Source organism: Arachis ipaensis, chromosome B2 (assembly GCF_059453495.1).
Source record: "Arachis ipaensis isolate K30076 ecotype BB chromosome B2, ASM5945349v1, whole genome shotgun sequence".
NCBI classification, from domain to species: Eukaryota; Viridiplantae; Streptophyta; class Magnoliopsida; order Fabales; family Fabaceae; genus Arachis; species Arachis ipaensis.
In genome coordinates, this window is record NC_142437.1 from 35,143,949 (window position 1) to 35,216,037 (window position 72,089).

Here is a 72,089-nt window from a genome sequence, read left to right on the forward strand (position 1 = left end):
TGAGAATTGCGGAATGTAAAATTGGCGGGAAACGTAAATGACAAGAAATTGAAATGGCGGAATCTTAAATTGCATGAATTAAAGAGCAGAAGCTAAATTGCTGAAATTAAAAGGGAATGGGGGTGATTGCATGAATTGAGTTGCAGAATGTAAAGAGAAAGTGGAAATCAGAAATGGGGAATTCATTGGGTTATAGGAGATATTGAGATCTCCGAATCAAAACATGTTTATCTCTTCCTCAACCAATGCGTTCATTAAATTTTGCTTGGCAATCTTATATGATTGGATCCCAATCCCTTGGCTCACCAATTCTCTCTAAAAACAAACAAATTCCCAATCCCTTGGTTTAAATGTTCATAAGAAGAGATGATGCTCGATCACTGATTATACCACACAGTTTCATGAACCACAATTTGGTAGGATTACATGTCACAATATCCATCCAAACCCCAATCCAATTCACTGTGAGAAAGCTTCTCTAGCATGAATCCTCCATTCCTTTCCCAAGGTTCCGAAGGATTCCAATTATGGGTAGTTTCTTTCCCAAGACAACTACCCAATGGAATTAGATCGAGAAGCTTTCTAACAAAATTCAAGAGAAAAGATTGAAGAAGAAGATAAAACTATTATTGATTCATTGAATTACAATAGAGCTCCCTAACCCAATGAAAGGGGTTTAGTGAGTCATAGCTCTGAATTCAATTACAAAGGTATGAAAACTAGCAAAATGAAAAGGTAAAAGTCCTTCCTAACTTAAATTCTATCCTATTTATACACTTTCTATATTGAGCTTCTGTTGTGTTTCTTGGGCTTTGAGGCCTCTCCCTGCTTTCCTTTTGCTTTGGGTTTATGATCCATAATCTTGATGAGGCTGCTGATCCAAATTCTGTAACATTCATTGAGCCAACTTAGTGATAATCAAGTAATGACACATGACTCAACAAATTGAAATTCCAGACTCATCAATCCTTCAGGCCCAATCCCATAAACCATGATATTCAATTGGGTTTCATACCAGAGTAAGTTTAAGTTAATGTTTGTGCTCAAATGCTAACTTAAACTGCAATATTTTTGGCCCAGAAACCTTTTCCAAGAGTGGCGTTTAAGTTGCAGTTTAAGCTTAAACTGCAGCTTAAACGCCAGACACTTCCAGTGATGCCTTTTGTGGAAGCACGTTTAAGCTTCAGTTTAAGGTTAAACTGAAGCTTAAACGTGGAAATGGAAGAAGGCAGCCCTGGAGGGTAACGTAGTCGAACACGTTTAAGCTTCAGTTTAAGGTTAAACTGAAGCTTAAACGTGGAGATAGGAAAGGCAGCCCTGGAGGTCGAACACGTTTAAGCTCCAGTTTAAGGTTAAACTGGAGCTTAAACGTGGGAATAGAGAACGGCAGCCCTGGAGGTCGAACACGTTTAAGCTCCAGTTTAAGGTTAAACTGGAGCTTAAACGTGGAAGCGGAGAAAGGTAGCCCTGGAGGTCGAACACGTTTAAGCTCCAGTTTAAGGTTAAACTGGAGCTTAAACGTGGAAGCGGAGAAAGGTAGCCCTGGAGGTGTCGAACACGTTTAAGCTCCAGTTTAAGGTTAAACTGGAGCTTAAACGTGGAAATGGAGAGAGCAACCCTGGAGGAGAAAACTTGGTCGAACACGTTTAAGCTCCAGTTTAAGGTTAAACTGGAGCTTAAACGTGGAAATGGCTCCCTGGTGCATTTCCCATTTCTGGCGTTTAACTTCCAGTTTAAGGTTAAACTGGAGGTTAAACGCCACTTTCACCCTTTCCTCAGCTTTCATGATTTTGGCCGTTTAAGTTCCAGTTTAAGCTTAAACTGGAACTTAAACTCCACATGTGATATTCAAGCTTCCTTTATTGATTTTTGTTGCTTCCTTGCCTAGCCTCTTCTTTCCTGAAATCATCCAAACAACTGCATCAAAGTCTTGCAAATTTTCATGAGAATCTTCCATTCATAGCTTTCAAGAAATATAACTAAAAACTCATGAAATTTGCATCAAAATCATACTGTTTGGATGGTTCATTGCTTTGTTATTCATTTAACCATTCTTGGTTACTTTAAGCTCAAGAAAATGCATAAAACAACTAAAACTAACAGAAAAATGCTAGTGAAACTAGCCTAAGATGCCTTGGCATCACAACACCAAACTTAATACTTGCTTGTCCCTAAGCAAGTCCTGAGTTATTTGAGAAGAAAGTATGAAACAGAAAGCAATTACATTGGCTATATTAGCAAGCATTTGAAGTTCATCAGAAGGGTTTTATGCAGAAAGTTGCAGCATCACTTTTTCATTGCATTCATCAAACACTGCTATGGCCTCTTGTTATTCTTATGTCCTTGGCACTTTTCTCTTCTTTGTTTTTCTTTTCTTTTTCTTTGAGCTCCTTTGCTCCTTGTTTGCTTAGTGTCATGTGTTGCACACGCCTTTGGCATTTTCTTTTTCTTATCAGTGCACTACACATATCCACTGCAGGCATTTTAGTTCACATTTCTTCTTGAGACATTGGTGCCCAGCACCTCTTTGTGTGACTAAATGTTTTGTATTTAGGTTGCTCTTGATAATGGACTTTTGGTTGATAATCCCGGGTTAGTTAACCCAAGTTACCAAGTGTTGAAACACTCCTCAGAACCTATTCATCCAAGCATATCCTTAATACATAAACACCACAGGCATTTGTCTCAGAAGTTCGAACCATTGGTGCCTAGCTTATTTTCTCAATTTTTTTTGCTTTTTGGTTGCCCTTTTTCAGTGGCTTTTTCTTCTTCTTTTTCTTTCTTTTTCATGGCCCAAGACATTTATTCATCAAGATCCATAGACAGTTTTCAATTTCTACACAAAAAATGATAATTCTACACTCTATTTCCAGTGATCTGACTAAACAATCAAGCATGCATACCACCACTTAATTCTACTTGATTTGTCACTAATTGAGCCAAGTTACTTTTGTTCAAACTTTTCTTTTATTTTTGGAAACAGAACAAGCATGGCAAGCATTTGTTTAAGAAGGTGAAGTTATATCCAAACATCTAGGCATTCACTTTATTCAAAGCAATAAACAGACAAACATACTAAAAACTTCACATTCCAGAAAGATTCAACATTTACAGTTTAAACCAGAACAAGCATGCTTTTGTTTGCCCTTTTTAAAGAATTATTAAGGAACAACACCACCTTGTGAAATTCCTTGTTTTCTCTTTGTTGCCAGGAAACAAATTGATTTCTCCTTCTTCTCCTAATTGTTGCTTTATGCTTTAAGATCCTTGTTTCCTTTCCTGCAAAGAGTGATGAAGTTGCTTGCTTCTCAAGCACTTGAGTGGTTAGCTCAACTATGTGTGGGTAAGTGTCTGAGTCTTAAGTTGGTGTGTGAACACCAAACTTAGTCTCCCACTTACTTCTCTGTTCCTTGAATCCTTGAGTTCTCTTTGGAATGAAGTTGCTGCTAAGGGTTTTAAGCATTTCTGTGACTGCTTAGAATGGTTGTTCCTTTCATATAATTCAAAGGTTGTTTGTGTTCAGTTGATCTTTATGGTGGAACACCAAACTTAGAGTCACACATTCCCCTTTGAATTATTGATCCACGAATTCATTGTTTGGTGTGAAACACCAAACTTAATTCTTTGCAATGCACAGAAACTACTTCACCCTTTTTATTGAAACAAATAAAAGAAACAGCAAAGGGGTACTACCTCAGGTTGGGTTGCCTCCCAACAAGCGCTTCTTTAACGTTATTAGCTTGACGGTCAGCTTCCTCAGTTGAGGTGATATTTAACTTTGTCCTTCTCCTCCACATCTCCCAAGTAATGTTTGAGTCTTTGACCATTCACAGTGAAGGTTCGTTGTGACTTTTCTTCCATGATTTCTACTTGTCCATACTGGGAGACCTTGGTGATAAGGAATGGTCCAGACCACCTTGATTTTAGCTTCCCTGGAAATAGCTTCAGCCTAGAATTGTAAAGCAATACTTTTTGTCCTTCTTCAAATTTCCTTGGGGCTATGTTGCTGTCATGCTTCTTCTTTGCTCTTTCTTTGTAAATTTTGGCATTCTCATAAGCTTCAGCTCTGAATTCTTCTAACTCTTGAATTTGCAACATCCTTCTTTCTCCAGCAGCTTTGCTGTCCAAGTTCAAAATTTTTAAGGCCCAGAATGCCTTGTGCTCCAACTCCAGTGGCAAATGGCAAGCTTTTCCATATACTAGTTGGTAAGGAGACATTCCAATTGGTGTTTTGAAAGCTGTCCTATATGCCCAAAGAGCATCATCTAGCTTAATCGACCAGTCCTTCCTTGAAGTTCCCACAGTCTTTTCCAAGATTCTTTTGAGTTCTCTGTTAGATATTTCGGCTTGCCCACTTGTCTGTGGATGGTATGGTGTGGCTACCTTGTGTTTGACTCCATATTTTAGAAGCAATGCCTCTAATGGTTTGTTGCAGAAGTGGCTTCCTCCATCACTGATGATTGCTCTTGGAACCCCAAAGCGGCAAAAAATGTGTTTTCTGAGGAAGTTCATGACTACCTTATTATTATTGGTTGGAGTTGCTATTGCTTCAACCCATTTGGAGACATAGTCTACTGCCACAAGAATGTAATTATTTGAGTATGAGGAGGGAAAGGGTCCCATGAAATCTATCCCCCATACATCAAACAATTCAAGTTCCAGAATGAATTGTTGTGGCATTTCATTTCTTCTTGGCAGGTTCCCCGCTTTCTGGCATTCATGGCAGTGCTTCACTAGTTCCTTTGCATCTTTGAAGATAGTGGGCCAATAAAAACCACACTGCAACACCTTAGCTGCTGTTCTTTCTCCTGCAAAATGTCCTCCATAAGTAGAGCCATGGCAGTCCCATAAGACTTCCCTTCCTTCTTCCTCTGATATGCATCTTCTGAGTATGCCATCCGAACATTTTTTGAACAAGTATGGTTCGTCCCAGATGAAGTAATTGGCATCATTTACCAATTTCTTCCTTTGATGCTTGTTAAATTCCAACGGCAAACTCCCAGTGGCCTTGAAGTTTGCTATGTCTGCAAACCAGGGTGCTTTGTGAATTACCATGAGTTGTTCATCAGGAAAGCACTCATTTATATGTGTGCTTTGTGCGCTTCCTTCTTCACATGGTATCCTTGATAAATGGTCTGCCACCTTGTTCTCTACACCCTTCTTGTCTTTGATTTCAATGTCAAATTCCTGCAACAAAAGAACCCATCTAATAAGTCTTCGTTTGGATTCTTGTTTAGCAAGTAAGTATTTTAAAGCTGAATGATCAGTGAAGACAATGACTTTAGATCCAATGAGATAGGATCTAAATTTGTCAAATGCAAAGACTATTGCCAAGAGTTCTTTTTCAGTGGTTGTGTAATTCCTTTGGTTATCATTCAAGACTTTACTGGCATAATAAATCACATGTACCAAATTATCTTTCCTTTGTCCTAACACTGCCCCAATAGCAAGGTCTGATGCATCACACATCAGTTCAAAAGGTAAGTTCCAATCAGGTGGGGCAATGATAGGTGCAGAGGAAAGTTTTTGCTTCAAAAGTTCATAGGCTAGCATGCAATTTTTATCAAATACAAAGGGTGTATCAGAGACAAGCAAGTTACTCAAAGGTTTGGCTATTTTAGAAAAGTCTCTAATAAACCTTCTGTAAAAACCAGCGTGTCCCAAAAAACTCCTAACTGCCTTGACATTACTTGGTGGAGGTAGTTTTTCAATGAGTTCCACCTTAGCTCTGTCCACCTCAATGCCTCTATTAGAGATTTTGTGGCCAAGGACTATTCCTTCTGTGACCATGAAATGACACTTTTCCCAGTTTAATACTAGGTTGGTCTCTTGGCACCTCTTAAGCACCAAGGCAAGGTGGTGTAGGCAGCTAGGAAAAGAATCTCCAAACACAGAAAAATCATCCATGAAGACCTCAATAAATTTTTCAATCATGTCCGAAAAGATGGACAGCATGCATCTTTGGAAAGTGGCAGGTGCATTGCACAATCCAAAGGGCATGCGTCTATAAGCAAAAACTCCATATGGACAAACAAATGATGTTTTCTCTTGATCTCTAGGATCAACTACTATCTGATTATAGCCTGAGTATCCATCCAGAAAGCAATAGTAAGCATGTCCTGCAAGCCTTTCAAGCATCTGATCCATGAATGGGAGTGGGAAATGATCTTTTCTGGTGGCTTCATTGAGCTTCCTGTAGTCTATGCACATCCTCCACCCAGTGACAGTTCTTGTGGGTATGAGTTCGTTCCTCTCATTTGGCACCACAGTTATGCCACCTTTCTTGGGAACTACATGGATGGGACTAACCCATGGGCTATCAGAAATGGGGTAGATTACCCCTGCTTGCCATAACTTCATGACCTCCTTTTGTACCACTTCTTTCATGACGGGATTCAATCTTCTCTGAGCTTGGATGGAGGGTCTAGCATCCTCTTCTAACAAGATTTTATGCATGCATATGGATGAACTTATCCCTTTCAAATCAGCTAGGGTCCATCCAATGGCATCTTGATGAGTTTGTAGCACCTTGATCAATTCTTCTTCCTGTTCTTGACTCAGGGCAGAGCTGATGATAACAGGATGACTCTCATCACTACCCAAGTATGCATACTTGAGATTAGGGGGCAATGCTTTGAGCTCAGGTTTTGGTGCTTCCTTCTCTTCTTTCACTATCTCTGGCATGCTTGGCATGGTTGTTTCAGCAGCCTTGATGTCACTAACTTCTATGTCCTTGGTGAACTCTTCCTCTGCCACTTCCTTTGTTGTTTCCTCAAAGGTTTCTTGTACTGCAATGTCCACTACATCTACCCTCATGCATTCCCTTAGTGATTCTAATGGATAGCTCATTGCCTTGAATACGTTAAACACCAATTTCTCATCATGTAGTCTAAGAGTGAGCTCACCCTTTTGTACATCTATGATGGCTCCAGCAGTAGCCAGGAAGGGTCTTCCCAGAATTATTGAAGCTTTGGCTTCTTCCTCCATATCTAACACCACAAAATCAGCAGGAAATATAAAATCTCCCACTTTCACCAACAAATCCTCAACTATCCCATGAGGGAATTTAAAAGTTCGATCTGCCAATTGGAGGGCCATTCTTGTTGGTTTGGCTTCCTCAATCTTCATTCTTCTCATCATTGTTAGGGACATCAAATTGATACTGGCCCCTAAGTCACATAAGGCCTTCTCCACCATGACTTCTCCTATGATGCAGGGGATTTGGAAACTGCCTGGATCCTTCAATTTCTGAGGCAATTTGTGCTGAATGATGGCACTGCATTCTTCAGTTAACAACACAGTTTCCTCATTTCTCCAGCTTCTCTTCTTGGTCATTAATTCCTTTAAGAATTTTGCATAGAGTGGCATTTGCTCTATTGCCTCAGCAAACGGAATGTTGATTTGAAGCTTCTTGAAAATCTCCATGAACCTGGAGAATTGGCCATCCTTTTCACTTTTCATCAAACGTTGAGGGTATGGTGCTTTAGGTGTATAAGGCTTCAGGACCTCTTTTTCTTTTTCTTTTTCTTTTGTTGCAGACGGTGTAAAAGATTGTCCTTGTTCCTTGTCTCTCACATTTTCCTTTGCTTCATCCTCTGTGGTTTCCTTTGAGATCTCCTTTAGATTCTTTCCACTTCTGAGGGTTATGGCCTTACATTCTTCCCTTGCAATAGCCTTGGCAGCATGAGAAACGCTTGTCCCAGGGGTTTGCTTAGACAAATACACAATTTGATTTTCTAGCTTCTGGATGGCAGCTCCTTGGTTTTGCAGGTTAGAATTTACTTCTTCCTTAAAAGCTTTCAATTCGGTTATGTCTTGACTCATGGTTGCAAGCATTCCTTCTATCCTGTTTAATTGATCTTGAAATTGTTGGTTCGGATTAGGTTGGGTAGGTTGATTATTTTGGCCATGATATGATGGTTGGGAGTAAGTGTTTTGTGTGGCTTGGTATGATCTTTGGTTGGAGTTTTGGTATGTGGACTTGTTATGTTGGTTTTGCTGGTTTCCCCACCCAAAGTTTGGGTGGTTTTTCCAGCCTGGGTTGTAAGTGTTGGAATGTGGATCATATGGTTGCCTTTGTTGATTTCCTACATAATTGGCCTCTTCCCAATCACCTCCTTCAGTGCTTTCTTCCTCTTGATCTTGTGTGTGTATTGCAGCCACTTGTTTTGTTTCTAATTTCCTGGTGAGCTCTGCTAGTTGCTTGGCAAACACCTTGTTTTGGGCTAGAATTGTATCAACCTGGTTCAGCTCCATGACTCCCTTAGTGTTGTGTCTCTCTGATGCATAGTAGTACTCATTCTCAGCCACTGTCTCAATCACTTCAATGGCTTCTTCCACAGTCTTTTTCCTGTTCAATGAACCTCCTGATGAATGGTCTACAGCCTTCCTTGATTCATAAGAGAGTCCATCATAGAAAATATGCAATTGCACCCAGTCATGGAACATGTCTGGTGGGCATTTCCTTGTCAAATCCTTGAATCTCTCCCATGCCTCGTAGAGAGTTTCACCATCTTGTTGTCTAAAAGTCTGAACCTCAGATCGAAGCCTATTGACCTTTTGTGGGGGGTAGAAACGTGCCAGAAACTTGCTTTCCACCTCGTCCCATGTTGTTAGGCTCCCCCTTGGGAATGATTCCAGCCACTTAGCTGCCTTGTCCCTAAGTGAAAATGGGAACAAAAGCAGTTTATAGGCATCTTCCTGGACTCCATTGGACTTCACAGTGTCGCAAATTCTCAGGAATTTTGTGAGATGTTGGTTTGGGTCTTCATTAGCACTCCCACCAAATGAACAATGATTCTCCACAAGTGATATTAGCTGTGGTTTGAGCTCAAAATTGTTGGCCTGAATGGGTGGTTTCTGAATGCTGCTACCACAATTCCCAGAGGTTGGGTTTATGTATGAACTAAGAACCCTCCTCTCAGGGATGGCATTGTTCCATCAGCTCTCTTATGGTTGTGAACTTCTCTATCCATGTTGAGATCTAAAGCTTCCTCAAAATTGTCCTCAGATTCTCCTTCAGATTCTTCTTCTCCCAGTACTCTCTTCCCTCTTGCTTCCCTTCTAAGTCTATGAAGGGTCCTCTCTGGTTCGGTATATGGAGGAGTTGATGTCTCTCCTCTCCTACCTGTCATACAAGAACACAGCACAGGCAACAAACAAGTGAAATACTCTTGGTTAATGGAAGAGTATGGTTAGAGCAGTTGAGGAATTAATTCAAACAGTTAGTGAGTCAGTGAGTTAGTTGCTTGAATTTAAAGGCATAAAGAAAGAAAGCATGTAACAGAGTGCAGAAATTAAAATTCAACAAGTAACTTGTACTGAATTAATCAAAACAAAAAAATGCTCAGTCTAGTTAACTTCCAATTTGAGAATTGTCAATCGAAAACCAATCCCCGGCAACGGCGCCATAAACTTGATGCGCATAAACTTGTTATGCTACGATTTAGGAAATTGCACGATCGGCAAAATTCCTTCCGGCAAGTGCACCGGTTATCGTCAAGTAAAAACTCACAATAGAGTGAGGTCGAATCCCACAAGGATTGGTTGAATGAGCAATTCGGATTAGAAGTGTGTCTAGTTGAGCGGAATCAAGAATTAGATGAGAATTGCGGAATGTAAAATTGGCGGGAAACGTAAATGACAAGAAATTGAAATGGCGGAATCTTAAATTGCATGAATTAAAGAGCAGAAGCTAAATTGCTGAAATTAAAAGGGAATGGGGGTGATTGCATGAATTGAGTTGCAGAATGTAAAGAGAAAGTGGAAATCAGAAATGGGGAATTCATTGGGTTATAGGAGATATTGAGATCTCCGAATCAAAACATGTTTATCTCTTCCTCAACCAATGCGTTCATTAAATTTTGCTTGGCAATCTTATATGATTGGATCCCAATCCCTTGGCTCACTAATTCTCTCTAAAAACAAACAAATTCCCAATCCCTTGGTTTAAATGTTCATAAGAAGAGATGATGCTCGATCACTGATTATACCACACAGTTTCATGAACCACAATTTGGTAGGATTACATGTCACAATATCCATCCAAACCCCAATCCAATTCACTGTGAGAAAGCTTCTCTAGCATGAATCCTCCATTCCTTTCCCAAGGTTCCGAAGGATTCCAATTATGGGTAGTTTCTTTCCCAAGACAACTACCCAATGGAATTAGATCGAGAAGCTTTCTAACAAAATTCAAGAGAAAAGATTGAAGAAGAAGATAAAACTATTATTGATTCATTGAATTACAATAGAGCTCCCTAACCCAATGAAAGGGGTTTAGTGAGTCATAGCTCTGAATTCAATTACAAAGGTATGAAAACTAGCAAAATGAAAAGGTAAAAGTCCTTCCTAACTTAAATTCTATCCTATTTATACACTTTCTATATTGAGCTTCTGTTGTGTTTCTTGGGCTTTGAGGCCTCTCCCTGCTTTCCTTTTGCTTTGGGTTTATGATCCATAATCTTGATGAGGCTGCTGATCCAAATTCTGTAACATTCATTGAGCCAACTTAGTGATAATCAAGTAATGACACATGACTCAACAAATTGAAATTCCAGACTCATCAATCCTTCAGGCCCAATCCCATAAACCATGATATTCAATTGGGTTTCATACCAGAGTAAGTTTAAGTTAATGTTTGTGCTCAAATGCTAACTTAAACTGCAATATTTTTGGCCCAGAAACCTTTTCCAAGAGTGGCGTTTAAGTTGCAGTTTAAGCTTAAACTGCAGCTTAAACGCCAGACACTTCCAGTGATGCCTTTTGTGGAAGCACGTTTAAACTTCAGTTTAAGGTTAAACTGAAGCTTAAACGTGGAAATGGAAGAAGGCAGCCCTGGAGGGTAACGTAGTCGAACACGTTTAAGCTTCAGTTTAAGGTTAAACTGAAGCTTAAACGTGGAGATAGGAAAGGCAGCCCTGGAGGTCGAACACGTTTAAGCTCCAGTTTAAGGTTAAACTGGAGCTTAAACGTGGGAATAGAGAACGGCAGCCCTGGAGGTCGAACACGTTTAAGCTCCAGTTTAAGGTTAAACTGGAGCTTAAACGTGGAAGCGGAGAAAGGTAGCCCTGGAGGTCGAACACGTTTAAGCTCCAGTTTAAGGTTAAACTGGAGCTTAAACGTGGAAGCGGAGAAAGGTAGCCCTGGAGGTGTCGAACACGTTTAAGCTCCAGTTTAAGGTTAAACTGGAGCTTAAACGTGGAAATGGAGAGAGCAACCCTGGAGGAGAAAACTTGGTCGAACACGTTTAAGCTCCAGTTTAAGGTTAAACTGGAGCTTAAACGTGGAAATGGCTCCCTGGTGCATTTCCCATTTCTGGCGTTTAACTTCCAGTTTAAGGTTAAACTGGAGGTTAAACGCCACTTTCACCCTTTCCTCAGCTTTCATGATTTTGGCCGTTTAAGTTCCAGTTTAAGCTTAAACTGGAACTTAAACTCCACATGTGATATTCAAGCTTCCTTTATTGATTTTTGTTGCTTCCTTGCCTAGCCTCTTCTTTCCTGAAATCATCCAAACAACTGCATCAAAGTCTTGCAAATTTTCATGAGAATCTTCCATTCATAGCTTTCAAGTAATATAACTAAAAACTCATGGAATTTGCATCAAAATCATACTGTTTGGATGGTTCATTGCTTTGTTATTCATTTAACCATTCTTGGTTACTTTAAGCTCAAGAAAATGCATAAAACAACTAAAACTAACAGAAAAATGCTAGTGAAACTAGCCTAAGATGCCTTGGCATCAAAGACCTAGAGCTTGTTGAATGGCTTCTTCAGTAATGGGGACTTGCTTCTGACGGACATAGACAGACTGCAGGGTTGGCAGGTGGAAGTTGGAGTAGAACTCGACTACCTAAGAAAGAATGACCTGCCTTGGCTGTCTCTGTAGGAAACCCCATTGTCTTCGGGCAATTTGCGGCTCAACAAAGGTAGCAATATTGGGTGGGAGGAGAAGAAGGTATTCGTTGTTGTAACTCCTTTCAGCCAGGATGGGGAACATCTGCTCACAGTAGCGATTGGGGAATCGCGCAGTGTCCTTTGCTGGGAAGGCTTTTTCTTTATCATCAACCTTTATGATCCTCTTAATTTTCTTTGTGGAGGGCTTTATCGCAATTGAAGAGGGTTCTGCCACTAATGCTCTTTTTGTACCTCTTCTTGCTGGTTGTTTGGGGGTAGCTTTCTCCTTTCCTTTTTTGGTGGCCATCCTGAAAAAAGAAAGAGAAAGTAAATTAAATTTACAGGGGTAGAGCAAGGAAGAGGGTGGTGTAAGTGATAATCAATGTACAATAAAGAAGAATGACGTTAACTCGTGGTTATGACCACATGGAAAAAGTAATCAATGGAAATATAGCAAGTGCATATGGGGACAAATAAATGCAAGGGGTTTATTGGCATGCAGGCAAAGGCATGAGTAGCATAGATCAAGCATTCAGTGTCCAATTAAAATATGTTATCACTCGTAACTAACCATCACGTTTGTATTGATAATTAAATTCAATGAATAAAATAGTAAAGGAAATTTGTGAAAAGCAAGCATTGAATATTAGAGTAGAAAAATGTAAAGAAGTTCATAATGCCATATGGGCTTTTTCACAAACACATAGCATGCATGTAGAAGAAGCTCTTGAAAATAAGAATTTGAACATGCAAGTAATCCCTTAAAAAGCAATATATAATTGTCAAACAAATTGACAACAATCCACAAGCATATAATGAAAAACAATGACTCAAATAAATTTATAACACCAAGTAAAAAGGAAAAAGAAAGGAAGAAAAAGAAGATATGAGTAATGAAAGTAAAAAGAAAATAAAAGAAGATAACATATAAAAATAAGAAGAATAATAGAAAAGTAAGGAGGGAAGGAGAAAAAAAAAAGAAAAACCTTGTTAATGGGGGTGAGAGAGAGGAAAAAGTGAGAAAGAAGGAAGAAGGGAGGAAGGGAGGGAGAAGAAATAAAGAGGGAAAAGAGAAAATAGGATTTGGGGAGAAAAAGATATGATAATTGGCAAATTAGGAAAACTGTGCGGCGCAAGCGACGCGGTCGCGCGACGTGCGTTGAAACTAATTGACGCGGTCGCGTCGGTTACGCGGTCGCATGACCCGTTTTATGCCATTGGCGCGAAGGCAGCCGCACACTCGCACAACTCTCTGTTCAAAATCATTAAATGCCAAATTTTGGGTGACGCGATCGCATGGGGCATGCGATCGCGTGAGTGGTCAATTATTGGGGTACGACGCGGACGCGTGGGGCACGCAATCGCGTGAGAGGGACTGCGCGTTTAGCGCCAGTCCAGCACCACTCTAGCACAACTTTCGGGTGTGCACCACTTTGACGTCGAAATCCTGGTCACGCGGCCGCGTGGGGCACGCGATCGCGTGTGAGGCCATTATTCCCATATGACGCGGTCGCGTCGGCAACGCGTTTGCATGGGACAATTTGTGCCATTGGCACACCTCCAGCCACGCTCTCGCGTGACTCTCTGTTCAATTTATTATTCTCTCCCACACCTACGACGCAGACGCGTCAATGAGGCGGTCGCGTCGCGTGAATTTTTTTTAATTAAAATAAGAGTATGGAAATGCAGATGCACGAAATGTACTAATGAAGAGAAGAGTTATTGAATAAGAAAACTAAAAATAAAGAAAAGAACGATCATACCATGGTGGGTTGTCTCCCACCTAGTACTTTGCTTTAACGTCTGTAAGTTGGACGCTCCACTAGCTCAGTCTTCGGCTATGTGGGGATCTTCCAAGAGGAAGATTTCAAGCTCCTTGTTTTTCTTCAGCTTCTCGCCATGGTACAGCTTTAAACGATGTCCATTAACTTTGATAAGTTCAGAGCTTGAAGGATGGCTTAGGTGATAAACTCCGTACGGTTCGGCCTTCTCTACTCTGTATGGACCTTCCCATCTTGATCTCAACTTGCCTGGCATGAGCCTCAGTCGAGACTAATAAAGGAGGACTAAGTCCCCAGGTTGGAACTCTTTCCACTTGATGTGCTGATCATGTACAGCCTTCATCTTCTCCTTGTATAGTATTGAGTTCTCATAAGCTTCTAGGCGAAGGCTCTCCAGTTCCTGCAGTTGCAACTTCCTTTCAGCTCTGGCTTTTTTGATTCCCATGTTGCATTCCTTTACTGCCCAGAAGGCTTTGTGCTCTACTTCAACAGGGAGATGACAAGCTTTTCCATAAACTAAGCAGAAAGGACTCATCCCAATGGGTGTTTTGTATGCTGTTCTGTATGCCCAGAGTGCATCTTGTAGCCTGGTGCTCCAGTCTCTTCTATGAGGTTTGACTATCTTCTGCAAGATACGCTTTATCTCTCTATTTGATACCTCGGCTTGCCCATTAGTCTGAGGATGGTAGGCTGTTGCAACTTTATGAATTATCCCATGCTTCTTCATTAGTCCTGTTAGTCTCCTGTTACAAAAATGGGTGCCTTGATCGCTCATGATTGCTCGTGGTGATCCAAAGCGACAAATAATGTGGTTTCTCACAAAGGAAACTGATGTGCGGAAAACGATCCGACACAAAACTCACCGGCAAGTGCACCGGGTCGCATCAAGTAATAATAACTCACGGGAGTGAGGTCGATCCCACAGGGATTGAAGGATTGAGCAATTTTAGTTTAGTGGTTGATTTAGTCAAGCGAATCATGATTTGGTTGAGAGATTTATGATTTGCAGAATTTAGATTGCATGGAAAATAAAGTGAATGGGTAATTTGCATGAAATTAAAGAGAATTGAAATGTTAAAATGCTAAATCTTAAAGAGCAAGAAATTAAATGGCAAAAACTTAGAACGCAAGAAATGTAAATTGCAGAATCTTAAAGTGCAAGAAATGTAAATGGCTTGAATTGTAAAGGGAATTGGGAATTGGATTTGCAAAAATTAAACAAGGAAAAGTAAAATTCAACACACAGAAGAGTAGAAGATAACTTGAATTGAATCGGATCTAAAACGGAATTGTAAATGGGCTTGAAAAGTATTAAACAGAGAATCGAAAATGGGAAATCCAGATCTCAGGACTCAAGAAACTAGATAACCAAGTCTAGATCTCAATGCCTTCCTAGATCCAGCAAGAACAATTGCAAAGGAAATGAAGAAATGTAAATTGCAGAGAAAGTAAAAGAAGAAGCAATTAACAGAAACTGAAATTCAATGATGCAGAAAATTAAACAATATCCCAAGGTGAGATTGAAACAGAATTTCTTCAATTCTCCACCCAAGATCCGAAGCAAGAAAAGTAAAGAGTATTCAAGCAGGAACAAGGAAGAAGAGAGATCAATTCTTCTTCCCAAATTTTCTTGAATTAAAACAACAATACCAAAATGTAAAGGTGAGCTCTCTACAAAACTACCTAATCAAAACCGAAAAGAAAAAGCTCCCTAGAAACTTAAATCCTCATCTATTTATACACTTTCTTCAAATGGTCTTCAAGCCTTGAATTGGGCCTTTGCTCTTGATGGAATTGGGTTGATAGAGGCCTTGGTTGATTGCTCTTGGAGTTGGAGAGAGAACCGAAGTGAACCGGATTGGGAATTATAAAAGCTTGAGTAAAAGTTTGAGTAAAAGTTTGAGGCAAACTTTTACTCAAACTTTTTACACCAGCTGCCCCATTCTTGCTGCTACCAACGTTTGAGCTAAAGTTTGGGGTCAAACTTTTGCTCAAACGTTGGCCCCCTTATGCACACTCATGGCGCCAACGTTTGCCAAAAAGTTTGAGGCAAACTTTGGCACAAACTTTTTGTCTCCAGGGTGTGTTGCTGATGGCGCCAACGTTTGCCAAAAAGTTTGAGGCAAACGTTGGCGCAAGCTTTTGTCCTCCAGGGTATTGATTTGTGATGCCAACGTTTGCCAAAAAGTTTGAGGCAAACGTTGGTGCAAGCTTTTTTCCCAAAAGTTTGAGCTAAAGTTTGAGGCAAACTTTTGCTCAAGCTTTTTGTTCCCTGGGGTGTTTTCACTTATTCCGAAAGTTTGAGCTAAAGTTTGAGGCAAACTTTTGCTCAAACTTTTTGTTCTCTCTTGCTCCTAGCTATTCCTTTTTGCTTCAACCTTTCTCCAAGCTTTCTTCACCTATCATCAAACAACCAAACACATCAAAGCTATGCTCAAAATCATGAGTTTGTCATTCTTTCATAATATGTGGCAATTATAGCATAAATCCTCATGAAATTGTATTAATTCATCTATGATTGATTAAATCAAAGGAAACATGAAAATCTACCCAATTGGCTTGCTTGTGGCTCAAGAAAGTGCATAATTCAATTGAAAACAAAAGAAAAAGGCTAGTGAAACTAGGCTAAGATGACTTGTCATCACAACACCAAACTTAAAGCTTGCTTGTCCCCAAGCAAGAAATGAATTATTGAGAAAAAAGAATGAAATGGAAGATGATGTTCATGCTAGCAGAGTATTATTGGTAGTTCATGAGGTTTTATGTGGATATGTAAACACTCACTTCTTATTGACTCTTAGGCCTAGAAAGTCTTCGTCAAGCATCAAGCAACACACTGCTATAACCTCTCATTATTTCTTTATCCTTGGCTATTATTTTGTTCATAAGCTTTATTTGAGTGTCATGTGTAACAAGTTCATTGATTTCTTTATACTTGACACATTATTCACTATAGACACTTGGCTCACATTCCTTCTTAAAACATTGATGCCCAGCACCTCTTTGGGCTACTAAATGCCTTGTAGTTAGGTTGCTCTTGATAGTGGACTTTCAGCTGATGATCCCAGGTTAGTTAACCCAAGTCACCGAGTGTTGATGCACTCCAAAGAGCTTAATAGTCCAAGCAGATCCTAGTACAAAGACACCACAGGCATATATTCTAAGGTTCAAGCTATTGGTGTCTAGCTTTGTTTCTTTTTGTTTTTCTTTTGTTCTGTTGCCATTTTTGGCTTTTCTTTTCTCTCTTTTTTTTGTTTTTCTTTTTAACCAAGGATTTTTATTTGATTGAGATTCATAGACAGTAGGCCACTTTCTACTTAAGAGGAGACATCCTAGTTCTCTTATTCATTAAAAGTGAGCTATTATGCAATCACACATTCATACCACCACTTACTTTTATTGTACTTCTATCTAACAGAGAACTATCTCACTTCACATTCAAACCTTTCTTTTATTGAATTAAAGATGCAGGGGACAAAGCATGCTTTTTGTTCAGTGAAAGTAAACACCCAAGCACACACATAGGCTAGCTTACTTATTTTAAGAGAAACAAACATAATGCAAAGACTACTAAACTAACAGTTACTGTTAAGATGGGCATATTCACACTTCCAATTTAAAGCAATTCAATGCTGATGGAGTTAAGTGACAATACAACCTCTTGGTGGCTTCTTCTTCTTTTCTCTCAGCTAATGGTGTGTAGCCCTCCCAAGAGAGTAATTGAATTCCTGCAGTGTTAATGGAAGTTGCTTGTTTCTCAAGCCCTTAGGTGACTGATTAGTGTGTAAGACTTTCTTGTAGGCGTTTGAACTTACATTGGTGGGTGAACACCAAACTTAATCCCTTGTCATGTTTCTTGGTGCACGAAATTGTGATGTCCAGGCTCAAACTATTCCTGGCACGTGAGCAACTTGGTACGCGTAATCGTGATTACACATTCATAATATGTCACAACTTCGATACAACTAACCAGCAAGTGCACTGGGTCGTCCAAGTAATACCTTACGTGAGTAAGGGTCGAATCCCACGGAGATTGTTGGTATGAAGCAAGCTATGGTCACCTTGTAAATCTCAGTCAGGCAGATATAAAGTGATAATGGTGTTTTCGAATAATAATTAATAGAATAGGGATAGAAATACTTATGTAATTCATTGGTGAGAGTTTCAGATAAGCGAATGGAGATGCTTTCGTTCCTCTGAACCTCTGCTTTCCTGCTATCTTCATCCAATCAGTCTTACTCCTTTCCATGGCTGGCTTTATGTGATACATCACCACTGTCAATGGCTACTTTCGGTCATCTCTCGGGAAAATGATCCAATGCCCTGTCACGGCACGGCTAATCGTCTGGAGGCATCACCCTTGCCAATGGCTTTATCTTATCCTCTCAGTGAATAATATGCTCACGCACCCTGTCACGGCACGGCTATTCATCTGTCGGTTCTCGATCATGCTGGAATAGGATTTACTATCCTTTTGCGTCTGTCACTAACGCCCTGCAATCGCGAGTTAGGAGCTCGTCACAGTCATTCAATCATTGAATCCTACTCGGAATACCACAGACAAGGTTTAGACTTTCCGGATTCTCTTGAATGCCGCCATCATTCTAGCTTACGCCACGAAGATTCTGGTTAGGAGATCTAAGAGATACTCATTCTAGCTTAATTCATGTAGAACAGAAGTGTTTGTCAGGCACGCGTTCATAGGGGAGAAGGATGATGAGCGTCACACATAATCATCACCTTCATCATGTTCTTGGGTGCGAATGGATATCTTAGAAGCGAAATAAGATGAATTGAATAGAAAACAGTAGTACTTTGCATTAATCTTTGAGGAACAGCAGAGCTCCACACCTTAATCTATGGAGTGTAGAAACTCTACCGTTGAAAATACATAAGTGAAGGGCCAGGCATGGCCGAGATGGCCAGCCCCCTAAAACGTGATCAATAGTCTCCTAAGATGAACAATGGATTAAAACTGAGACCAAAGATGGTCAAAAAGACTAGTAAAAGGTCCTATTTATAATAAACTAGTCACTAGGGTTTACATGAGTAAGTACTTGATGCATAAATCCACTTCCGGGGCCCACTTGGTGTGTGTTTGGGCTGATCTTAAGTGTTGCACGTGCAGAGGCCATTTGTGGAGTTGAACGCTAGCTTTTGTGCCAGTTTGGGCGTTCAACTCTGGTTTTGGCTCCTTTTCTGGCGCTGGACGCCAGATTTGGGTAGAAAGCTGGCGTTGAACGCCGGTTTACGTCATCTATTCTTGGCCAAAGTATGAACTATTATATATTTCTGGAAAGCCCTGAATGTCTACTTTCCAAAGCAATTGGAAGCGCGCCATTTCGAGTTTTGTAGCTCCAGAAAATCCACTTTGAGTGCAGGGAGGTCAGAATCCAATAGCATCAGCAGTCCTTTTTCAACCTCTGAATCTGATTTCTACTCAAGTCCCTCAATTTCAGCCAGAAAATACCTGAAATCACAGAAAAACACACAAACTCATAGTAAAGTCCAGAAATGTGAATTTAACATAAAAACTAATGAAAACATCCCTAAAAGTAACTAGATCCTACTAAAAACATACTAAAAACAATGCCAAAAAGCGTATAAATTATCCGCTCATCACAACACCAAACTTAAATTGTTGCTTGTCCCCAAGCAACTGAAAATCAAATAGGATAAAAAGAAGAGAATATACTATAAATTCCAAACTATCAATGAAACATAGCTGCAATCATATGAGCGGGACTTATAGCTTTTGCCTCTTGAATAGTTTTGGCATCTCGCTTTATCCATTGAGGTTCAGAATGATTGGCATCTATAGGAACTTCAGATTTCGAATAGTGTTATTGACTCTCCTAGTTCAGTATGATGATTCTTGAACACAGCTTCTTTATGAGTCTTGGCCGTGGCCCTAAGCACTTTGTTTTCCAATATTACCACCAGATACATAAATGCCACAGACACATAATTGGGTGAACCTTTTCAGATTGTGACTCAGCTTTGCTAAAGTCCCCAATTAGAGGTGTCCAGGGTTCTTAAGCACACTCTTCTTTTGCTTTGGACCTTGACTTTAACCGCTCAGTCTCAAGTTTTCACTTGACACCTACACGCCACAAGCACATGGATAGGGACAGCTTGGTTTAGCCGCTTAGACCAGGATTTTATTCCTTTAGGCCCTCCTATCCACTGATGCTCAAAGCCTTGGGATCCTTTTTATTTGCCCTTGCCTTTTGGTTTTAAGGGTTATTGGCTTTTTCTGCTTGCTTTTTCTTTTTCTTTATAATTTTTTTTTCGCCTATTTTTTTTTCTCTTTTTTTTTTCTGCAAGCTTTGCTCTTTGCTGCTTTTTCTTGCTTCAAGAATCATTTTTATAATTTTTCAGATTATCAAATAACATGTCTCCTAGTCATCATTCTTTCAAGAGCCAACATATTTAACATTCTTAAACAACAACTTCAAAAGACATATGCACTGTTCAAGCATACATTCAGAAAACAGGAAGCATTGTCACCACATTAATATAATTAAGCTAAGTTCAAGGATAAATTCGAAACTCATGTACTTCTTGTTCTTTTGAATTAAAACATTTTTCATTTAAGAGAGGTGATGGATTCATAGGACATTCATATCTTTAAGACAAAGTTACTAACTATTAATGATCATGTAGTGAAGACACAAACATAGATAGGCACATAACATAGAAAACGAAAAACAGAAGAAAGAAGAACAAGGAATGAATCCACCTTAGTGATGGTGGCGTTTCCTTCTTGAGGAACCAATGATGTCCTTGAGCTCTTCTATGTCTCTTCCTTGTCTTTGTTGCTCCTCCCTCATTGCTTTTTGATCTTCCCTTATTTCATGAAGCATGATGGAGTGCTCTTGATGTTCCACCCTTAGTTGTCCCATATTGGAACTCAATTCTCCTAGGGAGGTGTTGATTTGCTCCCAATAATTTTGTGGAGGAAAGTGCATTTGAGGCATCTCCGGGATCTCATGGAAATGAGCTTCTTGCGCCTCTTGAGCTCCATGACTGGGCTCTCTTGCTTGCTCCATCTTTTTCTTGGTGATGGGCTTGTCCTCTTTGATGAGGATATCTCCCTCTATGTCAATCCCAGCCGAATTGCATAGGTGGCAAATGAGGTGAGGAAAGGCTAACCTTGCCATGGTGGAGGACTTGTCAGCCACCTTGTAGAGTTCTTGAGGTATAATCTCATGAACTTCCACCTCTTCTCCAATCATGATGCTATGGATCATGATGGCCCGGTCTATAGTAACTTCAGACCGGTTGCTAGTGGGAATGATTGAGCATTGAATAAACTCCAACCATCCTCTAGCTACAGGCTTGAGGTCCAATCTTCTTAGTTGAACCGGCTTGCCTTTGGAGTCAACCTTCCATTGAGCTCCTTCTACACATATGTCCATAAGGACTTGGTCCAACCTTTGATCAAAGTTGACTCTCCTTGTGTAGGGGCGTGCGTTCTCTTCCACGTATGGCAAGTTGAACAGCAACCTCACATTTTCCGGACTAAAATCTAAGTATTTCCCCCGAACCATTGTAACATAGTTCTTTGGATCCGGGTTCTTACTTTGATCATGGTTCTTGGTGATCCATGCATTGGCATAGAACTCTTGAACCATTAGGATGCCGACTTGTTGGATGGGATTTGTTAGAACTTCCCAACCTCTTCTTTGAATTTCATGTCGGATCTCCGGATACTCATTTCTTTTGAGTTTAAAAGGGACCTCAGGGATCACCTTCTTCTTGGCCACAACATCATAGAAGTGGTCTTGATGGGCTTTGGAGATGAACCTTTCCATCTCCCATGACTCGGATGTGGAAGCTTTTGTCTTCCCTTTCCCTCTTCTAGAGGATTCTCCAGTCTTAGATGCCATCAATGGTAATGGAAAATCAAAAAAAGCCATGCTTTTACCACACCAAACTTAGAATATTGCTCGCCCTCGAGCAATAAACAAAAGAATAGAAGAAGAAGAAGAAGAAATATGGAGAGGGAGAGGGAGATGTGGTTTCGGCCAAGAGGAGTGTAGAGGGGTGTGTTGTGTGAATTTGATGAAGAATGGAGGACTTTATATAGGGAAGGGAGGGGGGGTTAAGGTTCGGCTATATGGTTGGGTTTGGGTGGGAAATTGGTTTTGAATTTTGAAGGTAGGTGGAGTTTATGAGGTAGGTTTATGGGGAAGAGTGGATGGATGTGAGTGGTGAAGAGGTGATGGGGAAGAGAGATTGAGGTGATTGGTGAAGGGTTTTTGGGGAAGAGTGTTTATGGGGTTGTGTGAAAGAGAGTGGTGAGAAGAAGTGAGTGGAGGTAGGTGGGGATCCTGTGGGGTCCACAGATCCTGAGTGGATCCTGTGGGGTCCACAGATCCTGAGGTGTTCAAGGATTTACATCCCTGCACCCTTTAGGCATGTAAAAATGCCTTTGTACCCAACTCTGGGCGTTCAGCGCCAGGTTGGTGGCCATTTTGGGCGTTCAACGCCCATTTGTGTGCCATTTCTGGCGTTGAACGCCAGAACCATGCCTGTTCTGGCGTTCAGCGCCCAGAAGCAGCCCATTTTGGGCGTTCAGCGCCAGAACCATGCTCTGTTCTGGCGCTGAACGCCAGACAGATGCTCCTCCAGGGTGTGATTTTTCTTCTGCTGTTTTTGATTCTGTTTTCAATTTTTATATTTATTTTGTGACTCCACATGATCATGAACCTAAGAAAACATGAAAAACAATAAAAAATAAGAATTAGATAAACATTGGGTTGCCTCCCAACAAGCGCTTCTTTAATGTCAATAGCTTGACAGTGAGCTCTCATGGAGCCTCACAGATGTGCAGAGCTTTGTTGAGACTCTCCAACACTAAACTTAGAGTTTGGATATGGGAGTTCAACACCAAACTTAGAGTTTGGTTGTGGCCTCCCAACACCAAACTTAGAGTTTGACTGTGGGGGCTCTGGTTGACTCTACTTTGAGAGAAGCTTTTTTTGCTTCATCTCCATGGTTGCAGAGGGAGATCCTTGAGTTTTAAACACAAGGGAGTTCTCATTCCATTGAAGGAATATTTCACCTCTGTCAACATCAATCATAGCTCTTGCTGTGGCCAGGAAAGGTCTTCCTAGGATGATGGATTCATCCTCTTCCTTTCCAGTATCCAGGACTATGAAATCAGCAGGGATGTAAAGGCCTTCAACCTTTACTAACACGTCCTCTACTTGTCCATAAGCCTGTTTTCTTGAACTGTCTGCCATCTCTAATGAGATTTTAGCAGCTTGCACCCCATAGATTCCCAGTTTCTCTATTACAGAGAGGGGCATGAGGTTTATTCCTGAACCAAGGTCACACAGAGCCTTAAAGATCATGGTGCCTATGGTGCAGGGTATTATGAACTTTCCAGGATCCTGTCTCTTCTGAGGCAATGTCAGTTGATCCAGATCACTTAGTTCATTGATGAACAAGGGAGGTTCAACTTCCCAAGTATCAATGCCAAATAATTTGGCATTCAGCTTCATGATTGCACCAAGAAACTTGGCAGTTTGCTCTTCAGTAACATCCTCGTTCTCTTCAGAAGAGGAATATTCATCAGAGCTCATGAAGGTCATAAGGAGGTTCAATGGAATCTCTATGGTCTCTAGATGAGCCTCAGAGTCCTTTGGTTCCTCAGAGGGAAGCTCCTTATTGATCACTGGACGTCCCAGGAGGCCTTCCTCCTTGGGATTCGCATCCTCTCCTCTCCTTACAGGTTCGGCCATGGCGCTTATGTCAATGGCCTTGCATTCTCCTTTTGGGTTCTCTTCTGTATTGCTTGGGAGAATACTAGGAGTGATTTCAGTGATCCTTTTACTCAGCTGGCCCACTTGTGCTTCCAGATTTCTAATGGAAGACCTTGTTTCATTCATGAAACTTACAGTGGCCTTAGATAGATCAGAGACTAGATTTGCTAAATTAGAAGCATTTTGTTCAGAGTTCTCTCTCTGTTGCTGAGTTGATGATGGAAAAGGCTTGCTATTGCTAAACCTGTTTCTTCCACCATTATTAAAGCCTTGTTGGGGCTTTTGATCCTTCCATGAGAAATTTGGATGATTTCTCCATGTTGAGTTATAGGTGTTTCCATAAGGTTCACCTAAGTAATTTACCTCTGCTATTGCAGGGTTCTCAGGATCATAGGCTTCTTCCTCAGAAGATGCCTCTTGAGTACTGTTGGATGCAGCTTGTATTCCATGCAGACTCTGAGAAATCATATTGACTTGCTGAGTCAATATTTTGTTCTGAGCCAATATGGCATTCAGAGTATCAGCTTCAAGAACTCCCTTCTTCATAGGCATCCCATTACTCACAGGATTCCTTTCAGAAGTGTACATGAACTGGTTATTAGCAACCATGTCAATGAGTTCTTGAGCTTCTGCAGGCGTTTTCTTTAGGTGAATGGATCCACCTGCAGAAGTATCCAATGACATCTTAGATAACTCAGACAGACCATCATAGAATATATCCAGGATGGTCCATTCTGAAAGCATGTCAGAAGGACACTTTTTGGTCAACTGTTTGTATCTTTCCCAAGCTTCATAGAGGGATTCACCTTCTTTCTGCCTGAAGGTTTGAACATCAGCTCTAAGCTTGCTCAGCTTTTGAGGAGGAAAATACTTGGCTAAGAAAGCCGTGACCAGCTTATCCCAAGAGTTCAGGCTGTCTTTAGGTTGAGAATCCAACCATAATCTAGCTCTGTCTCTTACAGCAAAAGGGAAAAGCATGAGCCTGTAGACTTCAGGATCTACTCCATTAGTCTTAACAGTATCACATATCTGCAAGAATTCAGTTAAGAACTGAAAAGGATCTTCAGATGGAAGTCCATGAAACTTGCAGTTCTGCTGCATCAGAGAAACTAATTGAGGTTTCAGCTCAAAGTTGTTTGCTCCAATGGCAGGAATGGAGATGCTTCTTCCATGTAAATTGGAATTAGGTGCAGTAAAGTCACCAAGCATTCTCCTTGCATTGTTGTTGGGTTCGGCTGCCATCTCCTTTACCTGTTCGAAATTTTCAATTAAGTTGTCTCTGGATTGCTGTAATTTAGCTTCTCTTAATTTTCTCTTCAGAGTCCTTTCAGGTTCTGGATCAGCTTCAACAAGAATGCCTTTTTCTCTGTCCCTGCTCATAAGAAAGAGAAGAGAACAAGAAAAGAAGAGGAATCCTCTATGTCACAGTAAAGAGGTTCCTTATTGTTAGTAGAAGAAAAGAAGAAGAAATTCGAACACAGATAGAAGAGGGGGTTCGAATTTGGTGATGATGTGAGGAAGAGATGTTAGTTAATGAATGAATAAATAGAATAAGATGAGAGAGAAGGAGGGAATTTTCGAAATTAATATTTTGAAAAAGAGTTAGTGATTTTCGAAAATGGTTTTTGAAAAATGTTAGTAATTTTCGAAAATTTTTGAAATCAAAAATAAAAAATAAAAATAATTAGTTAATTAAAAAGGAATTTTTGAAAAAGAGGGAAGATATTTTCGAAAATGAGAGAGAGAGAGTTAGTTAGGTGGTTTTGAAAAAGTTAAGAAACAAACAAAAAGTTAGTTAGTTAGTTGAAACAAATTTTGAAAAGATAAGAAGTTAGGAAGTTAGAAAAGATATTTTGAAAAAGATAAGATAAGAAGATAATTTTGAAAAGATATGATTGAAATTAGTTTTGAAAAAGATTTGATTTTTAAAATCTCAATTAATGACTTGATTCATAAGAAATAACAAGATATGATTCTAGAACTTAAAGTTTGAATCTTTCTTAACAAGCAAGTAACAAACTTGAAATTTCTGAATCAAAACATTAATTGATTATGTTATTTTCGAAAATTTGATATAAAAATAAGAAAAATATTTTTGAAAAATATTTTTGGAATTTTCGAAAATAACTAAGAATTTTGAAAAAGATTTGATTTTTGAAAAAGATTTTGAAAAAGATAAGATTTTCAAATTGAAAATTTGATTTGACTCATAAGAAACAACTTGATTTTAAAAATTTTTGAAAAAGTCAACTCAAATTTTTGAATTTGATGAGAGAAAAAGGAAAAGATATTTTTTTTTATTTTTGAATTTTTATGATGCAAGGGAAAAACAAGAAAAATGATGCAATGCATGAAATTTTTAGATCAAACAATGAATGCATGCATGAATGATATGAGTGTCAAGATGAACACCAAGAACACTTTGAATGTCAAGATGAACATCAAGAACATATTTTTGAAAAATTTTTAATGCAAAGAAAACATGCAAGACACCAAACTTAGAATTTTTTAATGGTTACGCACTAAGAATTCAAGAATGCATATGATAAACATGAAAAGACACAAAACAAAAAATCATCAAGATCAAACAAGAAGAGTTACCAAGAACAACTTGAAGATCATGAAGAACACTATGAATGCATGCTATTTTCGAAAAAATGCAAGATGCATATGCAATTGACACCAAACTTATAACATGACTCAAGACTCAAACAAGAAACAGAAAAATATTTTTGATTTTTATGATTTTCTAATTTTTTTTTTGGATTTTTTTGAAAATTATATGAAAAAGAAAGAAAAAATGAGGATTCCAAAATTTTTAATATGAATTCCAGGAATCTTGCCATGTTAGTCTAAAGCTTCAGTCCAGGAATTAGACATGGCTCACTAGCCAGCCAAGCTTTCAATGAAAGCTCCAGTCCAAAACACTAGACATGGCCAATGGCCAGCCAAGCTTCAGCATTTAACACGAGAGTATATTGCTCTTGATAACAAATTGCAAGCCTCAGTCCAAATAAATTTAGACATGGCTTTACAGCCAGCCAGGCTTTACATGCTTCATGAAACACTAGAATTCATTCTTAAAAATTTTGAATAAAAAAAATTTTTTTTTTTGAAAATATTTTTTTTCGAAAACAGATGAGAGAATTTTGAACTATTTTTTTGAAAAATTTTTTGAAAAGAGAATAAAAAGAAAATTACCTAATCTGAGCAACAGGATGAACCGTTAGTTGTCCAAACTCGAACAATCCCCGGCAACGGCGCCAAAAAAGTGCACGAAATTGTGATGTCCAGGCTCAAACTATTCCTGGCACGTGAGCAACTTGGTACGCGTAATCGTGATTACACATTCATAATATGTCACAACTTCGATACAACTAACCAGCAAGTGCACTGGGTCGTCCAAGTAATACCTTACGTGAGTAAGGGTCGAATCCCACGGAGATTGTTGGTATGAAGCAAGCTATGGTTACCTTGTAAATCTCAGTCAGGCAGATATAAAGTGATAATGGTGTTTTCGAATAATAATTAATAGAATAGGGATAGAAATACTTATGTAATTCATTGATGAGAGTTTCAGATAAGCAAATGGAGATGCTTTCGTTCCTCTGAACCTCTGCTTTCCTGCTATCTTCATCCAATCAGTCTTACTCCTTTCCATGGCTGGCTTTATGTGATACATCACCACTGTCAATGGCTACTTTCGGTCATCTCTCGGGAAAATGATCCAATGCCCTGTCACGGCACGGCTAATCGTCTGGAGGCATCACCCTTGCCAATGGCATCATCTTATCCTCTCAGTGAATAATATGCTCACGCACCCTGTCACGGCACAGCTATTCATCTGTCGGTTCTCGATCATGCTGGAATAGAATTTACTATCCTTTTGCGTCTGTCACTAACGCCCTGCAATCGCGAGTTAGGAGCTCGTCACAGTCATTCAATCATTGAATCCTACTCGGAATACCACAGACAAGGTTTAGACTTTCCGGATTCTCTTGAATGCCGCCATCATTCTAGCTTACGCCACGAAGATTCTGGTTAGGAGATCTAAGAGATACTCATTCTAGCTTAATTCATGTAGAACAGAAGTGTTTGTCAGGCACGTGTTCATAGGGGAGAAGGATGATGAGCGTCACACATAATCATCACCTTCATCACGTTCTTGGGTGCGAATGGATATCTTAGAAGCGAAATAAGATGAATTGAATAGAAAACAGTAGTACTTTGCATTAATCTTTGAGGAACAGCAGAGCTCCACACCTTAATCTATGGAGTGTAGAAACTCTACCGTTGAAAATACATAAGTGAAGGGCCAGGCATGGCCGAGATGGCCAGCCCCCTAAAACGTGATCAATAGTCTCATAAGATGAACAATGGATTAAAACTGAGACCAAAGATGGTCAAAAAGACTAGTAAAAGGTCCTATTTATAATAAACTAGTCACTAGGGTTTACATGAGTAAGTAATTGATGCATAAATCCACTTCCGGGGCCCACTTGGTGTGTGTTTGGGCTAAGCTTAAGTGTTGCACGTGTAGAGGCCATTTGTGGAGTTGAACGCTAGCTTTTGTGCCAGTTTGGGCGTTCAACTCTGGTTTTGGCTCCTTTTCTGGCGCTGGACGCCAGATTTGGGTAGAAAGCTGGCGTTGAACGCCAGTTTACGTCGTCTATTCTTGGCCAAAGTATAGACTATTATATATTGCTGGAAAGCCCTGAATGTCTACTTTCTAAAGCAATTGGAAGCGCGCCTTTTCAAGTTCTGTAGCTCCAGAAAATTTACTTTGAGTGCAGGGAGTTCAGAATCCAACAGCATCAGCAGTCCTTTTTCAACCTCTGAATCTGATTTCTGCTCAAGTCCCTCAATTTCAGCCAGAAAATACCTGAAATCATAGAAAAACACACAAACTCATAGTAAAGTCCAGAAATGTGAATTTAACATAAAAACTAATGAAAACATCCCTAAAAGTAACTAGATCCTACTAAAAAAATACTAAAAACAATGCCAAAAAGTGTATAAATTATCCGCTCATCACAACACCAAACTTAAATTGTTGCTTGTCCCCAAGCAACTGAAAATCAAATAGGATAAAAAGAAGAGAATATACTATAAATTCTAAACTATCAATGAAACATAGCTGCAATCATATGAGCGGGACTTATAGCTTTTGCCTCTTGAATAGTTTTGGCATCTCGCTTTATCCATTGAGGTTCAGAATGATTGGCATCTATAGGAACTTTAGATTTCGAATAGTGTTATTGACTCTCCTAGTTCAGTATGATGATTCTTGAACACAGTTTCTTTATGAGTCTTGGCCGTGGCCCTAAGCACTTTGTTTTCCAGTATTACCACCAGATACATAAATGCAACAGACACATAATTGGGTGAACCTTTTCAGATTGTGACTCAGCTTTGCTAAAGTCCCCAATTAGAGGTGTCCAGGGTTCTTAAGCACACTCTTCTTTTGCTTTGGACCTTGACTTTAACCGCTCAGTCTCAAGTTTTCACTTGACACCTACACGCCACAAGCACATGGATAGGGACAGCTTGGTTTAGCCGCTTAGACCAGGATTTTATTCCTTTAGGCCCTCCTATCCACTGATGCTCAAAGCCTTGGGATCCTTTTTATTTGTCCTTGCCTTTTGGTTTTAAGGGTTATTGGCTTTTTCTGCTTGCTTTTTCTTTTTCTTTATAATTTTTTTTTTCGCCTATTTTTTTTTCGCCTATTTTTTTTTCTCTTTTTTTTTTTTCTGCAAGCTTTGCTCTTTGCTGCTTTTTCTTACTTCAAGAATCATTTTTATGATTTTTCAGATTATCAAATAACATGTCTCCTAGTCATCATTCTTTCAAGAGCCAACATATTTAACATTCTTAAACAACAACTTCAAAAGACATATGCACTGTTCAAGCATACATTCAGAAAACAGGAAGCATTGTCACCACATTAATATAATTAAGCTAAGTTCAAGGATAAATTCGAAACTCATGTACTTCTTGTTCTTTTGAATTAAAACATTTTTCATTTAAGAGAGGTGATGGATTCATAGGACATTCATATCTTTAAGACAAAGTTACTAACTATTAATGATCATGTAGTGAAGACACAAACATAGATAGGCACATAACATAGAAAACGAAAAACAGAAGAAAGAAGAACAAGGAATGAATCCACCTTAGTGATGGTGGCGTTTCCTTCTTGAGGAACCAATGATGTCCTTGAGCTCTTCTATGTCTCTTCCTTGTCTTTGTTGCTCCTCCCTCATTGCTTTTTGATCTTCCCTTATTTCATGAAGCATGATGGAATGCTCTTGATGTTCCACCCTTAGTTGTCCCATATTGGAACTCAATTCTCCTAGGGAGGTGTTGATTTGCTCCCAATAATTTTGTGGAGGAAAGTACATTTGAGGCATCTCCGGGATCTCATGGAAATGAGCTTCTTGCGCCTCTTGAGCTCCATGACTGGGCTCTCTTGCTTGCTCCATCTTTTTCTTGGTGATGGGCTTGTCCTCTTTGATGAGGATATCTCCCTCTATGTCAATCCCAGCCGAATTGCATAGGTGGCAAATGAGGTGAGGAAAGGCTAACCTTGCCATGGTGGAGGACTTGTCAGCCACCTTGTAGAGTTCTTGAGGTATAATCTCATGAACTTCCACCTCTTCTCCAATCATGATGCTATAGATCATGATGGCCCGGTCTATAGTAACTTCAGACCGGTTGCTAGTGGGAATGATTGAGCATTGAATAAACTCCAACCATCCTCTAGCTACAGGCTTGAGGTCCAATCTTCTTAGTTGAACCGGCTTGCCTTTGGAGTCAACCTTCCATTGAGCTCCTTCTACTCATATGTCCATAAGGACTTGGTCCAACCTTTGATCAAAGTTGACTCTCCTTGTGTAGGGGCGTGCGTTCTCTTCCATGTATGGCAAGTTGAACGCCAACCTCACATTTTCCGGACTAAAATCTAAGTATTTCCCCCGAACCATTGTAACATAGTTCTTTAGATCCGGGTTCTTACTTTGATCATGGTTCTTGGTGATCCATGCATTGGCATAGAACTCTTGAACCATTAGGATGCCGACTTGTTGGATGGGATTTGTTAGAACTTCCCAACCTCTTCTTTGAATTTCATGTCGGATATCCGGATACTCATTTTTTTTGAGTTTAAAAGGGACCTCAGGGATCACCTTCTTCTTGGCCACAACATCATAGAAGTGGTCTTGATGGGCTTTGGAGATGAACCTTTCCATCTCCCATGACTCGGATGTGGAAGCTTTTGTCTTCCCTTTCCCTCTTCTAGAGGATTCTCCAGTCTTAGATGCCATCAATGGTAATGGAAAAACAAAAAAAGCTATGCTTTTACCACACCAAACTTAGAATATTGCTCGCCCTCGAGCAATAAACAAAAGAATAGAAGAAGAAGAAGAAGAAATATGGAGAGGGAGAGGGAGATGTGGTTTCGGCCAAGAGGAGTGTAGAGGGGTGTGTTGTGTGAATTTGATGAAGAATGGAGGTCTTTATATAGGGAAGGGAGGGGGGGTTAAGGTTCGGCTATATGGTTGGGTTTGGGTGGGAAATTGGTTTTGAATTTTGAAGGTAGGTGGAATTTATGAGGTAGGTTTATGGGGAAGAGTGGATGGATGTGAGTGGTGAAGAGGTGATGGGGAAGAGAGATTGAGGTGATTGGTGAAGGGTTTTTGGGGAAGAGTGTTTATGGGGTTGTGTGAAAGAGAGTGGTGAGAAGAGGTGAGTGGAGGTAGGTGGGGATCCTGTGGGGTCCACAGATCCTGAGTGGATCCTGTGGGGTCCACAGATCCTGAGGTGTTCAAGGATTTACATCCCTGCACCCTTTAGGCATGTAAAAATGCCTTTGTACCCAACTCTGGGCGTTCAGCGCCAGGTTGGTGGCCATTTTGGGCGTTCAACGCCCATATGTGTGCCATTTCTGGCGTTGAATGCCAGAACCATGCCTGTTCTGGCGTTCAGCGCCCAGAAGCTGCCCATTTTGGGCGTTCAGTGCCAGAACCATGCTCTGTTCTGGCGCTGAACGCCAGACAGATGCTCCTCCAGGGTGTGATTTTTCTTCTGCTGTTTTTGATTCCGTTTTCAATTTTTATATTTATTTTGTGACTCCACATGATCATGAACCTAAGAAAACATGAAAAACAATAAAAAATAAGAATTAGATAAACATTGGGTTGCCTCCCAACAAGCGCTTCTTTAATGTCAATAGCTTGACAGTGAGCTCTCATGGAGCCTCACAGATGTGCAGAGCTTTGTTGAGACTCTCCAACACTAAACTTAGAGTTTGGATATGGGAGTTCAACACCAAACTTAGAGTTTGGTTGTGGCCTCCCAACACCAAACTTAGAGTTTGACTGTGGGGGCTCTGGTTGACTCTGCTTTGAGAGAAGCTTTTTCTGCTTCCTCTCCATGGTTGCAGAGGGAGATCCTTGAATTTTAAACACAAGGGAGTTTTCATTTCATTGAAGGAATATTTCACCTCTGTCAACATCAATCACAGCTCTTGCTGTGGCCAGGAAAGGTCTTCCTAGGATGATGGATTCATCCTCTTCCTTTCCAGTATCTAGGACTATGAAATCAGCAGGGATGTAAAGGCCTTCAACCTTTACTAACACGTCCTCTACTTGTCCATAAGCCTGTTTTCTTGAACTGTCTGCCATCTCTAATGAGATTTTAGCAGCTTGCACCCCATAGATTCCCAGTTTCTCTATTACAGAGAGGGGCATGAGGTTTATTCCTGAACCAAGGTCACACAGAGCCTTAAAGATCATGGTGCCTATGGTGCAGGGTATTATGAATTTTCCAGGATCCTGTCTCTTCTGAGGCAATGTCAGTTGATCCAGATCACTTAGTTCATTGATGAACAAGAGAGGTTCAACTTCCCAAGTATCAATGCCAAATAATTTGGCATTCAGCTTCATGATTGCACCAAGAAACTTGGCAGTTTGCTCTTCAGTAACATCCTCGTTCTCTTCAGAAGAGGAATATTCATTAGAGCTCATGAAGGTCATAAGGAGGTTCAATGGAATCTCTATGGTCTCTAGATGAGCCTCAGAGTCCTTTGGTTCCTCAGAGGGAAGCTCCTTATTGATCACTGGACGTCCCAGGAGGCCTTCCTCCTTAGGATTCGCGTCCTCTCCTCTCCTCACAGGTTCGGACATGGCGCTTATGTCAATGGCCTTGCATTCTCCTTTTGGGTTCTCTTCTGTATTGCTTGGGAGAATACTAGGAGGGATTTCAGTGATCCTTTTACTCAGCTGGCCCACTTGTGCTTCCAGATTTCTAATGGAAGACCTTGTTTCATTCATGAAACTTACAGTGGCCTTTGATAGATCAGAGACTAGATTTGCTAAATTAGAAGCATTTTGTTCAGAGTTTTCTCTCTGTTGCTGAGTTGATGATGGAAAAGGCTTGCTATTGCTAAACCTGTTTCTTCCACCATTATTAAAGCCTTGTTGGGGCTTTTGATCCTTCCATGAGAAATTTGGATGATTTCTCCATGTTGAGTTATAGGTGTTTCCATAAGGTTCACCTAAGTAATTTACCTCTGCTATTGCAGGGTTCTCAGGATCATAGGCTTCTTCCTCAGAAGATGCCTCTTGAGTACTGTTAGATGCAGCTTGCATTCCATGCAGACTCTGAGAAATCATATTGACTTGCTGAGTCAATATTTTGTTCTGAGCCAATATGGCATTCAGAGTATCAGCTTCAAGAACTCCCTTCTTCATAGGCATCCCATTACTCACAGGATTCCTTTCAGAAGTGTACATGAACTGGTTATTAGCAACCATGTCAATGAGTTCTTGAGCTTCTGCAGGCGTTTTCTTTAGGTGAATGGATCCACCTGCAGAAGTATCCAATGACATCTTAGATAACTCAGACAGATCATCATAGAATATATCCAGGATGGTCCATTCTGAAAGCATGTCAGAAGGACACTTTTTGGTCAACTGTTTGTATCTTTCCCAAGCTTCATAGAGGGATTCACCTTCTTTCTGCCTGAAGGTTTGAACATCAGCTCTAAGCTTGCTCAGCTTTTGAGGAGGAAAGTACTTGGCTAAGAAAGCCGTGACCAGCTTATCCCAAGAGTTCAGGCTGTCTTTAGGTTGAGAATCCAACCATAATCTAGCTCTGTCTCTTACAGCAAAAGGGAAAAGCATGAGCCTGTAGACTTCAGGATCTACTCCATTAGTCTTAACAGTATCACATATCTGCAAGAATTCAGTTAAGAACTGAAAAGGATCTTCAGATGGAAGTCCATGAAACTTGCAGTTCTGCTGCATCAGAGAAACTAATTGAGGTTTCAGCTCAAAGTTGTTTGCTCCAATGGCAGGAATGGAGATGCTTCTTCCATGTAAATTGGAATTAGGTGCAGTAAAGTCACCAAGCATTCTCCTTGCATTGTTGTTGGGTTCGGCTGCCATCTCCTTTACCTATTCGAAATTTTCAATTAAGTTGTCTCTGGATTGTTGTAATTTAGCTTCTCTTAATTTTCTCTTCAGAGTCCTTTCAGGTTCTGGATCAGCTTCAACAAGAATGCCTTTTTCTCTGTCCCTGCTCATAAGAAAGAGAAGAGAACAAGAAAAGAAGAGGAATTCTCTATGTCACAGTAAAGAGGTTCCTTATTGTTAGTAGAAGAAAAGAAGAAGAAATTCGAACACAGATAGAAGAGGGGGTTCGAATTTGGTGATGATGTGAGGAAGAGATGTTAGTTAATGAATGAATAAATAGAATAAGATGAGAGAGAAGGAGGGAATTTTCGAAATTAATATTTTGAAAAAGAGTTAGTGATTTTCGAAAATGGTTTTTGAAAAATGTTAGTAATTTTCGAAAATTTTTGAAATCAAAAATAAAAAATAAAAATAATTAGTTAATTAAAAAGGAATTTTTGAAAAAGAGGGAAGATATTTTCGAAAATGAGAGAGAGAGTGTTAGTTAGGTGGTTTTGAAAAAGTTAAGAAACAAACAAAAAGTTAGTTAGTTAGTTGAAACAAATTTTGAAAAGATAAGAAGTTAGGAAGTTAGAAAAGATATTTTGAAAAGATATTTTTGAAAAAGATAAGATAAGAAGATATTTTTGAAAAGATATGATTGAAATTAGTTTTGAAAAAGATTTGATTTTTAAAATCTCAATTAATGACTTGATTCATAAGAAATCACAAGATATGATTCTAGAACTTAAAGTTTGAATCTTTCTTAACAAGCAAGTAACAAACTTGAAATTTCTGAATCAAAACATTAATTGATTATGTTATTTTCGAAAATTTGATATAAAAATAAGAAAAATATTTTTGAAAAATATTTTTGGAATTTTCGAAAATAACTAAGAATTTTGAAAAAGATTTGATTTTTGAAAAAGATTTTGAAAAAGATAAGATTTTCAAATTGAAAATTTGATTTGACTCATAAGAAACAACTTGATTTTAAAAATTTTTGAAAAAGTCAACTCAAATTTTTGAATTTGATGAGAGAAAAAGGGAAAGATATTTTTTTTTTATTTTTGAATTTTTATGATGCAAGGGAAAAACAAGAAAAATGATGCAATGCATGAAATTTTTAGATCAAACAATGAATGCATGCATGAATGATATGAGTGTCAAGATGAACACCAAGAACACTTTGAATGTCAAGATGAACATCAAGAACATATTTTTGAAAAATTTTTAATGAAAAGAAAACATGCAAGACACCAAACTTAGAATTCTTTAATGGTTACGCACTAAGAATTCAAGAACGCATATGATAAACATGAAAAGACACAAAACAAAAAATCATCAAGATCAAACAAGAAGACTTACCAAGAACAACTTGAAGATCATGAAGAACACTATGAATTAATGCTATTTTCGAAAAAATGCAAGATGCATATGCAATTGACACCAAACTTATAACATGACTCAAGACTCAAACAAGAAACAGAAAAATATTTTTGATTTTTATGATTTTCTAATTTTTTTTTTGGATTTTTTTGAAAATTATATGAAAAGAAAGAAAAAATGAGGATTCCAAAATTTTTAATATGAATTCCAGGAATCTTGCCATGTTAGTCTAAAGCTTCAGTCCAGGAATTAGACATGGCTCACTAGCCAGCCAAGCTTTCAATGAAAGCTCCAGTCCAAAACACTAGACATGGCCAATGGCCAGCCAAGCTTCAGCATTTAACACGAGAGTATATTGCTCTTGATAACAAATTGCAAGCCTCAGTCCAAATAAATTTAGACATGGCTTTACAGCCAGCCAGGCTTTACATGCTTCATGAAACACTAGAATTCATTCTTAAAAATTTTGAATAAAAAAATTTTTTTTTTTTGAAAACATTTTTTTTCGAAAACAGATGAGAGAATTTTGAACTATTTTTTTGAAAAATTTTTTGAAAAGAGAATAAAAAGAAAATTACCTAATCTGAGCAACAGGATGAACCGTTAGTTGTCCAAACTGGAACAATCCCCGGCAATGGCGCCAAAAACTTGGTGCACGAAATTGTGATGTCCAGGCTCAAACTATTCCTGGCACGTGAGCAACTTGGTACGCGTAATCGTGATTACACATTCATAATATGTCACAACTTCGATACAACTAACCAGCAAGTGCACTGGGTCGTCCAAGTAATACCTTACGTGAGTAAGGGTCGAATCCCACGGAGATTGTTGGTATGAAGCAAGCTATGGTTACCTTGTAAATCTCAGTCAGGCAGATATAAAGTGATAATGGTGTTTTCGAATAATAATTAATAGAATAGGCATAGAAATACTTATGTAATTCATTGGTGAGAGTTTCAGATAAGCGAATGGAGATGCTTTCGTTCCTCTGAACCTCTGCTTTCCTGCTATCTTCATTCAATCAGTCTTACTCCTTTCCATGGCTGGCTTTATGTGATACATCACCACTGTCAATGGCTACTTTCGGTCATCTCTCGGGAAAATGATCCAATGCCCTGTCACGGCACGGCTAATCGTCTGGAGGCATCACCCTTGCCAATGGCTTTATCTTATCCTCTCAGTGAATAATATGCTCACGCACCCTGTCACGGCACGGCTATTCATCTGTCGGTTCTCGATCATGCTGGAATAGGATTTACTATCCTTTTGCGTCTGTCACTAACGCCCTGCAATCGCGAGTTAGGAGCTCGTCACAGTCATTCAATCATTGAATCCTACTCGGAATACCACATACAAGGTTTAGACTTTCCGGATTCTCTTGAATGCCGCCATCATTCTAGCTTACGCCACGAAGATTCTGGTTAGGAGATCTAAGAGATACTCATTCTAGCTTAATTCATGTAGAACAGAAGTGTTTGTCAGGCACGCGTTCATAGGGGAGAAGGATGATGAGCGTCACACATAATCATCACCTTCATCACGTTCTTGGGTGCGAATGGATATCTTAGAAGCGAAATAAGATGAATTGAATAGAAAACAGTAGTACTTTGCATTAATCTTTGAGGAACAGTAGAGCTCCACACCTTAATCTATGGAGTGTAGAAACTCTACCGTTGAAAATACATAAGTGAAGGGCCAGGCATGGCCGAGATGGCCAGCCCCCTAAAACGTGATCAATAGTCTCCTAAGATGAACAATGGATTAAAACTGAGACCAAAGATGGTCAAAAAGACTAGTAAAAGGTCCTATTTATAATAAACTAGTCACTAGGGTTTACATGAGTAAGTAATTGATGCATAAATCCACTTCCGGGGCCCACTTGGTGTGTGTTTAGGCTGAGCTTAAGTGTTGCACGTGCAGAGGCCATTTGTAGAGTTGAACGCCAGCTTTTGTGCCAGTTTGGGCGTTCAACTCTGGTTTTGGCTCCTTTTCTGGCGCTGGACGCCAGATTTGGGTAGAAAGCTGGCGTTGAACGCCAGTTTACGTCGTCTATTCTTGGCGAAAGTATGGACTATTATATATTGCTGGAAAGCCCTGGATGTCTACCTTCCAAAGCAATTGGAAGCGCGCCATTTCGAGTTCTGTAGCTCCAGAAAATTTACTTTGAGTGCAGGGAGGTCAGAATCCAACAGCATCAGCAGTCCTTTTTCAACCTCTGAATCTGATTTCTGCTCAAGTCCCTCAATTTCAGCCAGAAAATACCTGAAATCACAGAAAAACACACAAACTCATAGTAAAGTCCAGAAATGTGAATTTAACATAAAAACTAATGAAAACATCCCTAAAAGTAACTAGATCCTACTAAAAACATACTAAAAATAATGCCAAAAAGCGTATAAATTATCCGCTCATCACAACACCAAACTTAAATTGTTGCTTGTCCCCAAGCAACTGAAAATCAAATAGGATAAAAAGAAGAGAATATACTATAAATTCTAAACTATCAATGAAACATAGCTGCAATCATATGAGCGGGACTTATAGCTTTTGCCTCTTGAATAGTTTTGGCATCTCGCTTTATCCATTGAGGTTCAGAATGATTGGCATCTATAGGAACTTCAGATTTTGAATAGTGTTATTGACTCTCCTAGTTCAGTATGATGATTCTTGAACACAGCTTCTTTATGAGTCTTGGCCATGGCCCTAAGCACTTTGTTTTCCAGTATTACCACCAGATACATAAATTCCACAGGCACATAATTGGGTGAACCTTTTCAGATTGTGACTCAGCTTTGCTAAAGTCCCCAATTAGAGGTGTCCAGGGTTCTTAAGCACACTCTTCTTTTGCTTTGGACCTTGACTTTAACCGCTCAGTCTCAAGTTTTCACTTGACACCTACACGCCACAAGCACATGGATAGGGACAACTTGGTTTAGCCGCTTAGACCAGGATTTTATTCCTTTAGGCCCTCCTATGCACTGATGCTCAAAGCCTTGGGATCCTTTTTATTTGCCCTTGCCTTTTGGTTTTAAGGGTTATTGGCTTTTTCTGCTTGCTTTTTCTTTTTCTTTATAATTTTTTTTTTGCCTATTTTTTTTTCTCTTTTTTTTTTTCTGCAAGCTTTGCTCTTTGCTGCTTTTTCTTGCTTCAAGAATCATTTTTATGATTTTTCAGATTATCAAATAACATGTCTCCTAGTCATCATTCTTTCAAGAGCCAACATATTTAACATTCTTAAACAACAACTTCAAAAGACATATGCACTGTTCAAGCATACATTCAGAAAACAGGAAGCATTGTCACCACATTAATATAATTAAGCTAAGTTCAAGGATAAATTCGAAACTCATGTACTTCTTGTTCTTTTGAATTAAAACATTTTTCATTTAAGAGAGGTGATGGATTCATAGGACATTCATATCTTTAAGACAAAGTTACTAACTATTAATGATCATGTAGTGAAGACACAAACATAGATAGGCACATAACATAGAAAACGAAAAACAGAAGAAAGAAGAACAAGGAATGAATCCACCTTAGTGATGGTGGCGTTTCCTTCTTGAGGAACCAATGATGTCCTTGAGCTCTTCTATGTCTCTTCCTTGTCTTTGTTGCTCCTCCCTCATTGCTTTTTGATCTTCCCTTATTTCATGAAGCATGATGGAGTGCTCTTGATGTTCCACCCTTAGTTGTCCCATATTGGAACTCAATTCTCCTAGGGAGGTGTTGATTTGCTCCCAATAATTTTGTGGAGGAAAGTGCATTTGAGGCATCTCCGGGATCTCATGGAAATGAGCTTCTTGCGCCTCTTGAGCTCCATGACTGGGCTCTCTTGCTTGCTCCATCTTTTTCTTGGTGATGGGCTTGTCCTCTTTGATGAGGATATCTCCCTCTATGTCAATCCCAGCCGAATTGCATAGGTGGCAAATGAGGTGAGGAAAGGCTAACCTTGCCATGGTGGAGGACTTGTCAGCCACCTTGTAGAGTTCTTGAGGTATAATCTCATGAACTTCCACCTCTTCTCCAATAATGATGCTATGGATCATGATGGCCCGGTCTATAGTAACTTCAGACCGGTTGCTAGTGGGAATGATTGAGCATTCAATAAACTCCAACCATCCTCTAGCTACAGGCTTGAGGTCCAATCTTCTTAGTTGAACCGGCTTGCCTTTGGAGTCAACCTTCCATTGAGCTCCTTCTACACATATGTCCATAAGGACTTGGTCCAACCTTTGATCAAAGTTGACTCTCCTTGTGTAGGGGCGTGTGTTCTCTTCCATGTATGGCAAGTTGAACGCCAACCTCACATTTTCCGGACTAAAATCTAAGTATTTCCCCCGAACCATTGTAACATAGTTCTTTGGATCCGGGTTCTTACTTTGATCATGGTTCTTGGTGATCCATGCATTGGCATAGAACTCTTGAACCATTAGGATGCCGACTTGTTGGATGGGATTTGTTAGAACTTCCCAACCTCTTCTTTGAATTTCATGTCGGATCTCCGGATACTCATTTCTTTTGAGTTTAAAAGGGACCTCAGGGATCACCTTCTTCTTGGCCACAACATCATAGAAGTGGTCTTGATGGGCTTTGGAGATGAACCTTTCCATCTCCCATGACTCGGATGTGGAAGCTTTTGTCTTCCCTTTCCCTCTTCTAGAGGATTCTCCAGTCTTAGATGCCATCAATGGTAATGGAAAAACAAAAAAAGCTATGCTTTTACCACACCAAACTTAGAATATTGCTCGCCCTCGAGCAATAAACAAAAGAATAGAAGAAGAAGAAGAAGAAATATGGAGAGGGAGAGGGAGATGTGGTTTCGGCCAAGAGGAGTGTAGAGGGGTGTGTTGTGTGAATTTGATGAAGAATGGAGGTCTTTATATAGGGAAGGGAGGGGGGTTAAGGTTCGGCTATATGGTTGGGTTTGGGTGGGAAATTGGTTTTGAATTTTGAAGGTAGGTGGAGTTTATGAGGTAGGTTTATGGGGAAGAGTGGATGGATGTGAGTGGTGAAGAGGTGATGGGGAAGAGAGATTGAGGTGATTGGTGAAGGGTTTTTAGGGAAGAGTGTTTATGGGGTTGTGTGAAAGAGAGTGGTGAGAAGAAGTGAGTGGAGGTAGGTGGGGATCCTGTGGGGTCCACAGATCCTGAGTGGATCCTGTGGGGTCCACAGATCCTGAGGTGTTCAAGGATTTACATCCCTGTACCCTTTAGGCATGTAAAAATGCCTTTGTACCCAACTCTGGGCGTTCAGCGCCAGGTTGGTGGCCATTTTGGGCGTTCAACGCCCATTTGTGTGCCATTTCTGGCGTTGAACGCCAGAACCATGCCTGTTCTGGCGTTCAGCGCCCAGAAGCTGCCCATTTTGGGCGTTCAACGCCAGAACCATGCTCTGTTCTGGCGCTGAACGCCAGACAGATGCTCCTCTAGGGTGTGATTTTTCTTCTGCTGTTTTTGATTCCGTTTTCAATTTTTATATTTATTTTGTGACTCCACATGATCATGAACCTAAGAAAACATGAAAAACAATAAAAAATAAGAATTAGATAAACATTGGGTTGCCTCCCAACAAGCGCTTCTTTAATGTCAATAGCTTGACAGTGAGCTCTCATGGAGCCTCACAGATGTGCAGAGCTTTGTTGAGACTCTCCAACACTAAACTTAGAGTTTGGATATGGGAGTTCAACACCAAACTTAGAGTTTGGTTGTGGCCTCCCAACACCAAACTTAGAGTTTGACTGTGGGGGCTCTGGTTGACTCTGCTTTGAGAGAAGCTTTTTCTGCTTCCTCTCCATAGTTTCAGAGGGAGATCCTTGAGTTTTAAACACAAGGGAGTTCTCATTCCATTGAAGGAATATTTCACCTCTGTCAACATCAATCACAGCTCTTGCTGTGGCCAGGAAAGGTCTTCCTAGGATGATGGATTCATCCTCTTCCTTTCCAGTATCCAGGACTATGAAATCAGCAGGGATGTAAAGGCCTTCAACCTTTACTAACACGTCCTCTACTTGTCCATAAGCCTGTTTTCTTGAACTGTCTGCCATCTCTAACAAGATTTTAGCAGCTTGCACCCCATAGATTCCCAGTTTCTCTATTACAGAGAGGGGCATGAGGTTTATTCCTGAACCAAGGTCACACAGAGCCTTAAAGATCATGGTGACTATGGTGCAGGGTATTATGAACTTTCCAGGATCCTGTCTCTTCTGAGGCAATGTCAGTTGATCCAGATCACTTAGTTCATTGATGAACAAGGGAGGTTCAACTTCCCAAGTATCAATGCCAAATAATTTGGCATTCAGCTTCATGATTGCACCAAGAAACTTGGCAGTTTGCTCTTCAGTAACATCCTCGTTCTCTTCAGAAGAGGAATATTCATCAGAGCTCATGAAGGTCATAAGGAGGTTCAATGGAATCTCTATGGTCTCTAGATGAGCCTCAGAGTCCTTTGGTTCCTTAGAGGGAAGCTCCTTATTGATCACTGGACGTCCCAGGAGGCCTTCCTCCTTGGGATTCGCGTCCTCTCCTCTCCTCACAGGTTCGGCCATGGCGCTTATGTCAATGGCCTTGCATTCTCCTTTTGGGTTCTCTTCTGTATTGCTTGGGAGAATACTAGGAGTGATTTCAGTGATCCTTTTACTCAGCTGGCCCACTTGTGCTTCCAGATTTCTAATGGAAGACCTTGTTTCATTCATGAAACTTACAGTGGCCTTAGATAGATCAGAGACTAGATTTGCTAAATTAGAAGCATTTTGTTCAGAGTTCTCTCTCTGTTGCTGAGTTGATGATGGAAAAGGCTTGCTATTGCTAAACCTGTTTCTTCCACCATTATTAAAGCCTTGTTGGGGCTTTTGATCCTTCCATGAGAAATTTGGATGATTTCTCCATGTTGAGTTATAGGTGTTTCCATAAGGTTCACCTAAGTAATTTACCTCTGCTATTGCAGGGTTCTCAAGATCATAGGCTTCTTCCTCAGAAGATGCCTCTTGAGTACTGTTGGATGCAGCTTGCATTCCATGCAGACTCTGAGAAATCATATTGACTTGCTGAGTCAATATTTTGTTCTGAGCCAATATGGCATTCAGAGTATCAGCTTCAAGAACTCCCTTCTTCATAGGCATCCCATTACTCACAGGATTCCTTTCAGAAGTGTACATGAACTGGTTATTAGCAACCATGTCAATGAGTTCTTGAGCTTCTGCAAGCGTTTTCTTTAGGTGAATGGATCCACCTGCAGAAGTATCCAATGACATCTTAGATAACTCAGACAGACCATCATAGAATATATCCAGGATGGTCCATTCTGAAAGCATGTCAGAAGGACACTTTTTGGTCAACTGTTTGTATATTTTCCAAGCTTCATAGAGGGATTCACCTTCTTTCTGCCTGAAGGTTTGAACATCAGCTCTAAGCTTGCTCAGCTTTTGAGGAGGAAAGTACTTGGCTAAGAAAGCCGTGACCAGCTTATCCCAAGAGTTCAGGCTGTCTTTAGGTTGAGAATCCAACCATAATCTAGCTCTGTCTCTTACAGCAAAAGGGAAAAGCATGAGCCTGTAGACTTCAGGATCTACTCCATTAGTCTTAACAGTATCACATATCTGCAAGAATTCAGTTAAGAACTGAAAAGGATCTTCAGATGGAAGTCCATGAAACTTGCAGTTCTGCTGCATCAGAGAAACTAATTGAGGTTTCAGCTGAAAGTTGTTTGCTCCAATGGCAGGAATGGAGATGCTTCTTCCATGTAAATTGGAATTAGGTGCAGTAAAGTCACCAAGCATTCTCCTTGCATTGTTGTTGGGTTCGGCTGCCATCTCCTTTACCTGTTCGAAATTTTCAATTAAGTTGTCTCTGGATTGTTGTAATTTAGCTTCTCTTAATTTTCTCTTCAGAGTCCTTTCAGGTTCTGGATCAGCTTCAACAAGAATGCCTTTTTCTCTGTCCCTGCTCATAAGAAAGAGAAGAGAACAAGAAAAGAAGAGGAATCCTCTATGTCACAGTAAAGAGGTTCCTTATTGTTAGTAGAAGAAAAGAAGAAGAAATTCGAACACAGATAGAAGAGGGGGTTCGAATTTGGTGATGATGTGAGGAAGAGATGTTAGTTAATGAATGAATAAATAGAATAAGATGAGAGAGAAGGAGGGAATTTTCGAAATTAATATTTTGAAAAAGAGTTAGTGATTTTCGAAAATGGTTTTTGAAAAATGTTAGTAATTTTCGAAAATTTTTGAAATAAAAAATAAAAAATAAAAATAATTAGTTAATTAAAAAGGAATTTTTGAAAAAGAGGGAAGATATTTTCGAAAATGAGAGAGAGAGAGTTAGTTAGGTGGTTTTGAAAAAGTTAAGAAACAAACAAAAAGTTAGTTAGTTAGTTGAAACAAATTTTGAAAAGATAAGAAGTTAGGAAGTTAGAAAAGATATTTTGAAAAGATATTTTTGAAAAAGATAAGATAAGAAGATATTTTTGAAAAGATATGATTGAAATTATTTTTGAAAAAGATTTGATTTTTAAAATCTCAATTAATGACTTGATTCATAAGAAATCACAAGATATTATTCTAGAACTTAAAGTTTGAATCTTTCTTAACAAGCAAGTAACAAACTTGAAATTTCTGAATCAAAACATTAATTGATTATGTTATTTTCGAAAATTTGATATAAAAATAAGAAAAATATTTTTGAAAAATATTTTTGGAATTTTCGAAAATAACTAAGAATTTTGAAAAAGATTTGATTTTTGAAAAAGATTTTGAAAAAGATAAGATTTTCAAATTGAAAATTTGATTTGACTCATAAGAAACAACTTGATTTTAAAAATTTTTGAAAAAGTCAACTCAAATTTTCGAATTTGATGAGAGAAAAAGGGAAAGATATTTTTTTTTTATTTTTGAATTTTTATGATGCAAGGGAAAAACAAGAAAAATGATGCAATGCATGAAATTTTTAGATCAAACAATGAATGCATGCATGAATGATATGAGTGTCAAGATGAACACCAAGAACACTTTGAATGTCAAGATGAACATCAAGAACATATTTTTGAAAAATTTTTAATGCAAAGAAAACATGCAAGACACCAAACTTAGAATTCTTTAATGGTTACGCACTAAGAATTCAAGAATGCATATGATAAACATGAAAAGACACAAAACAAAAAATCATCAAGATCAAACAAGAAGACTTACCAAGAACAACTTGAATATCATGAAGAACACTATGAATGCATGCTATTTTCGAAAAAATGCAAGATGCATATGCAATTGACACCAAACTTATAACATGACTCAAGACTCAAACAAGAAACAGAAAAATATTTTTGATTTTTATGATTTTCTAATTTTTTTTTTGGATTTTTTTGAAAATTATATGAAAAAGAAAGAAAAAATGAGGATTCCAAAATTTTTAATATGAATTCCAGGAATCTTGCCATGTTAGTCTAAAGCTTCAGTCCAGGAATTAGACATGGCTCATTAGCCAGCCAAGCTTTCAATGAAAGCTCCAGTCCAAAACACTAGACATGGCCAATGGCCAGCCAAGCTTCAGCATTTAACACGAGAGTATATTTCTCTTGATAACAAATTGCAAGCCTCAGTCCAAATAAATTTAGACATGGCTTTACAGCCAGCCAGGCTTTACATGCTTCATGAAACACTAGAATTCATTCTTAAAAATTTTGAATAAAAAAAAATTTTTTTTTGAAAACATTTTTTTTCGAAAACAGATGAGAGAATTTTGAACTATTTTTTTGAAAAATTTTTTGAAAAGAGAATAAAAAGAAAATTACCTAATCTGAGCAACAGGATGAACCGTTAGTTGTCCAAACTCGAACAATCCCCGGCAACGGCGCCAAAAACTTGGTGCACGAAATTGTGATGTCCAGGCTCAAACTATTCCTGGCACGTGAGCAACTTGGTACGCGTAATCGTGATTACACATTCATAATATGTCACAACTTCGATACAACTAACCAGCAAGTGCACTGGGTCGTCCAAGTAATACCTTACGTGAGTAAGGGTCGAATCCCACGGAGATTGTTGGTATGAAGCAAGCTATGGTTACCTTGTAAATCTCAGTCAGGCAGATATAAAGTGATAATGGTGTTTTCGAATAATAATTAATAGAATAGGGATAGAAATACTTATGTAATTCATTGGTGAGAGTTTCAGATAAGCGAATGGAGATGCTTTCGTTCCTCTGAACCTCTGCTTTCCTGCTATCTTCATCCAATCAGTCTTACTCCTTTCCATGGCTGGCTTTATGTGATACATCACCACTGTCAATGGCTACTTTCGGTCATCTCTCGGGAAAATGATCCAATGCCCTGTCACGGCACGGCTAATCGTCTGGAGGCATCACCCTTGCCAATGGCTTCATCTTATCCTCTCAGTGAATAATATGCTCACGCACCCTATTGCGGCACGGCTATTCATCTGTCGGTTCTCGATCATGCTGGAATAGGATTTACTATCCTTTTGCGTCTGTCACTAACGCCCTGCAATCGCGAGTTAGGAGCTCGTCACAGTCATTTAATCATTGAATCCTACTCGGAATACCACAGACAAGGTTTAGACTTTCCGGATTCTCTTGAATGCCGCCATCATTCTAGCTTACGCCACGAAGATTCTGGTTAGGAGATCTAAGAGATACTCATTCTAGCTTAATTCATGTAGAACAGAAGTGTTTGTCAGGCACGCGTTCATAGGGGAGAAGGATGATGAGCGTCACACATAATCATCACCTTCATCATGTTCTTGGGTGCGAATGGATATCTTAGAAGCGAAATAAGATGAATTAAATAGAAAACAGTAGTACTTTGCATTAATCTTTGAGGAACAGCAGAGCTCCACACCTTAATCTATGGAGTGTAGAAACTCTACCGTTGAAAATACATAAGTGAAGGGCCAGGCATGGCCGAGATGGCCAGCCCCCTAAAACATGATCAATAGTCTCCTAAGATGAACAATGGATTAAAACTGAGACCAAAGATGGTCAAAAAGACTAGTAAAAGGTCCTATTTATAATAAACTAGTCACTAGGGTTTACATGAGTAAGTAATTGATGCATAAATCCACTTCCGGGGCCCACTTGGTGTGTGTTTGGGCTGAGCTTAAGTGTTGCACGTGCAGAGGCCATTTGTGGAGTTGAACGCTAGCTTTTGTGCCAGTTTGGGCGTTCAACTCTGGTTTTGGCTCCTTTTCTGGCGCTAGACGCCAGATTTGGGTAGAAAGCTGGCGTTGAACGCCAGTTTACGTCGTCTATTCTTGGCCAAAGTATAGACTATTATATATTTCTGGAAAGCCCTGGATGTCTACTTTTTAAAGCAATTGGAAGCGCGCCATTTCGAGTTCTGTAGCTCCAGAAAATCCACTTTGAGTGCAGGGAGGTCAGAATCCAACAGCATCAGCAGTCCTTTTTCAACCTCTGAATCTGATTTCTGCTCAAGTCCCTCAATTTCAGCCAGAAAATACCTGAAATCACAGAAAAACACACAAACTCATAGTAAAGTCCAGAAATGTGAATTTAACATAAAAACTAATGAAAACATCCCTAAAAGTAACTAGATCCTACTAAAAACATACTAAAAACAATGCCAAAAAGCGTATAAATTATCCGCTCATCATTTCTCATGCATTAAAATATCCATATGTGAAAGCCTAAGTCTTTGCTAAAGGTAATAAAACTAAAAAAAAAAGACAATGATTAAATGATTTATCAGATTGCTTGGAGCTAGTAACCCTTTGTGCAGAAGGTGAGAATGTGCTTTGAAATGAGATTTTGGTGGAACACCAAACTTAGAATCCTTTATTCTCCCTTAAATTGTTTTGGTGTGAAACACCAAACTTAGCTCCTTGCAATACATACCAATCATTCAACCTTTTTATTGAAATAGCTATAAAACAAAAATTACCTCAGGTTGGGTTGCCTCCCAACAAGCGCTTCTTTATTGTCATTAGCTTGACATTCTTTAATTCTTTTCAAGAAGGTTGTAGGTTCTGAACCTCTTTTTCCTTATCCCATTGTCCTCCCAAGTACAGCTTTGCTCTGTGACTGTTTGCTGTAAATTGACTCTTTGTTGCTTCATCTAGTAATTCAATAATCCCATAAGGAAAAACCTTTGTCACCAAGTACGGGCCAGTCCACTTAGACTTAAGTTTGCCAGGGAAGATCTTAAGCCTTGAGTTATACAGGAGCACTTGTTGTCCTGGCTTGAACTCCTTCTTTGTGATCTTCTTATCATGCCACCTCTTAGCTCTTTCCTTGTATATCTTAGCACTCTCATAGGCTTCTAGCCTGAATTCATCTAACTCATTTAGTTGTAACAACCTTTTCTCTCCTGCAGCTTGGGAATTAAGGTTGAGGAGTTTAGTGGCCCCAAAAGCTCTGTGTTCCAGTTCTACAGGGAGGTGACAGGATTTGCCATATAATAACTGAAAGGGTGACTTGCCAATAGGGGTTTTGTAAGCTGTCCTATATGCCCATAAGGCATCTTCTAACTTCCTAGCCCAATCCTTTCTCGTGCTTCCCACTGTTTTCTCTAGGATCTTCTTCAGTTCCCTATTTGCGAGTTCAGCCTGGCCATTAGTCTGAGGGTGGTAAGGTGTGGCTACTTTATGGATTACTCCATATTTGTGGAGGAGTTTCTCCATCTGTTTGTTGCAAAAGTGACCACCACCATCACTAACTAGCCCCTTGGGCACTCCATATCTTGTGAAAATGTGCTTTTTAAGGAATTGGAGGACAATCTATGCATCACAGGTGGTTGTGGCTATGGCTTCCACCCACTTTGATACATACTCTACTGCCACCAGGATATATCTGAAAGAGTAGGAAGGAGGAAAAGGCCCCATGAAATCAATGCCCCATAAGTCAAACACCTCCACTTCCAGGATGAAATTTTGAGGCATCTCATTTTTCTTTGTCAATCCTCCAGTTCTTTGACATTCATTGCATTGGTGAACAAACTCTCTGGCATCCTTGAAGATGGTTGGCCAATAAAACCCACTCTGTAATACCTTTGCAGCTGTTCTCTCTGGTCCAAAGTGTCCACCATATGCTGAGCCATGGCAATGCCATAGTATGTCCTTTATTTCACTTTCAGGGACACACCTCCTAATCATTCCATCAGCGCATCTCTTGAATAGAAAAGGTTCATCCCACAAGAACTTCCTTGCTTCATTGAGTAATTTCTTCATTTGTTGCTTGGAAAATTCTTGAGGTATCTTCCTTCCTACCTTGTAGTTTGCTATGTCAGCAAACCAAGGTGTTTGTTGAATTTGGAAAAGATGTTCATCAGGGAAGTTCTCATTTACTTGATGTGGTTTGTCTTGCTTAGCTTCTTGTGGCACTCTTGATAGATGATCTGCTACTTGATTTTCACTTCCCTTCCTATCCCTCACTTCAATATCAAATTCTTGTAACAGCAACACCCACCTAATAAGCCTTGGCTTTGAATCCTGTTTAGACATTAAATACTTGAGAGCAGAATGGCCAGTGTATACTATAACTTTTGAACCGATCAAGTATTGTCTAAACTTATCAAATGCATATACAATTGCTAAAAGTTCTTTTTCAGTGATGGTATAATTTTTCTGTGTTTCATTCAACACTTTGCTAGCATAATATATGACATGATGTAATTTGTCCTTCTTTTGCCCCAGTACAGCACCGATAGCAAGGTTGCTTGCATCACACATAAGTTCAAAAGGTAAATTCCAATCAGGGGGTGTGATGATTGGTGCTGTAATGAGCTTTCTCTTGAGAGTTTCAAAGGCATGTCTACAGTTATCATCAAAAATGAAGGGAACATCATTCATTAGTAAATTGCTCAATGGTTTTGCTATTTTTGAAAAGTCCTTGATGAACCTTCTGTAGAAGCCAGCATGCCCAAGAAAACTTCTTACTGCTTTCACATTAACAGGTATAGAGAGTTTTTCAATAACTTCTATTTTAGCTTTATCAACTTCTATACCTCTACATGACACTTTATGCCCAAGAACTATTCCTTCCAGAACCATGAAATGGCATTTTTCCCAATTCAACACCAAATTAGTTTCTTGGCATCTTTTCAAAACAAGAGTTAAGTTATGCAAGCAAGTGTTAAATGAATTGCCAAAAACAGAAAAATCATCCATGAAGACTTCTAAAAATTTTTCCACCATATCAAAAAAAATAGAGAGCATACACCTTTGAAAAGTGGCTGGGGCGTTGCACAGCCCAAATGGCATCCTTCTATAGGCAAAAACTCCAAATGGGCATGTGAAGGAGGTCTTCTCTTGATCCTTGGGGTCCACCACTATTTGATTGTAACCAGAATACCCATCCAGGAAGCAATAATAAGCATGGCCTGCTAGTCTTTCCAACATTTGATCGATGAATGGCAAAAGAAAATGATCTTTTCTTGTTGCATCATTCAATCTCCTGTAGTCTATGCACATTCTCCACCCAGTCACTGTCCTAGTGGGGATCAACTCATTCTTTTCATTGGTGATGACTGTCATTCCTCCTTTTTTTGGCACAACTTGAACCGGACTCATCCAAGAGCTGTCTGAGATTGGGAAGATTATCCCTGCATTCCATAGCTTCATCACTTCTTTTTGAATCACCTCTTTCATGGTTGGGTTGAGTCTTCTTTGAGGTTAAACCACATGTTTTGATTCTTCCTCTAATAAAATTTTATGCATGCAAATAGCAGGGCTGATGCCTTTGATGTCCTCAATTGTCCACCCCAAGGCTGTTTTGTGAGTTTTTAATACTTCAATCAACCTTGCTTCCTCATCCATGTTCAAAGAGGAATTTATAATCACTGGTAATGCCTCTGCTTCCCCAAGAAACACGTATTTGAGGTGAGGAGGGAGAGGTTTCAACTCCTGTTTCGGTTTATCCTCTTTCTTGTCTTCAATGAGTATTTCTATCACTTCCTCTCTTTGTTCTTTCTAATGCTCCAAATAGTCGTCTTCAAACATTTCTTCTACCAGCCCTTCTATCATATCCACATTCATGTAGTTTTCTTGCTCTGAGGGGTGTTGCATTGATTTGAAGACATTGATTACCATTTATTCATTATGCACCCTGAAGGTCATTTCTCCCTTCTCCACATCAATAGTGGTTCTTGCGGTGGCTAGAAATGGTCTCCCCAAGATGATTGAGCTGCTTCCTTCCCCTTCTGTGTCTAAGATTACGAAGTCTGCGGGGAAGATAAACTTTCCAACCTTCACTAGTAAATTCTCCCCAATACCATTGGGTGTCTTGATTGATCTATCGGCCATGACTAGTGACATCCTGGTGGGTTTAATTTCTTCTATGACAAGCTTTCTCATCAATGATAGAGGCATCAAATTGATGCTGGCACCTAGATCACACAGGGCGTTTTCCAATGTTATCTTGCCTATGGTGCATGAGACTACAAAACTCCCTGGATCTTTGAGCTTTGGTGGGATACCCATCTGGATCACAGCGCTACATTCTTCAGTGAGCATGATAGTTTCTTTTTCTTGCCAACTTCTCTTCTTGTTGATTAGCTCCTTCATGAACTTGGCATATAGGGGCATCTGCTCCAGTGCCTCAGCCAAGGGAATATTTATCTCCAACTTCTTGAAAGTCTCAAGGAACTTGTGAAATTGTTGGTCCTTTGCCTCCTTGTTGAATCTCTGAGGATTTGGCAGTGGAGGTACAAAGGTCTTCTCTGCTTGTTGCTTTTGATTCTTTGTTGGCTCTTCAATTGCTTCATTCCCCTTTTTTGGAATTTTTGATTGTTCCTCCTTTTCTTGAGTTTGCTTTGAAGCTTGCTTGCTTGCCATTGCATCATCATCATTGGCTTCCTCTGTGTGTGTTGGCTGTTCCTCTTCTAGTGGTCTCTTGCTGCTCTTCAATGTTCTCCCACTCTTTAATTGTATTGCCTTGCATTCTTCCTTAGGATTTAGAATTGTGTCACTCGGCAGTGAGCTTGAAGGTCTCTCAACAGAAATCTGTTTAGAGATCTGCCCAATCTGCCTCTCTAGGCTCTTCATGGAGGCTTCATGGTTCTTGGTTGTCATTTCCTGGTGTTTCAACATTTTGTCTATCAAGGTCTCCAAGTTAGTGAGTCTTTGAGATTCAGGTGATGCTTGTGGTGGGTTGTGAGATGTGGATGGTGGATGGTAGGCATTTTGGTTGATGGGTTGGTTATTAGATTGGTACTGGATGGGGTTGGGGTAGTTGTTTTGAGGTTTTCTGTAGGGGTTCTGGTTAGTTTGCTGCTGGTTGTGGTTTTGGTTGTTTCTTGAAGTGTTTTGGTTTGAGTTCCTCTTTCATGGTTGTTGGTTTTTGGTGTGATTATCTCCCCATTTGAGGTTTGGGTGGTTCTTCCAGGATGGATTGTATGTATCACCATACACTTCATTTGGTCCTTGGTTGTGCATATACTGTACTTGCTCTTATTGTTGTTCTTCTTGAGTTTCTTCATTTTGCCCCCATGTGGATGATGGTTGGCTTGTGTTAACTGCTGCAACTTGGAGGCTATCAATCCTCTTGGTCATTTGCTCAAATTGTTGTTGAATTTGCTGCTGCATCATCTTGTTTTGAGCCAAGATTGAGTCCACCCCTTTTAGCTCCATTACTCCTCTCTTTTGTGATGGTTGGCGATTTCTTTGATGAGCAAAGAAATATTGATTGTTGGCCACCATGTCAATAAGATTTTGAGCTTCTTCTGCTGTTTTCATCAGTTGCAATGATCCTCCAGCTGAGTGGTCAAGTGATTCTTGAGCCTTTAGAGTGAGTCCTTCATAGAAGTTCTGTAGCTTATCCCACTCAGTGAACATTTCTGGTGAACATTTCCTCAGCAGAGCCTTGTATCTCTCCCATGCTTCATACAGATTTTCAGCATCCAATTGCGTGAATGTTTGCACCTCAGTCTTCAGCCTGATGACTCTTTGAGGTGGATAGAATTTGGCTAGAAATTTAGTCACCAAGTCATCCCAGCTAGTGATGCTTCCTTGAGGAAAAGTTTCAAGCCATTGTGCTGCCTTGTCCCTTAATGAGAATGGGAACAGCAGAAGCTTATAAGTTTCAGGATTCACGCCATTGGACTTGACAGTGTCACAAATCCTTAAGAAGGTAGATAGATGTTGATTTGGATCCTCCAATGGTCCTCCCCCAAACGAGCAGTTGTTTTGGACCAATGTAATAAGTTGTGGCTTCAATTCAAAGTTATTTGCATTGACATTAGGGGTGAGAATGCTGCTTCCACAATGTCTAGCATTTGCAAAGGTATAGGAGGCCAATACTCTCCTCTGCTGTGGGTTATTGTTAACCCCTCCTCCTGGATTAGATGGATCTCCTTCCATCTCGTGATATTCTTCCTCAGATTCTTCCTCTCCAACAATATTTTTCCCTCTTTCAGCTCTTCTCAACCTTCTAAGAGTTCTCTGGTCAGTTTTAGATAAAACAGGAATGGATCTCCCTGTACCTGACATACAAACAAAACAAAAGAAACACCACCAGTAACTCTTCAGTCTATTGCTAGAACGAAGTTTTGTTTAAGCAAAATTTCAAACAGTTAGCGTGTCAGTCAAAGATTAGAGAAATAGAAAATAAAAATGCTAGATCTAGATCACCACCTCACTTAATCATTGTCAATCTAATCAATCCCCGGCAACGGCGCCAAAAACTTGATGTGCGAAAAACGATCCGACACAAAACTCACCGGCAAGTGCACCGGGTCGCATCAAGTAATAATAACTCACGGGAGTGAGGTCGATCCCACAGGGATTGAAGGATTGAGCAATTTTAGTTTAGTGGTTGATTTAGTCAAGCGAATCATGATTTGGTTGAGAGATTTATGATTTGCAGAATTTAGATTGCATGGAAAATAAAGGGAATGGGTAATTTGCATGAAATTAAAGAGAACTGAAATGTTAAAGTGCTAAATCTTAAAGAGCAAGACATTAAATGGCAGAAACTTAGAACGCAAGAAATGTAAATTGCAGAATCTTAAAGTGCAAGAAATGTAAATGGCTTGAATTGTAAAGGGAATTGGGAATTGAATTTGCAGAAATTAAACAAGGAAAAGTAAAATTCAACACACAGAAGAGTAGAAGATAACTTGAATTGAATCGGATCTAAAACGAAATTGTAAATGGGCTTGAAAAGTATTAAACAGAGAATCGAAAATGGGAAATCCAGATCTCAGGACTCAAGAGACTAGATAACCAAGTCTAGATCTCAATACCTTCCTAGATCCAGCAAGAACAATTGCAAAGGAAATGAAGAAATGTAAATTGCAGAGAAAGTAAAAGAAGAAGCAATTAACAGAAACTGAAATTCAATGATGCGGAAAATTAAACAAGATCCCAAGGTGAGATTGAAACAGAATTTCTTCAATTCTCCACCCAAGATCCGAAGCAAGAAAAGTAAAGAGTATTCAAGCAGGAACAAGGAAGAAGAGAGATCAATTCTCCTCCCCAAATTTTCTTGAATTAAAACAACAATACCAAAATGTAAAGGTGAGCTCTCTACAAAACTACCTAATCAAAACCGAAAAGAAAAAGCTCCCTAGAAACTTAAATCCTCATCTATTTATACACTTTCTTCAAATGGTCTTCAAGCCTTGAATTGGGCCTTTGCTCTTGATGGAATTGGATTGATAGAGGCCTTGGTTGATTGCTCTTGGAGTTGGAGAGAGAACCGAAGTGAACCGGGTTGGGAATTATAAAAGCTTGAGTAAAAGTTTGAGTAAAAGTTTGAGGCAAACTTTTACTCAAACTTTTTACACCAGCTGCCCCATTCTTGCTGCTACCAACGTTTGAGCTAAAGTTTGGGGTCAAACTTTTTCTCAAACGTTGGCCCCCTTATGCACACTCATGGCGCCAACGTTTGCCAAAAAGTTTGAGGCAAACGTTGGCGCAAACTTTTTGTCTCCAGGGTGTGTTGCTGATGGCGCCAACGTTTGCCAAAAAGTTTGAGGCAAACGTTGGCGCAAGCTTTTTGTTCCCTGGGGTGTTTTCACTTATTCCGAAAGTTTGAGCTAAAGTTTGAGGCAAACTTTTGCTCAAACTTTTTGTTCTCTCTTGCTCCTAGCTATTCCTTCTTGCTTCAACCTTTCTCCAAGCTTTCTTCACTTATCATCAAACAACCAAACACATCAAAGCTATGCTCAAAATCATGAGTTTGTCATTCTTTCATAATATGTGGCAATTATAGCATAAATCCTCATGAAATTGCATTAATTCATCTATGATTGATTAAATCAAAGGAAACATGAAAATCTACCCAATTGGCTTGCTTGTGGCTCAAGAAAGTGCATAATTCAATTGAAAACAAAAGAAAAAGGCTAGTGAAACTAGGCTAAGATGACTTTTCATCAGAAACAACAGTGTTAGCATCATCAGTGCGGGTAGGAATTGCTTCCACCCATTTGGAAATGTAATCCACAGCTAACAATATATAGAAATAACCATTAGAATTTGGAAATGGACCCATGAAGTTAATGCCCCAAACATAAAAAATTTCACAGAAAAGTATAATTTGTTGAGGCATCTCATCCTTCCTGGATATATTACCAAATTTCTTGCATGGAAAACAAGATCTACAAAATTTAGCAGCGTCTCTAAAAAGAGTAGGCCACCAGAATTCACAGTCTAAGATTTTTCTAGCAGTTCTTTGAGGGCCAAAATGTCCTCCACTCTCAGATGAGTGACAGGCCTCTAAGATGGACTGGAATTCTGATTGAGGCACACACCGTCTAATTACCTGGTCAGCGCCACATCTCCATAAATATGGGTCATCCCATATATAATATTTAGACTCGCTTTTCAGCTTGTCTCTTTGATGCTTAGAAAAGTTTGGAGGAAAAGTGCGGCTAACTAGATAATTAGCTACAGGTGCATATCAAGGGACTATCTCAGATACTGCTTGCAGGTTATCAAATGGGAAATTATCAGCTATAGGAGTGGAGTCATCTGTAATATGTTCAAGGCGACTCAAGGGGTCTGCCACTAAATTCTGGTTGCCACTCCTGTCCTTAATTTCCAAATCAAATTCTTGTAATAGCAGTATCCAACGTATAAGCCTTGGTTTGGACTCTTTTTTAGCTAATAAATACTTTAGAGCTGCGTGGTCTGAATACACTACTACTTTAGTACCAAGTAAATAGGCTCGGAATTTATCCAGAGCAAAAACAATAGCAAGAAGCTCTTTCTCAGTAGTAGTGTAATTCGACTGAGCGGCATCTAAAGTTTTAGACACGTAAGCAATAACAAAAGGATCCTTACCTTCATGCTGAGCCAGTGCTGCTCCTACGACATGGTTGGAAGCATCACACATTATTTCAAATGGTTGGCTCTAGTATGATCCTTTCACAATTGGGGCTTGAGTCAGTGCGGTCTTCAGCTTATCAAACGCTTGTTTGCAATTTTCACTGAACTCGAACTCAATATCTTTCTGCAGTAGCCTGGATAAGGGAAGTGCTACCTTACTAAAGTCCTTAATGAACCTCCTGTAAAAACCTGCATGGCCAAGGAAAGAATGGACCTCCCTCACAGAAGAGGGGTAAGGTAAACTAGAAATAACATCCACCTTTGCTGGATCTATAGAAATGCCAGTGTTAGACACAACATGTCCTAGTACAATCCCTTGTTTAACCATAAAGTGACATTTTTCAAAATTTAATACCAGGTTTGTACTAACACATCTATCTAATACTCTAGATAATCCATCTAAGCAAAGGCTAAAGGAATCGCCGTATACGCTAAAATCATCCATAAAAATCTCCATACAGTCCTCAATAAGATCGGAGAAAAGACTCATCATGCACCTTTGGAAAGTAGCTAGTGCATTGCACAAGCCAAAGGGCATTCTCTTGTAAGCATAAGTCCCAAAAGGACATGTAAAAGTGGTCTTTTCCTGATCCTCAGGAGCTATATGAATCTGGAAATAACCTGTGTAACCATCTAGAAAACAATAATGTGATTTACCTGACAGGCGATCCAGCATTTGATCAATGAATGGAAGAGGATAGTGATCCTTACGGGTTGCTTGGTTGAGGCGTCTGTAGTCAATGCAGACCCTTCAGGCGTTCTGAACTCTGGTTGTCAGGAGCTCTCCATGCTCATTCTTCACTACAGTGACTCCAGACTTCTTTGGCACCACTTGTACTGGGCTTACCCATTCACTGTCTGAGATGGGATAGATGATATCTGCCTCTAGTAGTCTGGTCACTTCCTTTTTGACAACCTCTAGGATAGTGGGGTTCAGTCTTCTCTGGGGTTGACGGACAGGTCTTGCTCCCTCTTCTAAAAATATCCTATGCTCACAGACTTGAGGATTGATGCCTACTATGTCTGCCAAACTCCAACCAATTGCCTTCTTGTGCCTCCTCAGCACACCAAGTAGCTGCTCTTCCTGTTGAGAAGTGAGTTCCCTTGCAATGATAACCGGAAACTTCTGCTCGTCTTCAAGGTAAGCATATTTGAGGTGTGGAGGAAGGGGTTTTAATTCTAACTTCTGATCATGTTCAGGCTCTGGGTTGTCTGAAGCTGGTAACAGTGGTAAGGCATTGTCATTGTCCTCTGAGAATGTCCCCACACTTGGGCCTTGTCCTGTGTGCTTCTCTTCAAATTCCTCCTGGTGAATTTTAGCCACGGTTTCATCTATAATGTCACACTGGAGGATAGAATGATCCTCCGGAGGGTGCGTCATAACTCCATTCAGGTTGAAGATCACTATTCGGCCATCTATTTCAAAAGAGTATGTTCCTGAAAAAGCATCTAATTTAAACTTTTAGGTCTTCAAGAATGGCCTTCCGAGTAGGATTGATGATGGCTTGTCTGAGTCATTTTGGGGCATTTCCAGGATATAAAAATCAGTGGGGAACGTGAGTCCCTTAATGCCCATTAAGACATCTTCAGCAACTCCAACCACTGTAATAATGCTTTTATCTGCTAACACAAAACGAGCTGCCGACCTTTTTAAGGGAGGGAGCCTCAAAACATCATATATAGACAAAGGCATTATACTCACACATGCTCCTAAATCACACATGCAGTCAGAAATTATCACACCACCAATAGTACAATTAACTATACAAGGACCTGGGTCACTACACTTTTCAGGTAAACCTCCCATTAAAGCAGATATGGAACTTCCTAAAGGAATAGTTTCTAATTCATTAATTTTGTCTTTATGTATACATAAATCTTTTAGAAACTTTGAATACTTAGGTACCTGTTGAATAACATCAAATAGAGGAACAGTTACCTCAACCTTTTTGAATATCTCTACCATTTTTGGATCAGGTTCTAGCTACTTCCTAGGCTTCCTTGCAAGTTGTGGAAATGGAATAGGAGTGGTGTCTTCTGCAGTGTCTGCGCCTTTTGATGCTTCCTCCTGTGGTCGAGCTTCTTCTTTTTCAGCTATGTCCTGTATGTCTTCTTCCTCTTCAACATCTTCTATTTCCACTACCTCTTCAGCTGAGGCGTGTTCTGGTGAGCTTGGCTCCTCCTGGTTCCTCTCCTGCAGTGTGGTTCCGGACCTTAGGGTGATGGCATTAATACCACCCTTGGGATTGGGATAGTTGAGAGGGAATTCCACTAGAGCTCAAAGGTTGATTATTGGAGTTATTCATTGAACCAATCTGTGAGACAAGAGCTTGCAAAGTAGCGTTCAGACCATTCAGAGTGGCATTAATGTTATTTTCTATGGTCTACTGTCTCCGATCAATTGATTGTAGTAAGTCATCATTAGCAGAAGAAGAAGGATAGGTAATTTGAGAGGTCTGCTGTTGGGTATTCTGTGGTCCTTGGGATTGCCTTAGGTGAGGTGCTCTGTAAGGCTGGTACTGGTTCTGCTGCCTGTTGTTGTTGTTATTCCACCTCTGATTCCCCTGATTATCTTTGCCTCCTCTATTGTTGTTGTTGTCCCTCCAATTCTGGTTAGAATTGTCCTGCCATCCATGGTTGTAATTGCCACTTTGATTGTACCCTTGGTTAGGGCGGTCATAGAAGTTATGAGTGGCTGCCACGGTGTTGTCTTCCTACTGGAGCTACGGACATTCATCAGTATAATGGCTATAATCAGCACAGATTCTGCAAACTCTTTGTGGGACTAACTGTTGGTTTTGTTGTGCTGGAGAAGGTTAAGCTTGCTGAACTTGTTGTTGATTCAATTGCATCTGCTTCAGCAAGTTGGTCATTTCACAGATACTCTGAGTTAAAGTAGCAGTCTCTCTGCTAGAGGATACTTCTGCAACGGCTTTTGCACGGCCTTGTTTCTGCCTGTGATTCCAAGTAGATTAAGCTAAGTTACTGATCAATTGCCATGCCTCATCAGTGGTCTTGTACTTTTTCATAGACCCATTGCTAGCACTTTCCAATGTGGTCTTATCTTGGGGCCTCATGCCCTGTGTGACATAACTGAGTAACACTATCTTGTCAATCATATGGTGGGGGCAAGTTTCCAGAAGATTATTGAAGCACTCCCAGTACTCATAGAGAGTTTCAAAATCATCCTGAACAATCATGGAAATATCTTTCCTCAGTTTATCAGTAACTTCAGCTGGAAAGAACTTTTCCAAGAATTCTCTTCTCAGTGTATCCTAGTTGGATACAATTGCTGCTGGTTGAGTGTAGTATCACTCTCTTGCCTTCCCCTCAAGAGAAAATGGGAAAGCTTTCAGCAAAATTGAAGTTTCATCTGCACCATCACGCCTGACAGTAGAACAGGCTGCTTGAAAATCTCTCAGGTGCTTGATAGTCTCTTGAGCAGGCAAGCCATGAAACTTGGGCATCAAATTGAGTAGTGCGGTCTTTATTTCAAAGTCTGTAGCCACCGCTGGGTGATGCGCTTGAAATGGTTGCATTGTAAAATCAGGGGCTCCAGCCTCCTGGATAGTAACTCTCCTAGCTGCTGCCATGTTACCTGCATGTAAAATAACCAAATCAATAGAACGGGGGCTGGTTTCTTTCTCAAGTGACATTTCAGATCCGCCCTCAGAGAGGACTAACCGACGCCGAGCTTGCCTTATTCGTGAAATAGTTCTTTCAATCTCAGGATCGAATACTAGCAAGCTTGGGTCAGGAAGCGAACGCGTCATCCAACAAAAAAAACAAGTAGCTCATAGTAGTAAAATAAAATAAAATGCAAATAAATAAAATCCAATCAATAACTTTAGCACTCTATTGCAACTCCCCGGCAACGGCGCCAAAAATTGATGGTGGCGGAAATTGGCGAGTTAAGAATGATTATAAAATATGCATTGCAAGTATAGTTCTCAACCAACCAGAAATCCACTTATCAATTTAGAAGGGTGTCACAGAAATTAAAATTGAAATACTGGGAGTATGAATCCCAGGTCGTCTCACAACGAGTTGTAAAAAAGTGTGCTATTTTATTAATCAGATGTTTTCAAAAAGGTTTGAGTTGAATGGCAGAAAATTAAATTAGAGAATTTATATAAAATTAAATAAAAGCCTTGACTGGGAGTTGATTAGCTGGAAGCCCTATTCTTGTTGGAGTACTCTTAAGATTAATTGACAATTGAGGGTTATTATGTTTAGTTGTCCCTCACTAAATAAGGGAAAGTTAAACAAGTTGGAATGCTATTTCTATCCACAAGTTCCAATCCGCTCTTGGGAGGATTGGTGTTAGTGACTAGAGAGCAATCCAACAATAAACCCAATTACAATCTTTCTCTTGAGCATCCCAACTCAAGGATTCCTTTCAATCAACTCCCCATCAAGTTAGGGAACTACTCGCTCATTGTAAATGTAAAATTCATAACATAAGAAAGGGAATTAAAGAAAGACATGATAAATAATGATCAAAAGATTAATTAAAAATAAAAGTAATTCCTGTAATTAATAAATGCTAAAATAATCCAATAGTAAAATTAAGTAAATTAAGGAACATGGAAGAGTAAGAGACAAGTAAAGAGAACGAACTAGAATGTCGAAGTCTTGATGAGGCAATAACTCTTCTCAATATCCCAATGCAAAAACAATGAAAATAACAAATCCTGGAAACTATGAATGTGTAGAGAGAAAACCTAAAGGAGAGGAAAACTAGATCTAAAAACTAAAACTATGCGGAATGAATGTTGTGTTTGGTTTCTGCATGTTCTATGGCTCTAGTCTGCTTTTCTGGGACGAAAACTGGGTCAAAATAAGGTCCGAAATCGCCCCCAGCGATTCTGCAGATTATGCAGATCGCGCATGTCACGCGGACGCGTCATTCAGGCGAACGCGTCATTCGGCGTTTCGCTTTGCCACGTGAGCATGTTGTCCACGCCTCCGCGTCACTTGTGCAGTTTCCAATTTGTGCGGCCGCGTCATCCATGCGGCCGCGTCATTGCGATTTCCTCTCTTCCGCGCGGTTGCGTCATCCATGCGGCCGCGTCGCTTCTCGCTGGTCATCTCCTCAATTTCTTGTGTTCCTTCCATTTTTTGCAAGCTTCCTTTCCAATCTCTAAGTCATTCATGCCCTATAAAGCCTGAAACACTTAACACACAGATCACGGCATTGAATAGAATAAAGGAGAAATAAAATACATAATTAAAAGTCTTTAGGAAGCAAGTTTTCAATCATGCAATAACTTTAGGAAGGAATTATAGATGCATGCTTATTTAATGAATAAGTGGGTAAAGATCATGATAAAACCACATAATTAAACACAATATAAACCATAAAATAGTGGTTTATCAATGACCCCACTCCTATAGCTGATAATTTCCCATTTGATAACCTTCTAGCAGTATCTGAGGTAGTCCCTTGGTATGCACCTGTAGCTAATTATCTAGTTAGCCGCACCTTTCCTCCAAACTTTTCTAAGCATCAAAGAGCCAAGCTGAAAAGCGAGTCTAAATATTATATATGGGATGACCCATATTTATGGAGATGTGGCGCTGACCAGGTAATTAGACGGTGTATGCCTCAATCAGAATTCCAGTCCATCTTAGAGGCATGTCACTCGTCTGAGAGTGGAGGACATTTTGGCCCTCAAAGAACAGCTAGAAAAATCTTAGACTGTGGATTCTAGTGGCATACACTTTTTAGAGACGCTGCTGAATTTTGTAGATCTTGTTTCCCATGCCAAAAATTTGGTAATATATCCAAGAGGGATGAGATGCCTCAACAAATTATATTTTTCTGTGAAATTTTTGATGTTTGGAGAATTGACTTCATGGGTCCATTTCCAAATTCTAATGGTTATTTTTATATATTGTTAGCTGTGGATTACATTTCCAAATGGGTGGAAGCAATTCCTGCCCGCATTGATGATGCTAACACTGTTGTTTCCTTTGTGAGAAACCACATTATTTGTCGCTTTGGATCACCACGAGCAATCGTGAGCGATCAAGGCACCCATTTTTGTAACAGGAGACTAACAGGATTAATGAAGAAGCATGGGATAATTCATAAGGTTGCAACAGCCTACCATCCTCAAACTAATGGGCAAGCCGAGGTGTCAAACAGAGAGATAAAGCTTATCTTACAGAAGATAGTCAAACCTCATAGAAGAGATTGGAGCACCAGGCTACAAGATGCACTCTGGGCATACAGAAGCGCATGCAAAACACCCATTGGGATGAGTCCTTTCCGCTTAGTTTATGGAAAAGGTTGTCATCTCCCTGTTGAAGTAGAGCATAAAGCCTTTTGGGCAGTAAAGGAGTGCAACATGGGAATTGAAAAAGCCAGAGCTGAAAGGAAGTTGCAACTGCAAGAACTGGAAAGCCTTCGCCTAGAAGCTTATGAGAACTCAAGACTATACAAGGAGAAGATGAAGGCTGTACATGATCAGCACATCAAGAGAAAAGAGTTCCAACCTGGGAATTTAGTCCTCCTTTACAAATCTCGCCTGAGGCTCATGCCAGGCAAGTTAAGATCAAGATGGGAGGGTCCATACAGAGTAGAGAAGGCCGAACCGTACGGAGTTTATCACCTAAGCCATCCTTCAAGCTCTGAACTTATCAAAGTTAATGGACATCGTTTAAAGCTGTACCATGGCGAGAAGCTGAAAAAAAATAAGGAGCTCGAGATCCTCCTCTTGGAAGATCCCCACATCGCCGAAGCCTGAGCTAGTGGAGCGTCCAACTTACGGACGTTAAAGCAAAATGCTAGGTGGTAGACAACCCACCATGGTATGATCGTTCTTTTCTTTGTTCTCAGTTTTCCTATTAAATAATTCTTCTCTTTATCAGTACATTTCGTGCATCTGCATTTACATACTTTTATTTTCAAAAAAAAATTTCACGCGACGCGACCGCATCATTGATGCGTCCGCATCGCAGGAGATGGAGGAAATAATAAAATATACAGAGAGTCCCGCAAGAGCGTGGCTGGAGGCGTGCCAGTGGCACGAAATGCCCCACGCGACCGCATCACCGATGCGTCCGCGTCAAATGGGAACATTGGCCTCCCACACGACCGCGTCACTCATGCGGCCGCGTGCCCTGGAATTCGATGTAAAAAGGGTGCACGACCGAAAGTTGTGCTAGAGTGGTGCTAGATTGATGCTGAACGCACAATTCTTCCCACGCGGCCGCGTGACCAACGCGACCGTGTCATATCCTTCTCATGGCCACTCATGCGGTCGCATGCCCCACGCGATCGCATCACCCTAGATTTGGCAAAAATAAAATTTCGAACAGAGAGTTGTGCGAGCGCGAGGCTGTCCTCGCGCCAGTAGCATGAAACGGGTCAGCGACGGCGTGACCGACGCGACCGCGTCAATTATTATAAGTGCAATTCGCACGACCGCGTGCCCCACGCGGCCGCGTCGCTTGCGCTGCACAGCTTCTCTGATTTGCCAATTATCTTATCTTTCTTTTCCCCAAATCCTATTTTCTCTTTTTCCCCCTTATTTCTTCTTTCTCCCTTTTTCCTTCTTTCTCACTTTCTACTCTCTCTCACTCTCTCTCACTCCCATTAACAAGGTTTTCTTTTCTTCCATCCTTACTTTTTCATTATTCTTCTTACTTTTATATGTTATCTTCTTTTCTTTTCTTTTTACTTTCATTATCCATATTTTCTTTTTTCTTTCTTTTTCCTTTTTACTTGGAGTTGGAAATTTATTTGAGTCATTATTTCTCATTATTTGCTTGTGGATTGTTGTAAAATTGTTTGGCAATTATATATTACTTTTTTAAAGGGTTGCTTGCATGTTCACTTTAATACTTTCTATACCTTATTTACCATGCATGCTATGTGTTTGTGAAAAAGCCAATATGGCATTATGCATTTTTTTACGTTATTCTATTCTACTATTAAATGCTTGTTTTTCACAAAACCCCTTTTATATTTTATTCGTTGAAAATAATTGTCAATACAAATGTGATGGTTTGTTACGAGTGATGCTTGACCTATGCCACTCATGCCTTTGCCAGCATGCCAATAAACATCTTGCATCTAATTACCCAAACATGCACTTGCTTTATTCCCTTTAATGAACTTTTCACATGTAGTCATGACCATGTGTTCACTTTATTCATCTTTAATGTTCATTGATTGCCACCTATACCATCATATTCCTTGCTTTACCCCTTGACATTTTGACATACTTCCTCTTTTCTCCCTTTCAGGATGGCCACCAAGAAAGGAAAAGAGAAAGCTAATTCCAAACCACCAGCAAGAAGAGGAACCAAAAGAGCATTAGTGGCAGAGCCCTCTTCAACTGCGGTTAAACCCTCAACAAAAAGAACTAAGAGGATTATAAAGGTTGATGATAAAGAAAAAGCCTTCCCAGCAAAGGACACTGCGCGATTTTCCAATCGCTACTGTGAGCAGATGTTCCCCATCCTGGCAGAAAGGAGTTACAACAACGAATACCTTCTTCTCCTCCCAAACCATATTGCTACCTTTGTTAAGCTGCAAATTGCATAAAGACAATGGGATTTCCTACAGAGACAGCCGAGGCAGGTCAATCTTTCTTGGGTAGTCGAGTTCTACTCCAACTTCCACCTACCAACCTTACAGTCTGTCTTTGTCTGTCAGAAGCAAGTCCCCATTACAGAAGAGGCCATTCAAAGAGCTCTAGATCTTCCCCCTACTACAAAAGGATTGGACGCCTTTCAAGAAGCCGCACTCAAGCGCCAGATGTACTAATTTGACTGGGACACCGTTCTCAGAGTTATCGCACTACCTGGCAGCCGTTGGATCTACGGATACCATCGTACCCGCCCTAAGGGAATATCGGCTTCAGCACTTACCTTGGAGGCTCGCGTATGGGCACAGATCTTGTCCCATTACGTCTTTTCGATCACTCACGAGTCCTCTTTCACTGCGGACATGGCCGTTTTACTATGGTGCATCCTTACAGACCAACCTCTGAACCTACCAAGACACATCCGGAATGCCATGGGACACGTACAAATTGCGGGCAACTTACCTTTTCCCTCCTTGGTCTCAGATCTTGTCTCAGCAGCCAGAGTCTCCTACAGAGCTGGGGACACCAAAGCCATGCTTCCACGGGATGATCAGTGTGTCCCTAACGGGAAATACATCAGACCTCCACCAGCCGCCATAAGCCATCCTACTGAACCGGTTGAAGATATTCCTTCTTCAACACCACAAGCACCTACAACAGACCAACTGCTCCATCAGTTACTCGAAAGGTTGGATCGGCAGGAACACAAAGCTAAGATGAGAGAGCGCCGTAACAAGCGCCGATTCACATACCTCAAGGAGTTGATTATGGGAAAATTCAAGGACTCAGACACCCCGGACTCCACGTCCTTTACCAGCACAGGAAGCCATGATGGCCCAGACTGTGGAGATACTGCTACCAGCCCACCTTTGTTTCTGACAGATGGCACCGAGGACGGTGCAAAGCCTTAAGTGTGGGGAGGTCGGTTAGTACCTGACTTCCGGAGGTAATTTCTCTTCCCTAAACACCAATAAATTAGGATATTTAGTTAGTTTTTCTTTTGTAGAATAGGATAAATTGCATAGTAATAGGTTAGTTGCATGCATGTTCTACTTGGTTGAAAAGACAATAAGTTTTCCTCTAAGACTCTATTTTTGGAACAAAATTTCACTAATTTTAATTAAAACTTTTATGTTAAATTTGCTTGAAGTTGTATTTGGAACATGATTTTTGAGCTAAAGAACACACAACCTATGAGATTTGAGCCTTTATGCATGGTTATACTACTTAACCATAATTATTTTATTCTTGTGTGTTTACTTCTCTATGATTGTAATCTATATTTTGTTCCATCCTATATGTCCAATGTTTATTATATTTATATGTTTGCATATGATTGAGGCCATTAATTGTTTAGCTCACTTATCCAAATTAAGCCTACCTTTTCAATTACCTTTGTTAGCCACTTTGAGCCTTTAAATCCCATTTGTTCTACATTTTACCACATTACTAGCCTTAAGCGAAAAAACAATTATATATCCCAAACTGAATCTTTGGTTAGCTTAAGATAGAATTGTGTGTGCTAATTAAGTATGGGAAATTGTGGGAACAAAAGATAATAAGGGAATGTGCCATGATAATACAATGGGAATTTGGATATCTACTCATGTGAAACTATAAGAATTAAAAATCTATGTGCATTGATAAGCTATGTTTATTTTTATGTTTATGAAAAAAAATTCAATAAATAAATAAGGAGACAAAATTACCCCAATGTTAAGTTAATAATTCAAAGATCAATGCATGTATGATAAAAATTAAGATAAAAAAAAGTTGATACATGAGTATGGAATGTGAAAGGAAAATTCTGGGTAGCTAGGTATGAATTCTAAAGTTATATAGAATATATATATATAGGTTATGTTAAAGCTTGGGTTAATTAAAGATTCAGTTTATAAGCTTACTTAGCCATATATGTATCCTTACCATTACCTTGGCCCCATTACAACCTTGAAAAGACCTCATGATGTTTGCATTGGTATATTAAATGTTGTTGATTGATTAGGAGAAGAAAAAAAATTAGAGAGCATGATTAGAGAAGGATAGAGTGATTGCCCTATACACTAGAGAGATTAGAGCGTATATACATCATCAGTGAGGGTTCAATGCTTAAAATTCTATGTTCCCTGCTTTCATAAGCTACATTCTTGCATTTTTATCTGTTCTTACTGTATAAGAATTGAATTAGTGGAATTCAATTTGTAATTGTTTTGAGGAGCTTATTTACTATTGATCAAGTGGACAAGAATCATATAGTTGCATTTACATATATAGGGTGCATTGCATTGCATGAGTTTTACATGTTCCTACTCATTTATTTTATCTCCTTCAACTAAGCATGAGGACATGCTAATGTTTAAGTGTGGGGAGGTTGATAAACCACTATTTTATAGTTTATAATGTGCTTAATTGTGTGGTTTTATCATGATCTTTACCCACTTATTCATATGATTAGCATGCATTTATACTTCCTTCCTAAAATTACTACATGATTGAAAACTTGCTTCCTAAGAGACTTTTAATTAAGTATTTTAATTCTCCTTTATTCCATTCGATGCCGTGATCTGTATGTTAAATGTTTCAGGCTTTATAGGGCATGAATGAGTTGGAGATTAGAAAGGAAGCTTGCAAAAATGGAAGGAACACAAGAAATTAAGGAGATGACCAGCGAGAAGTGACGCGGCCGCATGGCTCACGCGACCGCGTGAAAGAGAGGAAATCGCAGTGACGCGGCCGCATGGCTCACGCAACCGCGCGGATTGGAATAGCACAAGTGACGCAGAGGTGTGGATGACGCGCCCGCGTGGCAAAGCAAAACGCCGAATGACGCGTCCACGTGAATGACGCGATCGTGTGACGTGCGCGATCTGCATAATCTGCAGAATTCGCTGGGGGCGATTTTGGGCCCTGTTTTGACCCAGTTTTCGGCCCAGAAAAGCAGACTAGAGCCAGAGAACATGCAGAAACCAAAACAACATTCATTCTACATAGTTTTAGGTTTTAGATCTAGTTTTACTCCTCCTCTAGGTTTTTCTCTCTACACATTCATAGTTCTTAGGATTTTTATTTCTATTGCTCTTTGCATTGGGATATTGAGAAGAGTTATTACCTCATCAAGACTTTGTCATTATAGTTCGTTTTCTTTACTTGGCTTTACTCTTCCATGTCCTTTAATTTGCTCAATTTTACTATTGGATTAATTTAGAATTTATTAATACAAGAATTACTTTTATTTTTAATTGATTCCTTTGAGTTTTATTTATCATGTCTTTCTTTAATTCCCTTTCCTATGTTAAGAGTTCTACATTCACAATGAGTGAGTAGTTCCCTAACTTGATGGAGAGTTGATTGAAAGGAACCATTGAGTTGGGATGCTTAAAAGAAAAATTGTAATTGGGTTTATTGTTGGAATGCTCTCTAGTCACTGATACTAATCCTTTTCAATTGAGTGGATTGGAACTTGTGAATAGAAACAGCATTCCAACTTATTTGACTTTCCCTTACCTTGTAAGGGATAACTAAACAGAACAACCTTCAATTATCAATTAATCTTGAGAGTACTTCAACAAGAATAGGGCTTCCAATTAATCTACTCCCAGTCAAGGCTTTTATTTAACTTACTTAATTTCTCCAATTTAATTTCCTGTTTATTCAAATCAAACCCTTTTTGAAAACATCTGATTAATAAAATAGCACACCTTTCTGCAACTCGTTGGGAGACGACCTGGGATTCATACTCCCAGTATTTTAATTTTAATTTTGTGACAACCCTTCTAAATTGATAAGCGGACTTCTGGTTGGTTAAGAACTATACTTGCAACGCATATCTCATAACAATTCTTAATTCGCCAATTTCCGCCACGTCATAGTTCTATATGTCCGTAAGGTGATTGTAATCACATACGGTCCCTTCCAGCGGGATTTGAGTTTCCCAAGGAATAATTTGAGCCTTGAGTTGAAGAGAAGGACTCTCTATCCTGGTTCAAAGACTCTGGATTCTATCTTCTTGTTATGCCACCTCTTTGCCTTTTCCTTATAGATCTTTGCATTTTCAAATGCATCTAAGCGGAATTCATCCAACTCATTTAGTTGGAGCAGCCGTTTCTCTCCTACTGCTTTAGCATCAAGGTTAAGGAATCTGGTAGCGCAATAGGCTTTATGTTCTAGTTTCACTAGCAAATGATAGGATTTCCCATACACTAGCTAGTATGGTGATGTTCCTATAGGGGTTTTGAAAGCTGTTCTGTATGCCCATAGAGTATCATCAAGCTTTTTAGCCCAATCCTTTCTAGAGGTACTTACTGTCCTCTATAAGATTCACTTTAGTTCTCTATTTGATACTTCAGCTTGCCCATTGGTGCACGAAATTGTGATCACACTTTTCACAACTCCGCACAACTAACCAGCAAGTGCACTGGGTCGTCTAAGTAATACCTTACGTGAGTAAGGATCGATCCCACGAAGATTATCGGCTTGAAGCAAGCTATGGTCATCTTGTAAATCTTAGTCAAACGGATTCAAATGGTTATGAGGTTTTGATATTTAAAAGATAAATAAAACATAAAATAAAATAAAGATACTTATGTAATTCATTGGTGGAGTTTCAGATAAGCGTTTGGAGATGCTTTGTTGCTTCTGAACCTCTGCTTTCTTATTGTCTTCTTCCAATCATGCGTGCTCCCTTCCATGGCAAGCTGTATGATCTTCTCAGATGAAAAATACCAGGTACGATTTCTGCACGGCTAATCAACTGTTGGATTTTTCGTCTCGGATGAAAAATACCAGGTACAGCTACCGCACGGCTAATCATCTGTCGGTTCTCACTAGCGTCAGAATAGGATCTCTCTATCCTTTTGCACACTGTCACTGCGCCCAACATTTGTGAGTTTGAAGCTCGTCACAGTCATCTTTTCCCAGATCCTACTCGGAATACCACAGACAAGGTTTAGACTTTTTGGATCTCAAGAATGCTGCCAATTGGTTCTAGCCTATACCACGAAGATCCTAATCTCACAGACTCAGTCTGTGGATTAGAGACCCAAGAGAATATACTCGAGCTGTCGTCCAATGACTACGTTGAACATCATGTAGACCGCTTGTGGTTGTCAGGCACGCTAATCTTGGCTAAGCGAGTAACGAAGATAATGGGTGATTGTCATGGGTCACCCCTTCATTCTGACTTAACTGAATTAAGTACGAGAGTATATCTTAGAGAAGAAGTAAGCGTGAATTAAAAGAGAAACAATAGTACTTGCATTAATTCATGAAGAACAGCAGAGCTCCGCACCTTAATCTATGAGGTGTAGAAACTCCACCGTAAAAAATACATAAGAGAAAAAGGTCTAGACATGGCCGAATGGCCAGCCTCCAAAACGTAACATGTGATTCCAAAAGTGATAATCCCCTAATACAATAGTAAAAAGTTCTATTTATACTAAACTAGTTACTAGGGATTACAGAAATTAAGTAACTAAGTGCAGATAGTGTTGAAATCCACTTCCGGCGCCCACTTGGTGTGTGCTTGGGCTGAGCATTGAGCTTTACACGTACATAGGTCATTTCTAGAGTTAAACGCCAGCTTGGATGCCAGTTTGGGCTTTTAACTCCAGTTTTGGTGCCAGTTCTGGCGTTTTACACCAGAAAAGAGTCTCTGGTGGGTGTTTGAATGCCAGTTTGGGCCATCAAATCTCGAGTAAAGTATGGAATATTATATATTGATGAAATGCCCAAGATGTCTACTTTCCAATGCAATTGAGAACGTGCCAATTGGGCTTCTGTAGCTCTAGAAAATCTACTTCGAGTACAGGAGGGTCAGAATCCAATAGCATGTGCAGTCTTTTCTCAGCCTCTGAATCAGATTTTTGCTCAAGTCCCTCAATTTCAGCCAGAAAATAGCTAAAATTACAGAAAAATATACAAACTCATAGTAAAGTCCAGAAATGTGATTTTTGCATAAAAACTAATAAAAATATAATAAAAAGTAACTAAAACATACTAAAAACTATGTAAGAACAATGCCAAAAATAGTATAAATTATCTGCTCATGACAACACCAAACTTAAATTGTTTCTTCTCCCCAAGAAACTAAAAACAAAATAGGATAAAAATAAGAGAAAATACAATAAATCTCAAAAATATCAATGAAGATTAGTTTCAATTAGAGGAGTGGGACTAGTAGCTTTTTACTTCTGAACAGTTTTGGCATCTCACTTTATCCTTTGAAGTTCAGAATGATTGGCATCCATAGGAACTCAGAATTCAGATAGTGTTATTGATTCTCCTAGTTCAGTATGTTGATTCTTGAACACAGCTACTTTATGAGTCTTGGCCGTGACCCTAAGCATTTTGTTTTCCAGTATTACCATCGGATACATAAATGCCACAAACACATAATTGGGTGAACCTTTTCAAATTGTGACTCAGCGTTGCTAGAGTCCCCAGTTAGAGGTGCCCAGAGCTCTTAAGCACACTCTTTTTGCTTTGGACCACGATTTTAACCGCTCAGTCTCAAGCTTTTCACTTGACACCTTCATGCCACAAGCACATGGTTAGGGACAACTTGATTTAGCCACTTAGGCCAGGATTTTATTCCTTTGGGCCCTCCTATCCATTAATGCTCAAAGTCTTGGATCCTTTTTACCCTTGCCTTTTAGTTTAAAGGGTTATTGGCTTTTTCTGCTTGCTTTTTTCTTTTTTTTTTCTTTATTTTTCGCATTTCTATTTTTTTTCGCAAGCTTTGTGGTTTTCACTGCTTTTTCTTACTTCAAGAATCAATTTTATGATTTTTCAGATTATCAATAACATTTCTTTTTTTTCATTATTCTTTCAAGAGCCAACAATTTTAACATTCATAAACTTCACTATAAAAAATATGCACTGTTCAAGCATTCATTCAGAAAACAAAAAGTATTACCACAACATCAAAATAATTAAACTATTTTCAAGATAGAATTCGAAATTCATGTACTTCTTTTTCTTTTTCAAAAAACATTTTTCATTTAAGAAAAGGTGAAGGATTCATTGAATTATTCATAGCTTTAAGACATAGACACTAAACACTAATGACCATGTAATAAAGACACAAATATAGACAAAATGTAAAGCATAGAAACCGAAAAACAGAAAAATAAGAACAAGAAAATTAAAGAACGAGTCCACCTTAGTGACGGCGGCTAGTTCTTCCTCTTGAAGATCCTATGGAGTGCTTGAGCTCCTCAATGTCTCTTCCTTGCCTTTGTTGTTCCTCTCTCATGGCCTTTTGGTCCTCTCTGATTTCATGGAGGATGATGAAGTACTCTTGGTGCTCCATCCTTAGTTGCCCCATATTGGAACTCAATTCTCCTAAAGAGGTGTTGAGTTACTCCCAATAGTTGTTTGGAGGAAAATGCATCCCTTGAGGCATCTCAGGGATTTCTTGATGAGGGACTTCGGAGATCACCTTTTTGTTGGCCACAACTTCATAGAAGTCATCTTGATGGACTTTTGAGATGAATCTCTCCATCTCGCATGACTCGAAGGTGGAAGCAATTGCCTTCCCTTTCCTCTTTCTAGAGGTTTCTCCGGCCTTAGGTGCCATTAATGGTTATGGAAAAACAAAAAACAGAGCTTTTTTCCACATCAAACTTAAAAGGTTTGTTCGTCCTCAAGCAAAAGAAGAAAGAAAGGAGTAGAAGAAGAAGAAATGAAGGAGATAGAGGGGGTGTGTTGGTTTCGGCCAGGGGGTTTAAAGTGTTTATGATGTGTGAAATTGAAGGTGGTAAGGAGGGGTATTTATAGGGTGAGAGGGAGAGGGAATTTGTGTAAGAGGGGGTTAGGTTTGGGAGGAAAATGTTTTGAATTTGAATGGTGAGGTAGGTGGGGTTTTATGATGGGTTTTTGGGGAGTAGTGGATGGATGTGAGTGGTGAAGAGA

The 72,089-nt window shown here is 39.6% G+C and overlaps 4 non-coding genes across 4 annotated transcripts; all 4 read left to right on the plus strand.

Moving 5' to 3' along the window:
- The first annotated feature begins 8,446 nt into the window (after positions 1–8,446).
- On the plus strand, positions 8,447–8,550 carry LOC148573564 (small nucleolar RNA R71). The gene has a single exon (XR_015905926.1). It is a non-coding gene; the product is annotated as a small nucleolar RNA R71 (small nucleolar RNA).
- Positions 8,551–24,189: 15,639 nt separating this feature from the next.
- Positions 24,190–24,297, plus strand: LOC148573565 (small nucleolar RNA R71). The gene has a single exon (XR_015906121.1). It is a non-coding gene; the product is annotated as a small nucleolar RNA R71 (small nucleolar RNA).
- Positions 24,298–33,392: 9,095 nt separating this feature from the next.
- Positions 33,393–33,500, plus strand: LOC148573566 (small nucleolar RNA R71). The gene has a single exon (XR_015906122.1). It is a non-coding gene; the product is annotated as a small nucleolar RNA R71 (small nucleolar RNA).
- Positions 33,501–58,691: 25,191 nt separating this feature from the next.
- Positions 58,692–58,799, plus strand: LOC148573567 (small nucleolar RNA R71). The gene has a single exon (XR_015905584.1). It is a non-coding gene; the product is annotated as a small nucleolar RNA R71 (small nucleolar RNA).
- The last annotated feature ends 13,290 nt before the right edge of the window (positions 58,800–72,089 follow it).